Here is a 72,089-nt window from a genome sequence, read left to right on the forward strand (position 1 = left end):
AATATTAGTTACAAAACACTATACTAGTTTTTGATATCACATTTTTCATAAATGTTAGAAAGTCCTGAACGCAAGGAAATGATAAATGTTTAAGGAGGAACAAGTGCTAATGACCCAGATTTGAGCATTCTATGTTGCATACAGATATTGAATGATCACATGAGGCCCTGCTAGTGAATACAGCTTCTCTGTGTCAGTTAAAAAAACCTAGGGTCATGCTGAAGTCATAGAGCAGTTGCTTATCATGCAAAAGTTCCTGGGTTTAACTTCAGCCTTGCAAAAAGACCCAAAGCAAAGTAAAACAAAACAAAACAAAATGGAAAAAAAACAAAAGCCAAAAGCCAAAATGAAAGAAAGGTGTCACCTTTAGACATTTGCAAAGAAAAAAAATCAATAATCAATGTGAGATATTATATCAAATTAGAAACAAAACAAAAATCCATAAACTCATTGCTTTAGTTAAAAATCAATGATTACACTAAGCTTACTAACACTGTAATTCTGTTTTTATGTAAGTTCTTAGTTATTTTTGAGCTTTTCTTCCTGTACTCTGCATCCTGACAAGCTCATACACCCTTCATACAAATGCAAGAATAGGCTCCTGTGCACATCATTTATTTCCTCTGTTTAGTGCTGGGGTCTTTTCTAGCTTGTCCCCTCTTCCCTTCTCCCTCAAAGATGTCTACTGCATTCCTTCAAATCAACCAACATAATGCACTTTAGATATTTCAAAGGATGCCAAGCAGTTCACAATGGGGCTGTGATACCCATACTTTTGGTTGTCTTTCTTATTTTTTCTTAACACTGATTTGCTATTACATCACTGCTGCAAAAATATTTTGCTACTGTTAATTTCAAAGTGGTTTTTCAATCATGAGTGACATTTGTGCCCCAGGGGACATTGAGCAGTGTCCAAAGATTTTTTTTTCCTATGATGAGAGGTCAGGGATGCTTCTAATGTCCTACCATGTACAGGACAGACCTATCTCAAAGAGTGATCATACCAGAATGTTGTCAGCGAGAACATTAAGAAGACTTGGGTAAAAGAATATCTTCATCTTTAACATTCATCCCTGTCTGCAGCATGTCTCACCAGGACATGGTACCAAGTCACCTGTCTCCCACCACCTCAGAGAGTTCTTCTTTCAGTCTGAAAATTCCAATCACACCAGTTTAAGGACACTTTAGGCTCTTTTCCAAGGCAGAAGAGTGTAAAAGTGATATCTTGCTGTTTTCTTCACAGCTTGGAGCTAATCTTTGATCTTATCATCACCATTTTGATTTCCCTAGGATTGATCTCTGCCTATTTTTCTACCATTATCAGCATTTCAAGGTATGTTACGATTACTGTTCCTCCACTGACTGTTGGGGTAATTTTTTGACTATTAAGTAGTTTCATATTGTATTTAATGATATGTGTTTACCATTTTATACCTGATTTTCTTGCCTTACAATGCAATGGTTCACTGTAGATTTTATATATAATGTCTAATACATTTTCATCTCAAATGTATTTTGCATTTTTTACACTGAGGTCTTTAATCTGTCTTATTATTGGTAAATGTGTGAGCTAGGAGATCAACTTCATCTTCTCCGAGACAGATGGCCATTTTATAAGGATTTATTCTGCCATCTAGTATTTTCCTATCAGATGGGTATTTAACTGTGTTATATGGAATGTCCACACACAGTAAACATCATTCTCAACTCATTCTTATGAAATAATTGAGACTTATCACCTGCAACAATGTCATAGGAACATTATCTGCTATATTCTAGTGTGTAAAAGTCTTTGTCAATTTAATTATTATTTCATGCTGACATTTTTAAAATGCTGTATATCATCTTTTTATTTTTTTTTCAGTTCTTTTTCAATTTCTTTTTGTTTGGAAAAGCATGAAAATAGCAGCTCCAGTTGCTCAGGATGTTGATTAGTGTAGATAGAGCACTTGCAAACACAGAGAAGGCCAAGAGTTCACAACACACACACACACACACACACACACACACACACACACAACCTCTAATCTCCATTATACCTGATTTTGTTTTTCTCATATTTGCTTCATCCTCAGGCATCATATGTGGTTATTTCTGTTTAAAACAGCTTTATTGAGTTGTAATTAATATTTAAAGGATCACATGGAGTTGATGTGTATAATTCAGTGAGGGGACACAGATGCCAATACATGTGATATGTGATTAGCACCAAAATGCAATAGACTGTGATTTGCCTCTGTGTGGATGTGCTTTGTCCATCATTGGGATGTAGGAGCTTTGGTTGTAGAGGCTTCACCTGTGCCTGGAACATGGCCAGTACTCTGCATGTGCTCCTCCATGGTAAGAAGTAATTTCTCACTAAAAGTGTACAAAACATGAGCTGTGGATAAAAGCTTAGAGTTAGACAGAAATTCTTACTCAGTAATGGCACTAGGGTTGTCTGAGGAAGATCTGACCTAGAAACAAAATATAAATCAATTTCTTGGCTGGAAAATATAAATTGTCCCATTTCTATTTATTTTTTATTTTTGGGGGGAATGGAAATTGAACCCAGCGGCACATTGAGCCACACTGCAGGCTTTTATATTTTGAGACAGGGTCCTGTGAAGTTGCATAGGGTCTTTCTACCTTGCTGAGACTGGCCTTGAGTTTGCACTCCTCCTGCCTCAGCCTCCTGAGCTGATGGAATTACAGGTATGTGTCACCAGATCTGGCTAAATTCTTCCATTTCAATCAAATCAGTGGTGTCTATGTGTGTGAAAAAAGGTCATATTATTTATTTTTTCTTTGTAGACACATCCACCACATGGAACCAGGGAACAATACAAGAATTTCAGAATTTCTTCTGCTGGGATTTTCAGAGGATCCAGAACTGCAGCCCCTCATCTTTGGGCTGTTCCTCTCCGTGTACCTGGTCACTGTGCTGGGGAACCTGCTCATCATCCTGGCCACCATCTCAGACTCCCACCTGCACACACCCATGTACTTCTTCCTCTCCAACCTGTCCTTTGTGGACATCTGCTTCACTTCCACCACCATCCCCAAGATGCTGGTGAACATCCAGACACAGAGCAAGGCCATTACCTATACAGGCTGCATCACCCAGATGTGCTTTTTCTTTATTTTTGTAGAGTTGGACAACTTCCTCCTGACTGTGATGGCCTATGATAGGTATGTGGCCATCTGCCACCCCCTGCAGTACACTGTCATCATGAATCCCAGACTCTGTGGTTTGCTGGTTCTAGTGTGCTGGATCCTGAGTGTCCTGCATGCCCTGTTACAAAGCTTAATGGTGTTGCGACTGTCCTTCTGCACACACTCAGAAATCCCCCACTTTTTCTGTGAACGTAACCAGGTGATCCGACTTGCCTGTTCTGACACCTTTCTGAATGATTTGGTGATGAATTTTGCATCTGTGTTGCTGGGAGGTGGCCCCCTCGCTGGCATCCTTTACTCCTACTCCAAGATCGTGTCCTCCATCCGTGCAATCTCATCAGCTCAGGGGAGGTACAAAGCCTTCTCCACCTGTGCATCTCACCTCTCCGTGGTCTTCTTATTTTATGGCACAGGCCTGGGTGTGTACTTTAGTTCTGCTGCAGCCCAGAGCTCACCCTCCAGTGCAACAGCCTCGGTGATGTACACCGTAGTCACTCCCATGCTGAACCCCTTCATCTACAGTCTGAGGAATAAGGATGTGAAGGGAGCCCTGAGAAGGTTCTTTGGAGGAAAACTTTAGGAGGGTTCAGAAGCCCATGCCCAGGACTGCAGGCAGCAAAGCCTTGGAGCCAGAGTTGGGGTTTCTGATGAGATTGGGAATGTAAAGCTTCTACCTTCTGTTTATTTCCTGCAGTTTTATTGCTCTGATTTCAACCTCTCTCTACCATTTAACAGCTCCCTTTATTCTGCTTCCTGGTTTCTCTGATTTTCAATAGTTTTTCACTTCATCTGATTTTCTCAATTCTTCCAAATGTTGGACAAAAAATATTGAAGTTATGGGACAGGAAGGATTTCTTGAAATATAGTGTATTGATTAAATTTTTTGTTTCACTGAAAAATATTCATGTGTGTTGCTCTGTCTGTGGAGAAACAGCCCTGGGCACCTGAGGTGGGTTTCATAATTTGTAGTAGAGGAAAATGTGACAGTGAAGTGTCTCTCCTTTGCATGATCAGTCCTGTGTGTGTCAATGCTTTAAGTGTTCCTTTTGATGAGTTGGACTGAGTCTAGTAGTGTTTCTTGTGACAGGTTATTGGGGTCTTAAAGATAAATTTAAAAATTTCAAGTCGACATATTTAAAAGTTCCCTGGATTAGATCAAGACACCTTTGGAGATCATTTTTCCATCTACTACAAGTTCTTTTTCAGGATGATATTAGTTGTCATTCCAGAGCCCTTGTATGGAATTATAGGCTGGGCATGGTGGAGCACAGCTTTAAACCAAGAGTGTGGAGCTTGCAGCTGGAGGATGGTCATTGTGAAACCAGCCTGAGCAAGTTAGGGAGACCCAGCTTAATGAATAAACAAATAAGAGTTAGGGCATGTCGTGCAGTGGTAGGCCACCTCTGAGTTCAATCCTCAAAACCACAAAATGATAATAATGATGATGACAACAACAACAACAATATGCAGAAATCAATAGAGTCTCTAGAGTGAGTGAACACACTTCCTTCAGAAAATACACGAAATTATAACATATAAGGGCAAATAATAACATAAATAAAAAATAATAACAAACTAAGAGGAGAAAACCTAAAACTACCTACACAGAACATCATAGCCTTGATGCTTGAAGAGAGGTCCACAGAGAAGGACCTGCTGTACCAGGACCACCTCGCTCATGTTAGAATGCAGAGTTCCTGCAACCACAGGAGAACTATGGCCTCAGAATTTGCATCTGAACTTGCATCCCTGGTAATTCTTCTGCATGATGATATAGGTATAGAATGGGTTTTGATCACCTCTTCCCTGTAGACATTTGGGGGCAGGATAATTATTTGTGTTGGGAGCTGTTTTGGGTGTTGTAAATGGTTAGTACCACTATTCAGACATTGCTAATTATCCCCAGGGGAAAAATATATGTAGATGAAAACCAAAGGCCTATATTTGAGAAGTGAAAGCAACATGTCAGAATTCAAATGAAGGTCCCATCCCTCCTCAACGTGTGGCATTGGTCAGGCCATTTTCTGCCATGGAGTTGGAAGTCATAATAGTATCACTATATAAAATAGACTCAATAAAATGAAGTTTCCTGGTTCCTATTGGGAATTAAGCTCAGAGTATGATGGATAAAGAGAACCAATCCCATCTCTTCTTAATAAGCATTTTTAAATGAAGGACTGAAAGGCAGCTCTTAGCTGGTATCAAAACGACAATTTCCTGATAGTATAGGAAAGGATCACAAAGGCAGGAAGTAAAATGCCCAAGGCTTTATACATTGGAACCCAACTCTTTCCATCATTAAAGAGGGCATGACTATTTTCTGGGGATATCAGGTACTTACTGCCCAGCCTGAGTCCATGCTTTAAGACACATGAATTCCGGTCAAGATGAGCTCATCTGTGTGAGACTCAGAAAACACTTAGGGTCACAGGAAGGATGAAGTGCCTCTGGAAGGCAGCAGATAAATCCACGGAGGAATAATAAAAACTAAGTTTACTGGACTACAAATGGGTCTCCTGGGAACAGAGAATCAGCAGGATGAATTTCCTGTCTTTCTAGACCAGTGTCCCCCAGGAGAACAAGAGGGAAATGAGCTAATGAGCAGATATAGGGAGCTGTGGCTCTCTGCTCCGATGTGGTCCCTCAGTGCACAGACCTGCCCTGGACAGGACGTGGAGGTGTCTTTGAGGTCTACAGTCTGCCTATGGACCTGGCCCTTGACTTCTTCCTGCTGTGTTTTCTGGGGACAGAGCTTCAGTCACCATCAAGCCCACCCAGGCAGGACCTTGAACTTTCACAGAGAGACCTTCCTCCCAGAGCTGGTCTCCAGGTGAGTCTGAGAGCTCAGTGGACACTGCAGGAGAGCAGCAGAGAGAATGGAACCCACGACTCTATAGCTGAGGTCAGGGGAGATCCAGGCTGAGCTAGCCCAGAGCAGGGCTGCTGTGGCCACTTGCTGTCCTGATGGATGATTTATTCACAGGCTGCATTGATTCATAACACTTAGCTGAGAAGTGAACATTGCACTGGTTAACGCAGGGTTCACTGCTGACCATGAAATGGAGCTAACAGAGGCTGAAGAGAAGATGGGAGGGAGGTGTCCAGAGCTTCCAGAGAAAGAACAGAGGCCCAAGGATCTTTGCAATTAAGAGAGCAGAGGAATAGGGATTAACTGTGGAGGGTAAAAATGTGAAGTTAGGGTGTATTTTGATGCATGTGCACTTAAGATGAGAAATATTTGATTATATTTATGTAGTGTCGACAAGTTCCTGAGTAAGATTATCTCACTGCAAATGTTCATGTGACATATATTTTAAAGTTTTTTTCCCTGTAGTCTCATTAAAAAAATAATTTAACAGGTAAATAGAGACATACCTAAGAGCCTTACTTTGAATAGTTTATATATCTGCAAGCCTGAATATGTATGTGAGTTTGTTGGCCATGTGCTTCTTATTCTGCAGCATCTATGCCAGTTTCTCTGTTGATACTAGCAAGTTTTATCTGACCGCCCCCCTTATTCTTTATTTTTTAGTACCGGAGTTGAACTCAGAGGCACTTGACCACTGAGCCATATCCCCAGCCCTATTTTGTATTTTCTTTAGAAACAGGGTCTCCCCTATTTGCTAGCACCTTGCTATTGCTGAGATTGGCTTTGAACTTGCCATCCTCCTGCTTTGGCCTCCTGAGCCAATAAGATTACAGGGGTGCACCACCGCGCCCAGCCCCTTGTATTCTTTATAGGATATTATTGGAGTTTCTTTCTTTTTTTTTTTCAGATAGCCTATTTTCATGTTGAAAACTGATGAATTTGTAAATTCAATTTTATCAATTAGCTGAATTTGTGAAATTGAGTGAGTAATATTTTTTCAATCTTTGCTTTAAATAAAAAAGACATTGAATATTCTCATGCATCCTTAGTGCTAGGTCACATTTGATTCTGTGTTGCTTATTGTGTCTTTGGTGTTTTTCTGATCAGATGATTGCTCAGAAAGGTGTCACCTTAACGTATCATTGGAAGGCTTTCATGCTTATTTCCCTCTTGCTCCAAGCTCATTCTGTCTTTATTTATAGTATTCTAATGACATATTTTTTTGTATGAAAGATATTAAAAATTTACATATTTGCACCCCCATGCAAGTTATAGGACTTCCTTCATTTTGTATTATTTGAGACATTTGTTAACTTAATCTTGAATTCATAACCCATGTCAATGTCATTAAATAATCACTATTTTACATATTTTCCGGTTTTATATTTTTCATTCCATTTTGTTTCAATCAGTGCCTGCTGAATGAATGTATTGAAAAGTGACATGGAACCCTGTCAACATGAACAGAGGGCATTTTTAATCAAAAATAGGAGAAAATTTTAGACTCACTATGGTGGAAATCTAGGCCGGTGGTCAACAGAGGCAGGGAAGGCAGGGGGAGGAGCCAGGGAGGCCTGATAACCACAGCAGTCCACAGTCACAGGAGAAAGGGGCCCCCTGTCCCAGCACACATTGGGACATTTGCAGTCCAAATCCATTTCTCAAACATTTTTGCATTCAAATTTTATAATCATAAGAAGAAAACATAAAATTACTCCAAAATACTACACTAGCTTTATAACACACATTTTATGAAAAATAAGAAAAATGAAGTTAGAGAGTTTCCAAAACAAAGAATTGACAAATGTTTAAAGAGAGGGAAATGCTAATTATCCTGATTTGAGCATTCTATGTTGCATATATGTATTGAATGTTCACACTCTCCCTGTTGTATGAACAGTTATTTTGTGTCTGTTAAAAAAACAGGTTGAGGCGAAGTTCAGGCAGAGCACTCAGTTTCTTATTATGTACAACATTCTGTGTTTGACCCCCAATGATGCAAATAAAAATAAGAAACATAAAAGCAAGCCCCCCAATATAAAAGTGTAATTAATAATCAAAGTGAGATATTAAGTAAAAATTAGAAACAAAAGAAAATCCATAAAGTCATTGCATTGAATTAAAAAACTATATCATACCAAAATTACCAGCACTATCACTGTTTTTCTAGAAGTCCTTAGTTACTTTTGAGCTTTTCTTCCATACTCTGCATCCTCACAAGCTCATACACCCTTCATACAAATGCGGGAATAGGCTCCCATGCACATTGCACATGCCCTCTGTTTAGTGTCATGGTCTTTTCTAGCTTGTCCCTTCTTTCCCTGTCTCTTAAAGATGCCTACTGTTCTTTCAAATCAACTAAAATAATGCATTTTAAATATTTCAAGGATGCACAATATTTCACCATGGGGCTGTGATACCCATGCTTTTCGTAGTCTTTCTTATTTTTTTAATCATTGATTTACTATTACATCAGTGTTGCAAAAATGTTTTGCTATGATTAGTTTCAAAGTGGTTCTCAGTCACAAGTGATATTTGTGCTCCAGGGGCATTGAGTGGTGTCCAGACACATTTTCTGCTGTCAAAAAGGAAGGGGTCATAAATATATTATTTGAAGTGTTCACATACACTGGACTTCATTTCTGATTCATTCAACCAGGGATAACTGAGTGTTTATTACCTGCCAGTTGTCATGGGAACAGTACCAGTTATATTCTAGTGTGAAAAGTCTTGATCAAATTAATTATTATTTTTTTCATGTGATATTTTCTGCATGCTGTATAATATGATTTTCAGTTCTTTAATTTTCTTTTTTATTTTAGTTTGGAAAACCATGAAAAAGAAGCCCCAGGGGTGGGGTGTTTGTTAGTGTAGAGTGCCTACACGAACAGAAAATGCGTGAAATTACACCTAGCATAACACACACTCTCTCTGTGTCTCTCTCTTAAAAAGCACCTCCTGTTTACTTTCTCCAGTGGTGTGTTCTTTTGTTTTCTTGGGCTCCTTGAATTTATGTTTATGATCTATCATGATTTCTTTTTTGAATAGCATTGTTAAGATATAATTAATACTCAAAGGACCACATACATTTAAAATGTACAATATTAGATGCATATGAAAATAGAAATATGCATTTGCAAATATAGGCCATACCCTCAGCAAAAAGAAAAAACAGATCTGTGATTTGTCTATCTACATATGCTCTTTTTCCATCATTGGGATGTAGGAGCTTTTGTTGCTGAGGCCTGGACAGTGCCTGGAATGTGGCAGCACTCCCCAAGTGCTCTTCCATGGTGAGAAGTCATTTCTACTTAAACAGGTACTACATGAGCTCTTGGGGAGAAGACTTAGAGTGAGATGGGAATTTATAAACAGTAATGGTACCAGGGATGCCCTAGGATAACGAGACCCAGAAACAAGAGAAAAAAAGTTTTTTATTGGAAAATAAAAATTGTAACACTTAATTATATCTGTAGTGTTCATATGTGTGAAGAATAGTCAAGTATTTATTCTCTTTCTGGTAGTGACACCACCTCATGGAACCAGGAAACAATACAAGAATTTCAGAATTTCTTCTGCTGGAATTTTCAGAAGACCCAGAACTGCAGCCTCTCATCTTTGGGCTTTTCCTGTCCATGTACCTGGTCACTGTGCTGGGGAACCTGCTCATCATCCTGGCCACCATCTCAGACTCCCACCTGCACACACCTATGTACTTCTTCCTCTCTAATCTGTCCTTTGTGGACATCTGCTTTACCTCCACCACCATCCCCAAGATGCTGGTGAACATCCAGACACAGAGCAAGGCCATCACCTACGCAGGCTGCATCACCCAGATGTGCTTTTTCTTTATTTTTGTAGAGTTGGACAACTTCCTCCTGACTGTGATGGCCTATGACAGGTATGTGGCCATCTGCCACCCGCTGCACTACACTGTCATCATGAATCCCAGGCTCTGTGGTTTGCTGGTTGTGGTGTGCTGGATCCTGAGTGTCTTGCATGCCTTGTTGCAAAGCTTAATGGTCTTGAGACTGTCCTTCTGCAGAGACATAAACATCCCCCACTTTTTCTGTGAACTTAACCAGCTGGTTCAACTTGCCTGCTCTGACACATTTCTTAATGATTTGGTGAGGTATCGTGTAACTGTGTTGCTGGGAGGAGGCCCCATTGCTGGCATCCTGTACTCCTACTCCAAGATCGTGTCTTCTATCCGTGCAATCTCATCAGCTCAGGGCAGGTACAAAGCCTTCTCAACCTGTGCATCTCACCTCTCCGTGGTCTCCTTATTTTATGGCACAGGCTTTGGTGTGTACCTCAGTTCTGCTGCAGCCCAGAGCTCACCCTCCAGTGCAACAGCCTCTGTGATGTACACTGTGGTCACCCCCATGCTGAACCCCTTCATCTACAGTCTGAGGAATAAGGATGTGAAGGGAGCCCTGTTAAGGCTCTCTGGAGGGCAATTATGAAAGACTCTTGTCCTGGGGTTCAGCAGCACAGCCCAGGACTGCAGGCAGCAAAGCCTCAGAGCCAGAGTTGTGGATCTTTGATCTGATTGTGAATGTGACACCCTTTCATTCACTTTACCTCCTGGAGGTCACATGACTCTGGTTTTGACCTCTGTGCAATGTAACCAGCTCTCTTTACCCAGCTTCCTGATTTCTCTGACAGGCAATAGGTTTTGCACTTTGTCCTCTCACCTTTTCTTCCAAACAGGAAACATTTATGGCACAGAGAGACAAAGTTTCTTACAAATAATTTCTTCCCACCTGACATATCTTGTATTGATTTTGGTTCTTTTCGGTTTTATTGTTAAAATAGTCATGTCTTTTACTACGTTCATGGAAACAGCAGCACTGGGCACCTGAGAACAATTTTGCAACTGGTACTTGAGCAAAATCTGAGTCCACAGTTTCTCTGTTTTGCATTATTGTTCCTGAGTATGTCAGCATTTTAACTACTTCTCTTGAAAAGTAAATTAGTAATTTAATGTATTTTGTTACAAGTTATTAAGGTCTTAAAAATTCAACAGTAAATGGATAAATAAAATATGGTATATACATATGATGGAGTTTTACTCAGCCATAAAGAGAAATTTAATCATGGACTTTGCTGGTAAGTGGATGGACCTGGAGAACATGCTTCTAAATGAAACAAGCCAGGCTCAGAGCATCAAGGGTCAAACATTCTCTCTCCCATGTGGAAGCTAGAGAGAAATGAGGAATAAAAAGGGAATCTCATGAAACTAGAAGGGAGAACAGTGGCGTCAAGGAAGGAGCTGGAGGTGAAGGGAGGAGGGATGGGGGAAGGGGGGACTGCAGAGTGAAATAGTCCCCAGTGTGTCACGTACACACATGGACACACTGCAGTGAGTTCCAGCTTCATGTTTATGTGTAAAATACCAACTAAAAACACGATCAATAAATAGATAAAGACCAGTGGAATACAGGAAGGGGAATAGGGGAGGAAGGAGAGCAGGGAAAGGGGAAGTCCTGGGGACTGAGTTGGAGCATATTATATTCTGTGTGCATGAGTATGTCAAAATGAGCACCACTGTATATACATCACTCTAATGTGCTAATATAATGTAGAACTATAATGTATGAATAAATCATTAAAAATGTAAAGGAATAATTTAGTTTTTAATGTAACATATTCAAAGTTTCTTTGGGTTAGTTTATAGACATCTTGAGGAGATAGATAATTATTCTGCCTAGTAAAATATCTTTTTCAGAATTACATTAATTGCCATTTAAGAGCCCTTGTATGGAATTATTGGCTGGAAATGGTGGTGTACACCTTTATTCCTAGTGACTTGGAGTCTGATGCTGGACAGTGGCAGTTTTGAGGCCATCCTGGGCAAGTTAGGGAGACCCTGGCTCAAAATAAATAAATAAATAAATAAATAAATAAATAGATAAACACATGGTAAAGTCATGTAGCTCACTGATAGGTCACTTCTGGCTTCACTCTCCTGTAATACAAGAGAATATATAATAATAACAACAGAAAAAGAGTGAGTGGATGCACTTCTTTTCAGAATCACATACAAAGACAATTTGGGAGGAGAAGATGTAAAACTACCTACACCAGACTCCACAGAGCTTAGAGTCTTGGTACTCCAAGTTAGGTCCATGGACCAGGACCTTCAGAATCAGGACCACTGTGGACCTTGTTAGAATATAGAGTTTCAGGAGACCTATGACCTCAAAATTTGCATTGGAAATCGCATCCCTGGTAATTCTTCTACATAATGAAGTTGGTTGAGAATTCACTTTGATCACCTCCTCACTGCTGATATTTGGGGCCAATGTAATTATTTGTGTTGGGAGCTTTCCTGGTTGGTTAGTACCACCCACAGACATTGCCAATATCCCTAGGGGAAAAATATATATATAGTTGAAATCAAGATGCCCATATTTTGAAAAGTGGAAGCATCATGTCAGAATTGAAAGGAAGGTTCCATCTCTCCTTAATGTAATAGCACATGTCAGCCCAGCTTCTGCAGTGGAGATGGAGTTCACAATAGTGTCAGTATACAAAATAGACTTCATGGAATAGAGTTTAGGAAACATGAAATTGCACAATTCTTATCAGATGCTAATCTCAGGTTATGGTGCAGAGTAAAGAACTAAGTTCATCTGTTCTTAATAAATATTTCAAGGGCACCAGCCCAGCCCAGACTGGAGGAGGAAGCCCGGTGCCACGCCCAGATCTGTGGAGGAAGCCCGGCCCGCCCCGCCTGCTAGTCCGGAGGAAGCCCATCAACCCTTAAAACCCATCAAAGGGGGTGTGGCTACCAGCACGGTTCTGCGGCTGATCCAGGTACCCGGTTTCCAACTCCCCCACCCTTAGCTGCGATAACTCAAAATATTTCCCACAAGCTTTTGGGGGTTGTAGCTATCAATGCAAAACAACAACTGTACAGGCACCTGGTTTCTACCTCAGAGACTAGAGTAGGGAAGATACAGGTGGAAGCTCATTTCCTTTCACACTGGCTATACCCACCACCCTGAATACAGAGGCTCAAGCTAGGAATATACAACGCCACCTACTGGAAGCAAGGAAAACAGTGTTTTGAGAGACTTTTTTCCTCTTTTTCGCTTTTCTTCTCTCCCTTCCACAACTTCAACATATGTGAAACCAAGAACTGTGCATGAACAACCAAATTACCAAAGTAATATAATATAGAGGAATTGCATATACCCACCTTTCCCCCATTTTTTCTTTATTTCTATCTTACTTTCCTTTTTCTTCTCTCTTATTTCTCTTTTCTTCCTTGTTATTTTTTTCTTTTCTTCATTCATATTCCCTCTATCCCACTTTCAATCTCCTAACTTTTGCTATCTATACATAGGGTAACTATCTAAATACAGATAGGAGGTTGAGTCTATACATTCTTGCATAAATTACCAGTCTATTGGTTAGAGTTCTCCAAAGGTGCTAAGTTAGTTTAACCTCATACCCTCACTCCTTTCCCTCTAAGTATAACATCCTTCGTCTGAAATTAAGTTTTCTATATGTCACCAGATATGGTACGCCTTTTATGAAACTAATGACTATATTCTTAAATAATAATTAAAACCAATATCTATAGACTTAGAATCTAACTATAAATGTATTAATAATGAAAACTTGTGCTTAGATGATGTACTGTTGATATTGGGAACTGTTAACATTGCCTTTCTCCACAAAAGAGGGATTTTAGAGCTATACAAGAACAATACAAATATATAAGGGGAAAACCATTAACACAACAGTTTCACAAAGCTAGAAAGAATCATGAGCAGTATGAAAAGACAAGGAAAGAAAGGACCACAAACAATATAGGTCAATTCAACATTAGATGTGTTGCAGTAATTCACTCGCAGGTCAGCATGAGAAAAGAAAGAAGAAGCAGAACAAGCGAAGCAGCAGCAGCAAAAAAAAAAAAAGTCCTTTATTGTGTACAAGCAATCTTTTTATAGTATTGTGAACAAAGAAGGCAGCCTTCCAACATCAATAAATCAGGTCTTTCAGCTAATTAAACATAGCACACAGAAGTTTTACTTTCTAATCAGAAGTGACCCACTTCTCATGGCTAATCTACTTTTGGCCTGGAGTATGCTGAGCTCTGCTCTTGTTAAGAACAGACAATAAAATTTTTCTTAGCGCCTTCCTAGCCCACTTGGCAGAACATCCCGTTTGCAGGCAAGTCCTCCCAAGGACAACAGACACCTTGTTTTCAAGCATGTCTGCTGTTAACTTATCTAAACCTTGAAGGAGCCTCTCGTTTGCGAGCAGGCCCTCCCAAGGACAGCAGACACCTTGTTTTCAAGCATGTCTGCTATTACCTATCTATACCTTGACAGAATATCCCATTTGCAGGCAGACTCCATCAAGGACAGTAATAGTAATGCAGTCACATCTGATTCTTTACAAGATGAGGTGATATCTACAGCTGATGGAATGTCAGACAAAGAGTTCAGGATATACATGCTTCAGATGATCTCGAGGCTCAAGGAAGACATTATACAGCAAATTCAGACAATGAAAGATCACTTTGACAATGAATTACATAAACAAATCCAAGAAGCAAAAGATCAACTCTGTAGGGAGATAGAGGATATAAAAAACAAACAAACAGAAATCCTGGAAATGCAGGAAACAATAAACCAAATTAAAAACTCAAATGAGCGTATTACGAGCAGAATAGAACACTTAGAAGATAGAACTTCAAACCACGAAGACAAAGTTTTTCAACTTGAAAAGAACATAGACAGCTCAGCGAGAATGTTAAGAAATCATGAGCAGAACATCCAAGAATTATGGGATAACATAAAGAAACCAAATCTAAGAATTATTGCGATACAAGAGGGTATAGAGGTGCAAACCAAGGGAATGAGCAATATATTCAATGAAATAATACTAGAAAACTTCCCAGACTTAAAGAATGAAAAAGAAATCCAAATACTAGAGGCCTACAGGACACCGAATGTACAAAATCATAAGAAATCCACACCAAGACACATAATAATGAAGATGCCCAACATACAGAATAAGGAGAGAATCTTAAAGCCACAAGAGAGAGGAAGCAGATTACATTTAGGGGTAAACCAATCAGGATAACTGCTGATCTTTCAACACAGACTCTGAAAGCTAGAAGATCCTGGAACAACATATTTCAAATGCTGAGAGAAAAAGGGTTCCAACCAAGAATCATGTATCCAGAGAAATTAAGCTTCAGGATTGAAGATAAAATAAAAATCTTCCACGATAAACAAAAGTTAAAAGAATTTGCAGCTAGAAAACTGGCTCTTCAAAACATCCTTGACAAAACATTACAGGAAGAGGAAATGAAAAATAACAATGAAAACCAACAGCGGGAGGTAGTACAGTAAAGGAAAAACTAATCACAGAGGAAAAACAAATCATGTTAAGTAACATACATAATCAAATATGTCTGGAAATACAAACCATCTCTCAATAGTAACCTTAAATATTAATGGCTTAAATGCACCAATCAAAAGACATAGGCTAGTAGAATGGATTAAAAAAAGATCCAACAATATGCTGCCTACAGGAGACTCATCTGATAGGAAAAGGCATACACAGACTGAAGGTGAAGGTTGGGAAAAATCATACCACTCATACGGACCCCGGAAGCAAGCAGGGGTGTCCATACTTGTATCAAATAAAATAGACTTCAAGCCAAAGTTAATCAAAAGGGATAAACAAGGACACTACATACTGCTCAAGGGAACCATACACCAATAAGACTTGACGATCATTAATATATATGCCCCAAACAATGGTGCAGCTATGTTCATCAAGCAAACTCTTCTCAAGTTCAAGAGTCAAATAGACCACAACACAATAATCATGGGAGATTTTAACACACCTCTCTCACCACTGGACAGATATTCCAAACAAAAGTTGAATAAAGAAACCATAGAGCTCAATAATACAATTAATAACTTAGACTTAATTGATATATACAGAATATACCACCCAACATCAAGTGGATACACTTTCTTCTCAGCAGCACATGGGTCCTTCTCAAAAATAGACCATATATTATGTCACAGGGCAAATCTTAGCAATTACAAAGGAGTAGAGATACTACCATGCATTTTATCTGATCATAATGGAATGAAATTGGAAATCAATAATAAAATGAGAAAGAAAAAATCCTACATCACATGGAGATTAAACAATATGCTACAGAAGACATCAAAGAGGAAATTAACATATTCTTAGAGGTAAATGAAAACTCAGACACAGCATATCAAAATCTCTGGGACACTATGAAAGCAGTACTAAGAGGCAAATTCATTTCATGGAGTTCATTCCTTAAAAGAAGGAAAAGCCAACAAATAAATGACCTCACACTACATCTCGAAGCCTTAGAAAAAGAAGAACAAATCAGCAGCAAGTACAGTAGAAGGCAAGAAATAATTAAAATCAGAGCTGAAATCAATGAAATCGAAACAAAAGAAACAATCGAAAAAATTGACAAAACTAAAAGTTGGTTCTTTGAAAAAATAAATAAGATTGATAGACAACTAGCCATGCTAACAAAGAGAAGAAGAGAGAGAACCCAAATTACTAGCTTATGGGATGAAAAAGGCAACATCACAACAGACAATTCAGAAATACAGAAGATAATTAGAAATTATTTTGAAACCCTATACTCTAATAAAATAGAAGATAGTGAAGGCATCAATAAATTCCTTAAGACATATGAGCTACCCAGATTGAGTCAGGAAGATATAAACAACCTAAACAGACCAATATCAAGTGAGGAAATAGAAGAAGCCATCAAAAGACTACCAACCAAGAAAAGCCCAGGACCAGATGGATATACAGCAGAATTTTACAAGAACTTTAAAGAAGAACTAATACCAATACTCTACAATCTATTTCAGGAGATAGAAAAAGAGGAAGAACTTCCAAATTCATTCTATGAGGCCAATATCACCCTGATTCCCAAACCAGATAAAGACACCTCAAAGAAAGAAAACTACAGACCAATATCCCTAATGAATTTAGAGGCAAAAATCCTCAATAAAATTCTGGCAAATCAGATACAAAAATATATCAAAAAGATCGTGCACCATGATCAAGTAGGATTCATCCCTGGGATGCAAGGCTGGTTCAATATACAGAAATCAATAAACGTTATTCACCACATCAATAGACTTAAAGATAAGAACCATATGATCATCTCGATAGATGCAGAGAAAGCATTCAACAAAGTACAGCATCCCTTTATGTTCAAAACACTGGAAAAACTAGGGATAACAGGAACTTACCTCAACATTGTAAAAGCTATCTATGCTAAGCCTCACGCTAGCATCATTCTAAATGGAGAAAAACTGAAGGCATTCCCTATAAAATCTGGAAAAAGACAGGGATGCCTCTATCACCACTTCGGTTCAATACAGTTCGCGAAATACTGGCCAGAGCAATTAGACAGACAAAAGAAATTAAAGGCATTAAGATAGGAAAAGAAGAACTTAAATTATCACTATTTGCGGATGATATGATCCTATACCTAGAAGACCCAAATGGGTCTACAAAGAAACTAGAGCTAATAAATGAATTCAGCAAAGTGGCAGGATATAAAATCAACATGCATAAATCAAAGGCATTCGTGTATATCAGTGACAAATCTTCTGAACTGGAAATGAGGAAAACCACCCCATTCACAATATCCTCAAAAAAAAAAAAAAACTTGGGAATCAACCTAACAAAAGAGGTGAAAGATTTATACAATGAAAACTACAGAACCCTAAAGAGAGAAATAGAAGAAGATCTTAGAAGTTGGAAAAATATACCCTGTTCATGGATAGACAGAACTAACATCATCAAAATGGCGATATTACCAAAAGTTCTCTATAGGTTCAATGCAATGCCAATCAAAATCCCAAAGGCATTTCTTGTAGAAATAGATAAAGCAATCATGAAATTCATATGGAAAAATAAAAGACCCAGAATAGCAAAACCAATTCTAAGCAGGAAGTGTGAATCAGGAGGTATAGCGATACCAGATTTCAAACTGTACTACAGAGCAATAGTAACAAAAACAGCATGGTACTGGTACCAAAACAGGCGGGTGGACCAATGGTACAGAATAGAGGACACAGAGACCAATCCAGAAAATTAAAACTATCTTATATTCGATAAAGGGACTAAAAGCATGCAATGGAGGAAGGATAGCATCTTCAACAAATGGTGCTGGGAAAACTGGAAATCCATATGCAACAAAATGAAACTGAATCCCTTTCTCTCGCCATGCACAAGAGAGGTCCATTTTAACTCAAAATGGATCAAAGAGCTTGATATCAAACCAGAGACTCTGCCTCTGATAGAAGAAAAAGTTGGCTCCGATCTACATATTGTGGGGTCGGGCTCCAAATTCCTTAATAGGACACCATTAGCACAAGAGTTAAAAACAAGAATCGACAAATGGGACTTACTCAAACTAAAAAGTTTTTTCTCAGCAAGAGAAACAATAAGAGAGGTAAATAGGGAGCCTACATCCTGGGAACAAATCTTTACTCCTCACACTTCAGATAGAGCCCTAATATCCAGAGTATACAAAGAACACAAAATATTAAGCAATAAGAAAACAAATAACCCAATCAACAAATGGGCCAAAGACCTGAACAGACACTTCTCAGAGGAGGACATACAATCAATCAACAAGTACATGAAAAAATGCTCACCATCTCTAGCAGTCAGAGAAATGCAAATCAAAACCACCCTAAGATACCATCTCACTCCAGTAAGATTGGCAGCCATTATGAAGTCAAACAACAACAAGTGCTGGCGAGGATGTGGGGAAAAGGGTACTCTTGTACATTGCTGGTGGGACTGCAAATTGGTGCGGCCAATTTGGAAAGCAGTATGGAGATTCCTAGGAAAGCTGGGAATGGAACCATCATTTGACCCAGCTATTGCCCTTCTCGGACTATTCCCTGAAGACCTTAAAAGAGCGTACTATAGGGATACTGCTACATCAATGTTCATAGCAGCACAATTCACAATAGCTAGACTGTGGAACCAAACTAGATGCCCTTCAATAGATGAATGGATAAAAAATGTGGCATTTATACACAATGGAGTATTACTCAACACTAAAAAATGACAAAATCATGGAATTTGCAGGGAAATGGATGGCATTAGAGCAGATTATGCTAAGTGAAGCTAGACAATCCCTAAAAAACAAATGCCAAATGTCTTCTTTGATATAAGGAGAGCAACTAAGAACAGAGTAGGGAGGAAGAGCATGAGAAAAAGATTAACATTAAACAGGGACGAGAGGTGGGAGGGAAAGGGAGAGAGAAGGGAAATTGCATGGAAATGGAAGGAGACCCTCATTGTTATACAAAATTACGTATAAGAGGATGTGAGGGGAAAGGGAAAAAATAAAAAAAAAACAAGGGAGAGATATGAATTACAGTAGATGGGGTGGAGAGAGAAGATGGGAGGGGAGGGGAGGGGGGATAGTAGAGGATAGGAAAGGTAGCAGAATACAACAGTCACTAGTATGGTGATATGTAAAAACGTGGATGTGTAACCGATGTGATTCTGCAATCTGTATTCGGGGTAAATGAAATATGATATGTCAAGAGCTTTGCAATGTTTTGAACAACCAATAAAAAATAAAATATTTCAAAAAATGGGACTGAATAGGAGCTCTTAATGTGTGTTAAAACTATAAATTTTTTATTTTTGTGGTTGGACAAGATGTGGCATTACCCTGGTTGTGTATTCAAATACAAGGACAGGAAATTTATTTCTGATTAATTTTACTGTCCTTCCTATTCCCCTCTCCCTCCTTTACTTTCCTTCACTTTGTCTAATCCAATGGACTTCCATTCTTCTCCTCCACATCACCAACCACAAAATAGGATCCTAATTATTAAAAATTATACTCCATGTATGTATAATATGCCAAAATACATTCTACTGCCATGTATATCTAAGAAGAACAAATAAAATAAAATTTTTTAAAAACTATAAATTTCCTGATAGTTTGGGAAAGGACAATGAAGGCAAGAAGTTTAAAGTCCAAGGCTTTATACCATGTGAACATAATGCTCACCCTTAGTAAAGAGGACAGGACTATTTTCTGGGGTTATTCCAGGAGGCTGGACCTCCGGAAGGCAGGTGAATCCATGGAGGAGCAATAAAAACTAGGTTTAGTGGACTATAAATGGGTCTTTCTGGAATAGAGAATCAGCAGGAAGAATATCCTGTCTTTCCAGGCCAGTGTCCCTCAGGGGAACAAGAGCGAAATGAGCTAATGAGCAGATATAGGGAGCTGTGGCTCTCTGCTCTGATGTGGTCCCTCAGTGCACAGCCCTGTGCTGGACAGGACGTGAAGGTATCCTTTGAGGTCTTCAGTCTGCCCAGGAGACCAGCACTCAACTCCTTCCTGCTGTGTTTTCTGGGGACAGAGCTTCAGTCACCATCAAGCCCACCCAGGAAGGACCTTGCACATCCACAGGGAGACCTTCCTCCCAGAGCTGGTCTCCAGGTGAGTCTGAGAGCTCAGTGGGCACTGCAGGAGAGCAGCAGAGAGAATGAGCTAATGAGCAGATATAGGGAGCTGTGGCTCTCTGCTCTGATGTGGTCCCTCAGTGCACAGCCCTGTGCTGGACAGGACGTGAAGGTATCCTTTGAGGTCTTCAGTCTGCCCAGGAGACCAGCACTCAACTCCTTCCTGCTGTGTTTTCTGGGGACAGAGCTTCAGTCACCATCAAGCCCACCCAGGAAGGACCTTGCACATCCACAGGGAGACCTTCCTCCCAGAGCTGGTCTCCAGGTGAGTCTGAGAGCTCAGTGGGCACTGCAGGAGAGCAGCAGAGAGAATGGAACCCACGACTCTATAGCTGAGGTCAGGGGAGATCCAGGCTGAGCTAGCCCAGAGCAGGGCTGCTGTGGCCACTTGCTGTCCTGATGGATGATTTATTCACAGGCTGCATTGATTCATAACACTTAGCTGAGAAGTGAACATTGCACTGGTTAATGCAGGGTGTAGAGAATGAGATGTGACTGCGTTACTATTACTGTCCTTGATGGAGTTTGCCTGCAAACAGGATATTCTGTCGAGATATAGAAAGGCAACAGCGGACATGCTTGAAAACGAGGTGTCTGCTGTCTTTGGGAGGGCCTGCTCGCAAATGAGGGGCTCCTGCAAGGTTTAGATAAAGTAACAGCGGACATGCTTGAAAACGAGGTGTCTGCTGTCCTTGGGAGGGCCTGCTCACAAACGAGAGGCTCCTTCAAGGTTTAGATAGGTAACAACAGACATGCTTGAAAACGAGGTGTCTGCTATCCTTGGGAGAACTTGCCTGCAAACGGGATGTTCTGCCAAGTGGGCTTGGAGGGCGCTGAGAAAAATTGTTTTATCTGTTCTAAACAAAGAGCAGAGCTCAGCATACTCCAGGCTGAGAGTAGATTGGCCATGAGAAGCGGGTCACTTCTGATTAGAAAGTAAAACTTCTGTGTGCTATGTTTAATTAGGTGAAAGACCTGATTTATTGATGTTGGAAGGCTGCCTTCTTTGTTCACAATACTATAAAAAGATTGCTTGTACACAATAAAGGACTTTTTTTTTCTGCTGCTGCTTCGCTTGTTCTGCTTATTCTTCTTCTTTCTTTTCCCATGATGACCTGCAAGTGAATTATGGCAACAGCAGGGTTCACTGCTGACCCTGAAATGGTGCTAATAGAGACTGAAGAGAAGATGGGAGGGATGTGTTCAGAGCTTCCAGAGAAAGAACAGAGACCCAAGAATCTTTGCAATGAAGGGAGTAGAGGAACAGGCTTCAACTGTGGAGGGTCAAGAAGTTAGATTAGGGATTTTTAAAAATGTGTTTGCTTCCAATGAGAAATATTTGATTATGTTTGTGATTTGTTGGCAAGGATCCATATTAAGGATCTTGCAAGCATTATCTTGCAACAGAAGGTCATGGACACACTTCTGATAGTATTGTCTCTCCCTTTGATATTCACTCGGAAAAGCATTATGTCACACCTGAGTACAGATATGCCTAAGAGCCTTATTTTGCAATATCTGTGAGGCGGCATATTTGTGGGGGTTGGTAGCCAGTTACCTCTGTATTGCAAACTGTCTCCCTGGAGACGCAGGTGCATTTTTCTAATTTTCTTTGCATTATTATAAAATATTGGAATGCCCCCACCCCAAACTCCCTGTTTGCCTTTTAGTTTATTTGTTTCACGTGTGTATAGAGATATTTGTTGGTAATGTGCGAAAATTTATGAACTTTGTTTAGTCCAATCTGTCAGTTGGATTATGTTCCCACTTTATTTTTGAAACAGCCCAGCAATTGGTATTCTTTACTTGTGAGTTCTTGCTTCACAGTTCTTGTGCATCTCTGGTGCTGGTGGGTCGCGTTTTTTTTTTTTGTGTGTGTGTATTTCAAACTTGCTTTCACATTTCTGTTGTTGCTTGTTGTGACAAGCCTCAGAGCTTGCTGTTAATAGACTGCAGCCTCTGCCAGAAGTGCTGCAGCTCTTGTACTCCTCAGCGATGCCTTGAGGTGGGTCCTGTGTTCACCCCCAGTCTGTAAGCCCTGTCCCCAGAGGTCACCACTGCTCTGACTTCTACCACCATAAGTTTTCACTTCCTGTTCATGGAAATTGAACCATACAGAGCCCTCTTCAGTTGTTTTTTCCACTGTATGTATCCTATAGTCATGTGGCACCCCTCAATATCATGTCAGTGAGGTTGATCCCTGTGGCATGGTAATAGTGCCTGGTGCTGGCTTTTAGGGGCTTGAGTTCTTCTGTCAACAGTGCTTCTCCTGGGCCTGTGCAGCTGTGAACTGCCTCAGCATCTCTGCCTCCATATCGTGTCTACACCCTTTGCTGCCTTGAACACTGAAGAGGCTGTTTCTGCTCCACTCTGCATGAAGGTGAGTCCATCTTTTGATGAATGTTTTCCCTAAACTAGCAGCACAAATCTGATTTATCTGAAACCTCCCTAATCTCTCTCTTCCCCCTACAAGGCTGATGATACCAAGATAAGCATAACTAAGACATTTTTAGGATTTACAGGAGCACCATAATCAATAGGTGGCCAGCGTGGGGCCATTGGAGAGATGTCTCGAAGTCTGGTCACCTGTCATTTCCTATCCTAACTCCCCTTCTTTCCCCCTTGCCTGAAGATTGAAAGGAGCTCAAGTGTCTGCTGAGTTAAGGCAGTCTTTCAGGCTGTAGCCCACCATCAGCTCAGTTTTGTTGACTTAGCAAATAAATGATTTTTCCTCACCCCAACAACTTCCCTTTATTCACTGGGCCCTTTTCAAGCAGGGGAGTAAACAGACTTGGGTTTGGTGGGAGATGTAAAATTTCCATGTTTTATGTCCTTTACACTGATTACTGTAAAAGTATAATCAAAGAGTTCCAAAGAAACAACTCTATCATTGTATTTATGCCTAACTTGCCTGTGTATTTCCTATCCTCTTTCTTACCCACTGCTTTGTGATGTTGTGGTGAACAGAGGCATGATGATCCTTGAGACACTTTGGCTATTTCCTATTGCAAAAATGATCTATCCCATTGCCTAAAGGCTTAAAAAATGTCAAAAGCAAAAATTGATTAAAAAACTCATGACCCAGAGATAAACATTTTGCATTTGGAAAAATATGTATCTGCATTTTATTTAGAAAATTGGGGGGATCAACATATTTAATGGATTTTATTTAAGGCAAAAATTCTGATTTAAATTATTTTTGGAATGAAAACAAGATTATTACTAATGTAGTACAGAGCGTGGGGTTGGGTTCTTTCTCTCATAAATTTAAAGAATAAACTTCCATGGACACAAGAGTGAGAGCAAAGTAACAGGATTTATCAGACTAATAGAAAGCAGAGCTCCCCAAGAGGGAGGGGTCCCAGAGAGGGACACTGAAGTGTGGCTATTGTCTAGGGGTTTATATAGATCTAAGGTTTAAGGAAGTCAACCCCCTTCCCACTCCTGGGCATGGCACACAGTGTCCATGCAGCCTTCAGTCCAGTCAAAATGTCCATCAGGCATTTTTTCTTCTGTGGAGAGGCATGGACCAGAGTCACATAGCTCCTGGCTTAAACATAGCCTTTTTGTAAGTTTCTTAGCAAATATCTGCAGGTGCTGTTTGTACTCACTGCCCAGGAAGTGATCCAGGCCCATCTCCCTGTCTGCTCAGTCTTATCTCCTCCTCCTGATTTCACTAACACATCTGTCATGACATTATCTGGGGATCTATTTTCTTGGCAATTTGGCCATGTCTTCACCGTTATGAAAGATTTAAGTGGAATACAGCATTCTTGGGAGCCTTCCACATCCTGAAAAGTCCAAATCCCACATAGGGCATGCCATCTTCCTTGCAGACACCACAATATTTCCATACAAACCTTTTATGTTTTCTTTTCTTCTTTATTTTTTATTAAAAAGTTTAAAGCACATTCAAGTCCTTTTAAATGTTGTGGATGTGAGCATACTGGGAGGCTGGTTTTCTTGCTTCTAGAATTTTTGCATGGAAGAAGCCTCATAGGAAGGGGGGCCAGTAGAAGAACGTTTAATAGAGAAACTGAGGAATTGGGCTGCAGATGGCATCTGGATGTTGATTTTGCTCAGCACCATGTCAGGCATGGACAGATTTCAGGTTCTGCAGGAGTTGAAATTCGATCATGTCCTCCAAGAATCCCTTCACATGGCCAACACCATGGATTTCTTGAAACACATAGCACAGAGTCTTTGTCCTGTCCTAATGGCTTAAAAGTGACCCAGTGGCGGTTCAGATTGTCCATGGGGAAGGAGGCTGTAGCTCAGACAGTCTTTTTAATCAGTCTGGAATGATAATTATTTAACAATGACATATAAGTTTGTAGAAAAGTAACTTACAATTCCGTTTAAAAAAGGACAGAAGAAATTTGTTATATATAGATAGATTTTTAGTTGCTTGGTTTTAAAAAAAAGGAATATGAGATGATGGATAAGTTAATTTGCCTTATTACAGTAACCATTTTATTTTCTGTTTGTATCCTATATTCACGTGGCACACCTCAAATGTACACAGGGAATTTTAAAATTATATCTGTTAAACCTGTTGTGCCTGGGGGGTGACTACTGGCAGATCTTAGCCACCATCCTGCTCCTTAGTTTTTGAAATGTTTAGTCAGCAAATAATAATCATATATGTTTATGGGGATTAATCTCTCTCTCTCTCTCTCTCTCTCTCTCTTTCTCTCTCTCTCTCTCTTACACACACACACACACACACACACACACACACACATTTCAAAGGAAGATTTCAATCACAAAATTGTCTTGCCTGATTGATTTCTTAGGGCTTGACCAACAGGCTACATTGGATTTAATTTTGCTGATTTTGATCTTTCTCAGAAGTCTCATCTTCCTACATCTCCTAACCCTTAAGTTACAGAAGACAAGAGCAGGTAAATGTGCTGCAAAAACACACAAAAAATGTATCTTTCAAAAGATGGATCTGAACCAGGTATGGTGGTCCCTGCCTGTAATCCCAGCAGCTTGAGAGGCTGAGGCAGGAGGTCATGAGCTCAAAGCCATTCTCAGCAACAGTGAGGCGCTAAGCAACTCAGTGAGACCCTGTCTCTAAATAAAATACAGTGTGGGGGTGGGATGTGGGTCAGTGGTGGAGTGCCCCTGAGTTCAATCCCTGGTACCTCTCTGCCAAAAAAAAAAAAAAAGATGGATCTGATCTCCCCACTTCAGGATTTGTGTTGGCTTCTGTCTGAGAGCAGGAAGAACGTTAAGGAAAGGCTGCCATTGTTATCTATTGCCCATCACCTACTATTAAAGGAAGGAGTGTTGAATTCTCTTTCCATATCTTCCCCGTCCCCAGGGAGTTTTTCATTCCTGCATCTGTGGAAGCTCAGCACACTTCTACTGTTTTAGATGGGCAACCTCACTCGAGCCTTATGAATGCTGTGCTTCAGAAAATTATTCAGAACTGATTACAAGACAAATGTTTTTTTTTTTTTTTAAATGAGCCAAGGAAGGGATTCCAAAATGATAGGAAGATACTTCAACAACTTAAACCCTGGAGATGCCCAGTTTTAAGGAGACACTGGAAGATAAAATGACCTCAGGGATCCAACACAGCAGTCCAGTGCCCAAGATGGTAGAAACACCTGAATTTCCCTATCTGATGGCTTCCTATTTTCTAGACAAAAATTAGATATTTCTTTTCCTCAATGTGTACAGCATTCCTAGGGCTGTGGTGGAGGGAGGGGGTGGTGAATCTATTAAATTATCTACAACATGAGGCAGATTTTGACGGCTCCCTGAGAGAGAAAGCCAACCTATGTAATTGGTGTGATAGAAAAAATAATGACTCACAGAGGTCCACACCCTAATCCCATAGCCTGTGAGTGTTACTCTGCCTGGAAAAGGAACTTCTCAAGTAGGCTTATGTTAAAGATTAAAAATCCAATTTTGCATTAAATCTATTTAGATGACACATATTAATGGTATAATGTGATGTTTCCCTGCCTGTCTACAGTGTGAGTGTTTACATCAGGTGAAACATAACCATCTCCTCCAACATGCATTTTTTATTTGTGGTAAAAACTCTCAAAATCCTTTCTTTGTCTTTTAAAGAGACTTGGCGCTGGGATGGAGCCTGGGGCCTTGCACATGCCAGGCAAGGGCCTCCCACTGAGCGGCCTCCAGCCCCTCAGAGCTGTTGGAAAGGCACAGCACACTTTGTGGTCTAGTGACCTACTGTGCGACACACCACAGAGCTTCTTTCTCCTGACTGTAACTTAGTACCCCCTGATCAAGCTTTTCCCACCCCCTCCTCCCCAGCCTCTGGAAACCACTGTTTTACTCTTTGTTTCTATGAGATCAATGTTGCATTTCACATATCAGTGGGATCAAGCATGTTAAGCATTTTGAGATGAGAAAAATCATCCTGGATTGTCCAGGTGAGCTTAAGGTCATCACCAGGGTCTTTAGGAGACTCAGATAAGGGTGGGGACAAATGATAATAAGAGGGAAGGAGGTGGGTGGGAGGGAGAGAGAGAGAATCATTAAGGTCAGTGGACAGGTAGGCATGATGGTGGAGTCCAGGAGGCAGGGGAAGCATGGTCTGTGGACAGGAGCAGAGAAATCCTGCCAATACCAGGAACATGAGCTCTGGGAGCAGGGAGTGACCCTACCGTGCTGGGTCTGGAGGTGTCAGACACAGCCTTGCTAGACAGAGTGTAGGACTCAGATTCAGTTGTCCATTTCCTGATCCTCTTGAGCCATGTCCTGTACTGCTCCTGGACCTGCAGAGGCAACCCACGCTCTGGCTCAGCTCACAGAGAGGGGTGTGGGTGGGGAGGCATGGGTGGGAGCTGGGCAGGGTACCTGTTGGCTGAGGAGGCAGTACACCAGGAAGATGAAGACGCCCTGCAGGCTGTTGACGATGGTGAAGAGGTAGGCCATGACGGGGGCCAGAGAGCCCACCTGCAGGACACCCAGACACCAGGTGCAGCCCAAGATGAAGAGATGAGCCATTGCTTTAAATGTCAGCACCCTAGGTTGGGGGAGAATGGAGGCTTATAATGCACCCACAACAAAATCAGGCTATTCCCCTCTGCACCCATGGATGCACCTACTATTCCCTGTAAGCTATTTATTTGACTGAACTCTGATTTTTACTCTCAATGATACCCGACAGTAGAAATGTCATTTTGGGTCCAGGATAGCTTTTTGACTTGGACCCAGGAGAGTGATAGTTCATAAGCTTACTTGAAAGAGTTTTACGATGTTCCATGAAGATCCCTAATTTCATTAATCCAGCATTACTGAGGATGCCCCATGCTAGGGCTTGGACATAAAATATCACAAAGAGAAGCTGGGGGCAGGGGTGCACACCTGTTGCCCAGCTACCCAGGAGGCTGAGGCAAGAGGATTAGTTGAGCCCAGGAATTGGAGGCCAGCCTGGGAAACATAGTGAGATCATATCTCAGAAACAAATACAGGGCAAAATTTCTGTTTTCATTAATCATATGCTCTGTTCAAGTGTCTAATACAACTAAATGATGATATGCAAAAATTTGAAAGATTAACCAGAGGAACCCAGAAGAAAGAGAATGAATTTTCCACAAGATGCTGAGTTAAGGAACAACCCTGCCCACTGGAGGATTAACTGGAGTAAGCAGCAGAGCCCTGAGTCTGAGATGGCAGCCATAGAAGCGGAGCTGCATTTCTTAATTGTGGGCCATCCAGAAGCCCCCCAGGAGGGACACGAGGGGCTGCCCAGGCACTTGGCTTTGCTCTTGGGCATCATCCACCTCTGTGGGGTTATGTCCCCTGCTCCATCTCACCTCGTGTTCTGGAGGGTGGACACATCTCTGTTGATGGAGGACAGCTTGCTCTTCACAATACAGAGGGTCATCAGGAAGAAAACCATATTGACCTTCAAGAAACGAAGAAGCAAAGGAAAGACAGCAGCATGAATCTGACATAATTTTCCTGTGTACATATATGACAACATCACAGTGAATCCCACCATCATGTACATTCACAAGAATGGGCTCCTAACTAGATAAGGTATAATTCCATGCTTGTGTAATTGTATCAGAATGGATTCTACCTTCTCATACAACTAAAAAGAACCTCCCAAAAGAAACCGCAGGAGGTTTATGAATATCTTCTTTTCTCTTTTGCAGTCCTGGGGAGGGAACCCAGACCCTAGTGCATGCTAGGCAAGCTCTCTGCCCTTGAGCTACACCCCCATCCCCCATGGCAAAGTTTTACTGAATAAAAATTTGAATCTGTTATCTCTCCATTCTAACCTTTGCAGCATCAATTCTACACCAGAGTGGGTTTTAGTATTTGACAATAGGGTGAGAATTTGTAGATGTTGAAGTCTTGGAAAACCCAATGCAACCCATAACCATCCAGGTTTATTCCTGTTCTGTCACCATCCTTAATATCCTGCTGTTCTAGTGACCCTCAGATGGACAGGAAGGAACTCTGATGACATTACTCACAGAAGAGATGGCACAGACGGGTCCAAGGAAGCCCCACATAAACCCCTGTTCTGGACGGAGCCAGCAGCTGAGCAAGAGAGAGAACAACATCACTTTGCTGTGTTCATGTAGGAATCCACGAACAGAGTCCACTCCACACCATGCATAACCACAAGGATGGCAAGTCAGACTCCCTGAATGTGTGATATGTCACAGTACACTCTGCTTAAGCTCTGAAATACTTAAAAGGCTACTTTGGCTCAAGTGAAGGCCGTGGACATGCTCGAGAGGAGTACAAGTGGGGTCTGCATTTACCGAGTAGAGGTGCCATACAGGTGAGGTCTGGCTACTGCAGACACGGCCACGATGGCGGCCGGGACCCCGTAGCCCACAGGGAACATGAGCCTCCTCATGAGCCTGTTTCTGCTGGAGGAACTGAGCACAGTCAGGTTCCGTGTGGTGAGGAAGAGGAACAGCCCCTCCAGCAGCATCCAGGTGAAGGAGGCCAGGTAGAGGTAGTGCAGGGCGCCCGCAGTGACCGCGCACAGCACCTGGGGAGGAGAGAGATCCCAGGGCACAATCAGGGTCTGGGCGTGGCCCGGGACTCCCCCATGCCCTGTGGCGGGGGATTCTGCTGTGCACCAGGCCCTGCACTGTGGTGCTTCAGCCATGGGCTGCGTGTGTGCTCCCATAGATCACAGCAGAGCTGGAGAGGTCCTGCTGCCCAGTGACGTTACAACGTCCCAGTGCTGTCCCGAAGAGTTCCTCATGCAGTAGTGGCGATGCTCTTGTGCACAAACCCCCTGCACTGCTGGTTACCGAACAGTTGGCCCACACAATGACCAGCAGGACCTACTACTTACAAATGGCAACCAATGATCACGTGTCGGCTTATGCATTTACTGCACTATGTTTTTCACATTAGTTTAGAAGTGACTGTAGTTCACAGGGTTTAGAATCTTCTCTCCAAATGGAGCTGATCCTGGGAACAGCTGAGGACGCACATTGAATGACAGTATCAGTAGCTGGATAATCACCCATCCTTGGGCTCTTAAGAGACAGAAGCTCATTAAGTAATTTCTTGAATCAAAGCAGAGAAGATAATCAACCCAGAAGGTGGGCAGACCTACAAGCAGCAGGAAAGAGCAAGGGAGCAAACCACACAGCCCACAGCACTCCAACAACTGACTCTGTAGGCAGGACAGCAGAGGAAATGTTGGGGAAGAATTTACAAATCTCCTAGTTAAAATGTTCAAGGAGCTAAAAGAAGATGTAAGGAATGAATTTGGAGAATTCAAAAAGCCAGATTCTAAAAATGAACCAATAGAAATTCTGAAAACGAAGGACTTGATTAACCAAATTAAAAATTCGGTAGAACCTCCTTTTTTCTCCTGGTAAAAAGTGTCTGCTGTAAAATGGGGTGAGGCCAGCCCCATTGCCTTCTGCGTGTCTCCTGATTGAATCAGGAGGCCACGTCCAGTGATTGATGGATGCCATCTAGAGTTTGCATCAGTTCATCCTAAGGGTCCCCTAATGAAGGAACTTCCCCAGGATGCAAGCCCAGTTGCTAAGCAACAAGAGATGTAGGTGATGGAGTTGTCAAGAGGGTTCGTTTTCTCATTGAATCCATCAACGTGAAATGGGCATCGACCTCCTCTGGACTTCCCCGGGACCCAGGCTGTTTGATTAGGAGCCCGGGCAGCCTGGCTCCTGAGTTCAGCACCCCTGGGCGGGTGGGGCAGGGACACTGAGTACCTTGGGCTGGGTTCTGTCGATGGCCGTGAGGAAGAGCAGGTGGGCCAGCAGGAGGCAGAGCGAGAGCTGCAGGTGCAGGGAGGTGCTGGTGTTCTGGATGGCTCTGCACAGGAGGAAGGTGAGGGCCGCCAGGACCAGGCACAGCAGCGACATGCCCAGCCCCATACACGTGATGAAGTCCAGCACAGGGTCGTTGTCCTGGGACAGAAAGAGGAGCCTTCACAGTCACGTGCCCTGTCTGGGGTAGGAACCCTCCGCTATCTGTCATTTGGTGCAGCAGATTCAGGAATAGAGGGACAGGGTCCAGGTGTGAAGCTGATGGGGGAGGGGCTCCAGGTTCAGAAGGTTGGACTGTAAGGTTTTCTGAATGGAGCAGGTAAGCGGCTAGAAGGGCCCGGATGTGTAGAGTCCTTACTCAAGGAGGAGACCCGGGATTCCTGACTTTGGGCCACAGTAAGGTGGTATGTTGGTATGTAAGTGAGTGTGTGTGAAGCCCATGCTGAGGGTCCCTCTGTCCCTGTCCCATGAGGCCACAGGGCAGAACCTGAACCTCAGTGTCCAGGCATTAACCTCCCATCCCAGACACCACTGGCCTCAGTCCAGCTCTGCCTGTTTCTTACTGGCCACAAGTCCTGGTGAAGTTAGAATTAGATACTTGGTTAAAAAAATAAAATGAATGATAATAGTAGCTTAAAATTCACCTTTCCCCCACTTCTTTCTGAAAGTCATCTTAAAGCCATAAGGACATTTAAAAGCCCACCATCAATTCTATTTCAATGTAATTGAGGGAAAGAGGAGAGAAGAGGAAAGAGGGAGGGGAAATGTTCAAATGGTAAATAATGAAGGTAAAATTTCAAAGCAGGTGCATACGTGCACACAGATGTTGTTTGTGTGGATTTTGTTTTTGCAACATATCTGTAAATTTGAAATGGTTTTCCAAGAAAATGTTTGAAAACAAAGTTCAAACCCTGCAGGTGACATTTATGCATCCTACATTTGAGACTCTGGTGTAAAGACAAAATTGGGAAATTAGGAGGCAGGACAGAGGAGGAGCAGAGGGAAAAAATGACACCTGATAAATGAAACAGAGGTTAAACTTTCAAAATAGATGCCTCTGGATAAAGAGTAATGGGGTGGTGTGTTTTCTTTTCATTTCCTCATGGTTTTAAGAGGACTTGGAGAAATAGGTGGGAAAGTGTAAATTTTAAGTTGCCATCATCATTAACTTTCTTCCTTTAACCAAGTATCTGATCTATTTCTTCTATTTTTGTTCTTGAAACATATCTAAAAAATAGAAATTGTTTCCTAAGAAAGAACTTAAAAATAAACGGTCCTCCAAATGATATTAACATGTGCTGAATTTTGAGAACTTCTGATGTAAACACAAAATCTAATTTCTATAATATATAAAAAGCTCTTGGCTGAGATCTTTGTCATGCTCATGGTCACAGGGTGCTCATGGTAAATGCCCACAACGTGGGCTCACCTGAGAGTCTGAACCTGGGGAAGGAGAAGTGTCCACTCAGTTGGGTAGAGGAGGAGGTAAATAGCCCCCAGTCCAGCCATCCTCCCTGACTCCCCTGACTCCCTCTGACCTCAACTTCACCAGACCTTCTTTTATTTTGTAAACCTGAAACCTGACCATGGTTGACTTACAGACCTTAGTGGTAAGTAGAATTCTAACTTGGTCTTCATATGTCCACCCCCTGCTGTTACACAAACCTTCTTCTAATTCTTCAATTCTCTGATAAACTAGGTGCTGCTGTAGAGGAATTTTGCAGGTGGAATTTAGGGCTCAATCTGTTGACTTTTAGATTAGGGAGTTTATTATCCTGATCTGCTGTAATCAGGCGATTGCTTTAAAGACCTGGAGTCTTCCTGGGAAAACACATTCAAAACTTGAGAGGGATTCTATGCAAGGGACATTTGATGCTGGTTTTCAGATAGGAACACTGGTGTTTTGTGAGAAGGCCAACCATGGGTCATCGGAGAGGAAATGTGGGTGGCTCTTAGGAACTGAGTGTGGTACCCCCTGACAGCTGCTAAGAGAAGGGAACTGGACTCTGCCTGCAACCAGGGAGCTGGAGGAGGGCTGCAAGACCCAGGAGAGACTGCGGCCCTGAATGATGTGATCTTGTCAGTCTTTTAGAACCTGTACAAGGAACTCATCTCCCTGTGCTGGGTTGCTGACCCACAGAAACCGTGAGGGAACAAATTTGTTTTACTTCAGCAGCGACATTTGCATAAGTGTGTTTTGCAGCAATCGATGCTGAAGGCAGCCTCTCACCTGCACATGGTAGTGGACCATGAGGACGGCAAAGCTGCTGAGGTGGGTACAGTGGCAGGTGGTGCTGCCACCTCCGGTGCTCACTGTCCTGCAGCCTGCAGTGGTCCAGTGACTCCCATTCTGGCTGTGGTCCCAGAAGACACAGAGCACCTTGTGCCTTGGTGCTGGTGTCACTAGCTGTAGCAACAGGACAGGGGTATGAGCTGGTCTTCCTGCACTCAGAGATGCTGACCCAGGAAGGGCTGGCTTTCCTGTGTGGGGTGCACCTGGGGGGAGTCCCCCTGAACCTCAAGGTTAAGATAGACAACAAGGTGTTCCTGGGCCTGGGGCTCTTCCCACACCATGGTCCACCACCCCCCACTCACAGGATGGGAGAAGGTGAAGGTAACTGGCGAGCTGAGGTTCTGGGTGTCATTGCTGCTCAAAAAGGCTGAGACGACATCTGAGAGCAGAACAGACGAGACTGTCGGCAGGAAGTCCTTGTGTGTCCCATGGGGAGCCACCTGCTTCTCAGGCTCCAGGACCAGGGGAGCCTCGGCCAGCAGCTTGCCCATCCCTGGGGTGGAGACCAAGCCCACCACAGAAGGGCCTGCAGGACGAGGCCATGGGTGAGTCTCAGGGTCTCCTCCAGAGCCTCCTCCTTAGATGGTCTCCCCCCGTTTTGAATTGTTGTATTATAATGATACATAATAGTGGGACTTGCTGCTCCACATTCACACATGCTCACAATAGAATGTGGCCTCATCACTCCCTAGAACCTCCCCTTTGGACACTCTTCTAGTGACCTTTTCCCACCCACATCACCCTTTAGTCTTTAATTCTGTATTTTTTCACATCTTTGTACATATTTTCCCACCCTGAGGCCTCTTCCAAACAGGATGGTACTGGTGTAAGTTGGACATCCACCTTCTCCCCATCTCAGATGTTACCTGTGTAACAAGATTCCTGTGCCAGATTCCAGTTCAGCTGCATCTTTGCCTGATTCAGACTCAAGGTGACATTGCAAACTCCTTGCTTTTGTACCTCTAGGGACAGTTCTATGAGTTACAGGAAGAAGAAGAGTTATGTTAGAAATAAATATATATATATATATATATATATATATATATATATATATATATATATAGTATATGTACACGTGTATATCACATATATCAAGGACCTATGTGTAACTTCCAATTCACTATAACCACACACATGTATATGTGTATATATAGACACACATATGTACACATACATATATATATATATATATATATATAATCCTTTGTAATTTCAGATTTTATATGTATGTGCATATATGTGTTGTGTATACATATGTGTGCATACATACATGTGTATGAAATCTGAAGTTATGAAGAATTGTAACAGTAGGAGCAATTGTGCACTAACATATTAGAAAATTGAGATGAAATGGACACATTCTTAGGGACACAGAAACTACAAAAACTGACTCAAGAAGAAGTGGAAAATTTGAAGAGACCTATAATAGCCAAAGAGATTGAATCAATAATGAAAAACCTCCTAAATGAACATGAAAGATCAGATTTTCACCCATTCCATATAGCTGAATTTCAATAATCATATAGAGAAGAATGAACATGAATTCTTTCTAAACTCTGATTACAAAAGCATTATTCTAGGTAAAAGAAGATAGGCAGACAGGTAACACTTTGTAGGATTGCTTTTTACAAAATGGTAGAATAGGCAACTCCATTAAGACAGCAAGCAGGTGAGTGATGCCAGGGTTGGTGGGAGGAATGAGGGAAGAAAGCCGAGGAGGCATTTTTTTTTTGATTTTGGAGAAAAATGTCTTAGAAATGAAGGTGATGGCTGCATCAGTTTGTGAATGTTCTTGATTCCACTGAAATGTCGAACTGGTGGATTTTATTTATATATTTTATTTTTTGGTGAATGATAAATGGTGAACTTAAATGGTGAATTTTATGTGATGTGAATTTTACCACAATGAAACAAAGCATACTTAAAAAAGATTCATTTGTATTCTTCCACATTAGTTTTTTGAATCTGTTTCTATTTTGCTACCTACATGTGTACCATTTGTGGTTTTCTGCCTTTTTCACTGTTGTGATTATTTATGTGAGTCACGCTGAGGTACAGTGTGGACACTCAGCTCTAGTGGGATCAGAAGAGGATGAGGCTAGGAACAGGGGCTGGTGTAGACCCTGGGACTTACGTGTGCCTGAAGAATAATTGAAGGTTGCTGTTCCCTCAGGCAGACCCCTGCTCAGGTGTGTCAGAGCACTCTCTAGGCCTGTCAGCAGGTGAGTGGCCATGTTGTGCTTCTGTGAGGGGGGCAGGGTCTCCAGGTCCCCAGGGGTCTCCAGCAGCTCATCCACCTCCTGCATGAGCCCCTGGAGAAATGAAGGCACAGAGCAGGTGGACTCTGACCAGAGGCACCACAAAAAGAGCTTGATCACTCAGCCCCAGAGAGAAGACCCAGACACTGTCCAGTTGGGGATAGGGAGAGCATGGTTTGGGACTCCCTGAGTGGCCCTTGCTCCTCAGAGGTCAGTCCTGGTTCGTGACTGTCAAGGATGACAAAGACCAGGATCAGAGCAAGAGGAAGACAGTGCACATGGGCGTCCAACAGTGTGTGTGGCTCCCAGTGTCCTCTTCCACCTGCCCTGGGAGAGTGGCCAGCTCAGAGCAGGACTCCACTGTGCTTGGGCCTGTCCCCCTTCCCCCAGACCAACGATGCCCCCCTCCCACTTGGGAGGTGTCCCCCTATTTCCCCTGGATCCTGCCCTTACCTGGATGGTGTCCTTGGCCACAACTGGCTTGAAATCCCTGTGCAGATTGTTGACTTTGTCAAAGAAGTGGGAGAGACTCTGGGGAGGTGAGATGAGGGGTCACAGGTGGATGGGAAACTTAGGGCCAAGGGGTGGATGCTGGACCATGCCAGGATTCCCACCTCCCTGTCTTGGCTGAGGCGCTCACCTTGCTGTTGACTTCAGGGGGCAGAAGCCTGGTGAAGAAGGCCTACAAGAGGTCCATAAGAAAAGGAAATGTGGGTGGCTCTTAGGAAGGGAGTCTGGTTCCCTGCTGAAAGCAGCTATGAGAGGGGAACTGTATTCTGACTGCAACCAGGGAGCTGGGAGGAGGGCCATGAGTCCCAGGTGAGACTGCAGCCTTGGCAAATGTGATCATTTCAGCCTTGTAAGACCATGTGCAAGGAACCTATCCACCCTTTGTTGGGTTGCTGACCCACAGAAGTGTGAGGTAACAAATTTGTTTTACTTAAGCAGCAACATTTGCATAAACATGTTTTGCAGCAATCCATGCTGAAGGCAGCCTCTCACCTGCACGTTGTAGCTGGCCATGAGGATTGCATGGCTGCTGAGGTGGGTACAGAGGCAGGTGGTGCTGCCATCTCTGGTGTCCAATGTTTTGCAGCCTGTAGTGGCCCAGTGACCACATCCATTCTGGCCATGGTCCCAAAAGACACAGAGCACTTCACGCTTTGGCTCAGAGGTCACTAGCTGTAGGAACAGAACAGAGGTGTGAGCTGGTCTTTTTGTGCTTGGAGATACTGACCCCTTAGGGCTGACTTGGGAAGGGCTGAATTTCCTGGATGGGGGGCACCTGTAGGGAGTCCCACTGAACCTCAAGGTTAAGACAGACAACAAAGGTGTGCCTGGGCCTGGGGCTCTTGTCACACCCCCACACTCACATTGTGGGAGAAGGTGAAGGTAACTGGCGAGCTGAGGTTCTGGGTGTTCTTTCTGCTCAAAAAGACTGAGATCACATCCGAGAGCAGGACAGGAGAGACTGTCTGCAGCGAGTCCTTGTGTGTCCCATGGGGAGCCACCTGCTTCTCAGGCTCCAGGACCAGGGGAGCCTCGGCCAGCAGCTTGTCCATCCCTGGGGTGGAGACCAAGCCCACCACAGAAGGGCCTGCAGGACGAGGCCACGGGTGAGTCTCAGGGTCTCCTCCAGGGCCTCCTCCTTAGATGGCCTCTCCTCCTTTTGAATTGTTGTATTATAATGATACATAATAGTGGGACTTGCTGCTCCACATTCACACGTGCTCACAACAGAATGTGGCCTCATCATGCCCCAGAATCTCCCCTTTGGATGCTCTTCTAATCACCTTTTCCCACCCACATCATCCTTTAGTCTTTAATTCTGTATTTTTGGCATCTTTTCCCACCCTGAGGCCTCTTCTAAACAGGATGGTACTGGTGTAAGGTGGACATTCCTCCTTCTCCCCATCTCAGATACTACCTCTGTGAACAGATTCCTGTGCCAGATTCCAGTTCAGCTGCATCTTTGCCTGATTCAGACTCAAGGTGACATTACCATCTCCTCGCTCCTGTACCTCTAGGGACAGTTCTATGAGTCACGGGAATAAGAAGAGTTATGTTAGGAATATATATGTGTATATGTGAATATTGTATATGTACATGTGTCACATTATATACATGTGTTTGTTTAACTTCCCATTTACTATAATCTCACATATATTTAAGTGTGTATAAACACACATATGGAGATCCAACATGGTGGTGGGCGTGGAGAGATCAAGTCTCTGACCTCTTCAGCTGCGCCGGCATAGGGAGTAATAAACTGTCTAAATGCTGTTTGCTCAGGATCACTAGGCAATGCTGAGCTGACGTGGATCTGGGGCGAACAGTCTGGGCCTCTCAGAACACACACTGAGCTCGGATCGGCTGAATTCAAGCTCCCGTTCGCCTGTGTCTTACAGGCAAACCGCTGTGACTCAGTACTAAACGATCCCGCTGAAACAACTGGTTGGCTCTTCTGAACCTGTGTAGGTTAATACCAACTGAGCCTTTATAGGCAGTGGCCACAGGATTGAGATGGGGCTTGGGAGAGCCAGTCAGGACCCACCCGTTGCATTGGTCACCCGGCAAGGGGAATGAACTGTCGCCATTTGCACGGGATACCACCATGGCAGAGAACTGACGTCACCAGAATGCGGCGGAGGAGATACCTTCATTGAAACCGGCGGCGACAGGTGGGTAACCCCCTAGCCCTTGCTCTCCACACAGCGGGGAAACCTTAAGGGCCCCTCCCAGCTCTCCTGTAAGGGCCCCTCCCAGCTCTCCTGTGAGCGCCATAGTGAGACCGAGGGAATCAGGAGTGGCCGGGACCCACAGTGCGGAACCCCGGCTACTGCTCCCACCAGTGCTGACAACTGAGGTCTCTTGCACCAGCTACCGGGGGCGTGGCTACTGGAGGGCAAGCAAAACTCGCTGAGGGTTCTCAGCCCCAAGCTCCACAAACTTAGGGTCTGAGGGAATGGCAAACGGGGAGAGTGTGCCCAGTCGTTCAAGAAAATAGGGCTCCTGGGAGCCGCAGACCTGGTGTGTAGCCAGTATTGTGGTGAGCGTCACCGTGAGCAGGGCCTGGCTTGAGGAAAAATGGGGAAGTGACTAGACACAAGAGAAGGCCCTTGGCACTCAGGATTGGAGACCCGCCCACTCTAGGAGGAGGAGCTGCTGCACAGTGATTGGTTCCCGGGTATTGAGAGGAGAAGCTTGGCCCAGTGGGCACAGCTCCACCTACTGGAAGAGAAGTTAATCAAACTCTAAGACTGCATTTATTAAATTTTTTTATTTGGGTTTTTTTTTTTCATTTTCATTTTTTTATTTTTAAAAATTTTTAAATTATTTTTTAAATTTAATTTTAAATTTTTTTGATTATTTTTAAATTTTTTTTTCTTTTTTCTTTTTTTCTTTTGTCTTTTCATTTCTTTTCAATTCCGTTATTCCCTCTTCCTTAAATTCTACCTGCTTACTCTCATTCTCTTTAGTGACTTCTTTCCTTCCCTTCTAATACCTTTCCTCCCAAGCATCAAATAAATTTATAGGAGTAAACAGTAACTCAGCAGTCAAACAGAACAAGAAGTAACATGAGCAGCATCAAAAAGCAAGGAAGAAAAGGAGTACAAACAATGCAGGATAGCCTAAATATTCAGGAGGACCTAGAGGCATCAGAAAAATAGTCAAATAAAGAACTCAAGGAATACCTTAGACAGATGGAATGGAATCTTAAAGAGGATATGAGACAGCAAATTCAAACAGTGAAAGAACACATTGAAAATGAATTACATAAACAGATAAAAGAAGCAAACAAGCATCTTTATCAGGAGATAGAGATTATAAAAAAATCAAACAATAATTCTAGAAATGTAGGAAACTATAAACCAAATTAAAAACTCAAATGAGAGTATCACTAACAGAGTGGAGCAAGTAGAAGCTAGAACGTCAGATAATGAAGTCAAAATATATCATCTTGAAAAGAATCTAGCCAACTCAGAAAGGCTGGTAAAAAATCATGAGAAAAACATCCAAGAGATATGGGATAACATAAAAAAACCAAACTTAAGAGTCATCGGGATAGAGGAAGGTATAGAGGTTCAAACCAAGGGAATGAGCAACCTGCTGAATGAAATAATTATAGAAAACTTTCCAGAAATAAAAAAGGAAACGGATATACAAATTGTCGATGCATACAGGACACCGAGCATACAAAATCACAATAGACCAACGCCAAGACACATTGTTATGAAGATATCCAATATACAGAACAAAGAGAAAATATTAAAAGCTACAAGAGAAAGGAGGCAGTTTACATTCAGGGATAAACCAGTAAGGTTAACAACGGATTTTTCATCATAGACGCTGAAAGCGAGAAGATCCTGGAACAACGTATTTCAAACACTGAAAGACAATGGATGCCAACCAAGAATTTTGTATCCAGCAAAATTAAGCTTCAGGTACAACAACGAAATAAATATCTTTCATGATAAACGAAAGTTAAAAGAATTTGCAGCCAGAAAACCAGCACTGCATAGCATCTTGAGCAAAACACTACATGAGGAAGAAATGAAAAACAATAACCAAAACCAACAGTGGGAAGTACCTCAGTAAAGACAGAGGGCCCTGGGAAAGCTAATCATGGAGAAACAAACTAAATTTTTAAAAAAGATAAATAATCAAACATGGCTGGAAGTACAAACCGTATATCAATAGTAACTCTAAACATTAATGGCTTAAACTCTCCAATAAAGTGACATAAGCTGGCAACATGGATTAAAAAAACAAATCCAACAATATGCTGCCTCCAGGAGACACATCTGATTGGAAAAGACATACACAGGCTGAAGCTGAAAGGTTGGGAAAACATATACCACGCACACGGTCCTCGTAAGCAAGCAGGGGTGGCCATCCTCATATTGAATAAAATCGACTTCAAGACTAAGTTAATCAAAAGGGATAAGGAAGGACATTATAGACTGTTAAAAGGAACCATTCACCAACAAGACATAACAATTATCAATATTTATGCACCAAATAAGGGTGCTGCGACGTTCATAAAACAAACTCTCCTCAAGTTCAAGAATCAAATAGACCACAACACAATAATTATGGGTGACTTCAACACACCTCTCTCACCATTGGACAGATCCTCCAAACAAAAGTTGAATAAAGAAATTATAGAACTCAATATCACAATCAATAACCTAGACTTAACTGACATATATAGAATATATCAACCATCATCAAGTGGATTTACTTTTTTCTCAGTAGTACATGGATCCTTCTCAAAAATAGACCATATATTATACCATAGGGCAACCCTCAGTAAATATAAAGGCATGCAGATAATTCCATGCATTTTATCTGACCATAATGGAATGAAACTAGAAATCAATGATAAAAGAAGGAAGGAAAAATCCTACATCACATGGAAAATGAACAATATGTTATTGAATGATCAATGGGTTACAGAAGACACAAAGAAGGAAATCAAAAAATTCTTAGAGATAAATGAAAATACAGACACAATATATTGGCATCTTTGGGACAATGAAAGCAGTTTTAAGAGGGAAATTCATCGCCTGGAGGTCATTCCTCAAAAAAAGAAAAAACCAACCAATAAACGAGCTCACACTTCATCTCAAAGCCCTAGAAAAGGAAGAGCAAAACAACAGCAAATGTAGCAGAAGGCAAGAAATAATTAAAATCAGAGCAGAAATTAATGAAATGGAAACAAAAGAAACTATTGAAAAAATTGACAAAACTAAAAGTTGGTTCTTCGAAAAAATAAATAAGATTGACAGACCCTTAGCCATGCTAACGAAGAGAAGAAGAGAGAGAACTCAAATTACTAACATACGGGATGAAAAAGGCAATATCACAACAGATGCTACAGAAATACAGAAAACAATTAGAAATTATTTTGAAAAACTATATTTCAAAAAATAGAAGATAGTGAAGACATCGATAAATTTCTTAAGTCATATGATTTTCCCAGACTGAGTCAGGAGGATACACACAATTTGAACAGACCAATATCAATGGATGAAATAGAAGAAGCAATCAAAAGACTACCAACCAAGAAAAGCCCAGGACCGGATGGGTATACAGCGGAGTTTTACAAAACCTTTAAAGAGGAATTAATACCAATATTTTTCAAGTTATTTCAGGAAATAGAAAAAGAGGGAGCTCTTCCAAATTCATTCTATGAGGCCAACATCACCCTGATTCCGAAACCAGACAAAGACACCTCAAAGAAAGAAAACTACAGACCAATATCTCTAATGAACCTAGATGCAAAAATCCTCAATAAAATTCTGGCGAATCGGATACAAAAACACATCAAAATAATTGTGCACCATGATCAAGTAGGATTCAACCTTGGGATGCAAGGATGGTTCAATATACAGAAATCAATAAATGTTATTTACCACATCAATAGACTCAAAGATAAGAACCGTATGATCATCTTGATAGACACAGAAAAAGCATTCGACAAAGTACAGCATCCCTTTATGTTCGAAACATTAGAAAAACTAGGGATAACAGGAACTTTCCTCAACATTGCAAAAGCTATCTATGCTAAGCCTCAGGCTAGCATCATTCTGAATGGAGAAAAATTGAAGGCATTCCCTCTAAAATCTGGGACAAGACAGGGATGCCCTCTATCACCACTTCTATTCAATATAGTTCTCGAAACACTGGCCAGAGCAATTAGACAGACAAAAAAATTTAAAGGAATAAAGATAGGAAAAGAAGAACTTAAATTATCACTATTTGCGGATGATACGATTCTATACCTAGAAGACCCAAAAGGGTCTACAAAGAAACTATTAGAACTAATAAATGAATTCAGCAAAGTGGCAGGATATAAAATCAACACACATAAATCAAAGGCATTTCTGTATATCAGCGACAAAACTTCTGAAACAGAAATGAGGAAAAACCCCCCATTCACAATATCCTCAAAAAAAATAAAATACTTGAGAATCAACCTAACAAAAGAGGTGAAAGATTTATACAATTAAAACTACAGAACCCTAAAGAGAGAAATAGAAGAAGATCTTAGAAAATGGAAAAATATTCCCTGTTCATGGATAGGCAGAACTAACATCATCAAAATGATGATATTACCAAAAGTTCTCTATAGGTTTAATGCAATGCCAATCAAAATCCCAAAGGCATTTCTTGTAGAAATAGATAAAGCAGTCATAAAATTCATATGGAAGAATAAAAGACCTAGAATAGCAAAAGCAACTCTAAGCAGGAAGTGTGAATCAGGCGGCATAGCGATACCAGATTTCAAACTATACTACAGAGCAATAGTAACAAAAACAGCATGGTACTGGTACCAAAACAGGCAGGTGGACCAATGGTACAGAATAGAGGACACAGAGACTAATCCACAAAGTTACAACTATCTTATATTTGATAAAGGGCTAAAAGCATGCAATGGAGGAAGGATAGCATCTTTAACAAATGGTGCTGGGAAAACTGGAAATCCAAATGCAACAAAATGAAACTGAATCCCTTTCTCTCACCATGCACAAAAGTTAACTCAAAATGGATCAAGGAGCTTGATATCAAATCAGAGACTCTGCGTCTGATAGAAGAAAAAGTTGGCTTTGATCTACATATTGTGGGGTCGGGCTCCAAATTCCTTAATAGGACACCATTAGCACAAGAGTTAATAACAAGAATCAACAAATGGGACTTACTTAAACTAAAAAGTTTTTCTCAGCAAGAGAAACAATAAGAGAGGTAAATAGGGAGCCTACATCATGGGAACAAATTTTTACTCCTCACACTTCAGATAGAGCCCTAATATCCAGAGTATACAAAGAACTCAAAAAAATTAAACAATAAGAAAACAAATAACTCAATCAACAAATGGGCCAAGGACCTGAACAGACACTTCTCAGAGGAGGACATACAATCAATCAACAAGTACATGAAAAAATGCTCACCATCTCTAGCAGTCAGAGAAATGCAAATGAAAACCACCCTAAGATACCATCTCACTCCAGTAAGATTGGCAGCCATTATGAAGTCAAACAACAACAAGTGCTGGTGAGGATGTGGGGAAAAGGGTACACTTGTACATTGCTGGTGGGACTGCAAATTGGTGCGGCCAATTTGGAAAGCAGTATGGAGATTCCTGGGAAAGCTGGGAATGGAACCACCATTTGACCCAACTATTGCCCTTCTCGGACTATTCCCTGAAGACCTTAAAAGAGCATACTACAGGGATACTGCCACATCGATGTTCATAGCAGCACAATTCACAATAGCTAGACTGTGGAACCAACCCAGGTGCCCTTCATTAGATGAATGGATAAAAAATGTGGCATTTATACACGATGGAGTATTACTCTGCACTAAAAAATGACAAAATCATGGAATTTGCAGGGAAATGGATGGCATTAGAGCAGATTATGCTACGTGAAGCTAGCCAATTCCTAAAAAACAAATGCCAAATATCTTCTTTGATATAAAAAGAGCAACTAAGAACAGAGCAAGGAGGAAGAGCAGGAGGAAAAGATTAACATTAAACAGAGACATGAGGTAGGAGGGAAAGGGAGAGAAAAGGGAAATTGCATGGAAATGGAAGGAGACCCTCATTGTTACACAAAATTACATTTAAGAGGTTGTGAGGGGAATGGGGAAAAAAACAAGGGAGAGAAATGAATTACAGTAGACGGGGTAGAGAGAGAAGATGGGTGGGGAGGGGAGGGGGGATAGTAGAGGATAGGAAAGGTAGCAAAATACAATAGTTACTAATATGGCATTATGTAAAAATGTGGATGTGTAACCGATGTGATTCTGCAATCTGTATTTGGGGTAAAAATGGGAGTTCATAACCCACTTGAATCTAATGTATGAAATATGATATGTCAAGAGCTTTGTAATGTTTTGAACAACCAATAAAAAAGGGGAAAAAAGACACATATATGTATGTAATCTTTTGTAACCTCAGATTTCATATATATGTGTATATATCTATATATATTGTGTATACATGAGTGCATACACACATGTATATGAAATCTGAAGTTATGAAGAATTGTAACTGTAGGAGCAATTTTGCACCAACAAATTAGAAAACTTAGATGAAATTCTTAGGGACACAGAAACTACTAAAACTGACTCAAGAAGAAGTAGAAAATCTAAAGAGATCTATCATGGGCAAAGGAATTGAAGCAAATATGAAAAACCTCCTAAATGAACATCTGAGATCAGATGGTCTTGATTGTGAAATTCACCAACCATATAGGGAAGAATGAACATGAATTATTTTTAAACTCTTTCAAATAACAGAAGAGGGACACCACCTGGTAATTCCTGAAGGCCAATATTACTCCTATGCCCAAACCAGATAAAGACATCACAAGAAGAGACTTTATTGCTTATGAACACAGATACAACAATCTGTAACCAAATATTAGGAATCAATTTAACTAAGAAACTCAGGATTTATACATAGAGAACTATTGAAGGTTTTGAAAGTAGACCCTAAATGAAGGGAAAGATACCTCATGTTCATGGATTGGGAAACATTATATTGGTAAGATGGAAACACTCTCCAAAGAAATCTACAGGGTCAATGTCATCCTATCAATGTCCCAACAGCCCATTAACATTTTAATTTGCTTAAATGGAAAACTCACCTTAAAACTAACATAGCATTGCAAGGGATACAAGTAGTTAAAGCATGGCTGAAAAGATCAACAAAGGTGGAGGACTCACACTTCCTGATTTCAGAACAGACGGCAATTGAGCATGGAGCAAAGACACAGTGTGGTTGCTCAGCTCTAGTGGGATCAGAAGAGGATGAGGCAAGGAACAGGGGCTGGCGCTGACCCAGGAACTTACGTGTGCCTGCAGAATAACTGAAGGTTGCTGTCCCCTCAGGCAGACCCCTGCTCAGGTTTCTCAGGGCACTCTCCAGACCTGTCAGCAGGTGAGTGGCCACGCAATGCTTCTGTGAGGGAGGCAGGGTCTCCAGGTCCCCAGGGGTCTCCAACAGCTCATCCACCTCCTGCATGATCCCCTGGAGGGACGGGGGCACAGAGCAGGTGGATTTTGGCCAGAAGGACCACACAAAGAGCTTGACCACTCAGCCCCACAGAACAGACCTAGACACTGTCCAGTTGGGGATAGAGAGAGCATGGTTTGGGACATCCTGGGTGGCCCTTGCTCCTCAGAGGTTAGCCCTGGTTTGTGACTGCCAAGGATGACAAAGACCAGGATCAGAGCAAGAGGGAGACAGTGCACGTGGGTGTCCAACAGTGTGTGTGGCTCCCAGTGTCCTCTTCCACCTGCCCTGGGAGAGTGGCCAGCTCAGAGCAGGACCACACTGTGCTTGGGCCTGTCTCCTCCCCCCAGACCACAGCTGCCCTCTTCCCTATGTGGGAGGTCTCCCCTGCTTCCCCTGGATCCTGCCCTTACCTGGATGGTGTCCTTGGCCATGGCTGACTTTAAATCCCTGTGCAGATTGTTGACTTTTTCAAAGAAATGGGAAAGACTCTGGGGAGGTGAGATGGGGGGTCACAGGTGGATGGGAAACTCAGGGCCAAGGGGCGGACAGGGTGCTGCCCCAGGGATTCCCACCTCCCTGTCCTGGCTGGGGTGGCTCACCTGGCTGTGGTCTCCAGGGGGCAGAGGCCAGGTGAAGAAGGGCATAACTGTGGGGACAGGACAGTGGTTCATTAGGAGGCGTGCAGGTGTGCGTGTATGGGTATGTATGAGCATGTGCATGTGGGTGTGCATGTGTGTGTGGGGTGGGGGAGGTTCTGGGGTCAGGGGTGGCCGGGTACCTTTGCAGATATCTTTGTAGAAGCCATTGTGTCTCCCAGGAATTGGCAACCAGCCTGGGTGGCATTGGCACGAGTAACTCCCCCCGGTGTTGGTGCAGGTGGTGGAGCGGTGGCACTTATGCTGCCTGGAGCTGCACTCGTCCACATCTGGGGACATAGACAGAGGAGTTGGTTCCCACTGAAGCCAGGACCAGTGCTCTCCACCATCTGATCTCCACTCCCTTCCCTCCCATTAGTGCCCTGCCTGGGCTGTGGTGTTGCCACCCAGTGACCCACACTCTTGTGTGTGTTTCGAGGAGTGTGCAAGCCCTGGTGTGCCCCAGGCCTTCCCTGTACTGATGCAGGTTGTGAGGCTGCAGTAATATGTCCTCCCAGTTATTTTTTTGCTGCTGCTCAGGTCCCTCAGGAGCCTCCCGTCAGAACCCCTGTTCCTTTCCCAGGATCCTGGTCTTTCCACACAGCCCCCTGGATCCTCTGGCCAAGGCATGTACACATGGCACAATGTGCACCCATAGGGACCTTGTGTCCTCAGAGTCCCCTTGATCCCCAGTTTAGCCCTGTGTACCTCCTACATTCATGCACCTTCCCTTTTCCCTCTGTGTCCTTGGCACTAACATCTTCTCCGTGGATGGGTCCTGGCTCCTGCCCACCCATTGCTGGATTCCGCCTGGCCCCATGGATGCTGGAAGCAGATTTCTTTGCCTAACCACCTTGCCCTGGAAGGAGGCAAATCCTGATTCTCCTGGGAATCACGTTGTCAGCCCAGACCATGGCAAGGACCAGAGCAAGCTCAGTGTTACCCTCCAAGACCTAAGGGCAGGCTGAGACCAACTCCTGAGGCCCAGGTCCTCTCTGTGCAATTCCCTGGTCTCTCTGCCATCTTACTATTTTCTTTCTCTTTTCTGTCTTTGATGATGGCCTTGAGGTCAAAGGCTCAGCCCTTGACCATTACCCATGACCCCCACTGACACTGGGAAATGACACTTTGGATCTCATTTCCCTCCTTATGACTCTCCCCCCTCCCCCTTTCTTCCCCTGGAGCTGGGGGCTGACCCAGGTACTCGCACCTGTTAGACAAGTGCTCTACCACTGAGATATGGCCCAGACCCAGGACTCCCCTTCTGCAGATGGACACACTGAAGCACAGAGAGGTGAAGTGACTTGTCTGAAGTCACACAGTGAACCAAGAGCAAAGCTACCTCTGGTTTTGGTTTTGACTTTCCTGCTCATGCCATAAAGGGCTCTGCCTGTAGCTTCATCCCAGCCTCTACCTTTGTTTGTAGCTTTAGGAGATAGGGGCTCCTTCCTGTGTTTTTCTTTTTCTTTTTTCTTTCTCCCTACGTTCCCCGCTAGGGATAGGGTCTCTCTGTTTCCCAGGATGGGTTGGACTCCTGGGCTCAGTGATCCTCCTGCCTCAGCCTCCCAACTAACTGAGACCACAGGCACAGGCCATTGGGGCCTGGCTTTTTTTTTTTTAACAGAAAACAACAATGATGTTGTCACATCTCACATGTCCACAGGGTTTCCTGATAAGTACCCTGGTCATTGTCATGGGAAGAGCTGTCAGGATGGGGCCAAGCAGCTGGTCCCAGAGTGCCCTGACCCTCTCCGCGTCTTGTGCTGGTGACAGGTACACACACAGCTGCCCCATCTCACAGTCCAGGTGCTGAGGCTATAACTGGGCGCTGTCCCCAGATCAGCTCTGGTGCCCTGAACTGCATGTGGTGGGGGAAGGTGAGGGGTGGGCCTTACCTTGACATGTGTTCTCACTCACATTAGTGAATATTTTTGCCCCAGAACGGAGCTCAAATCCTGGGAAGCACGTGCAGTAGTAGCTCCCCTGCACATTGTGGCAGTCAGCAAAATATCCACAGGACAATTTCCGGGGCAACAAACATTCGTTGATGTCTGCAACACAATAGGACCAAGGGTCACCTCCCAAACGTGTGTGGTCTCTTAGAGAACAGACTCCTGTCCCCTACCTGACCCCCCAGCTTGGGGTCTGATATTGAGTTACTATCTTTTGCACAGAATCCTGGTATGCCCTGCTGAAGCTATGCTGGGGCAAGCCATTCCTGAAGTCCACACAGTCTGATCTGCTCAACAGAATCCTCTGACTAACTCCACCAGGGGACAATTGGACAACTGGACATTGTCCCCAGGGGACAATGCCAAGGTAGTGTGTGGGCTACAAGCTCAGTGTCACCCTCCCAGACATAAGGGTAGGCTGAGACCAACTTCTGAGGCCCAGGTTTTCTCTGTGTAATTCCCTGGTCTCTGTGCCATCTTACTCTTTCCTTTCTCTTTTCTGTCTTTGATGATGGCCTTGAGGTCAAAGGCTCAGCCCTTGACCCTACCCATGACACCCACTGACACTGGGAAATGACACTTTGGATCTCATTTCCCACCTTATGACTCTCCCCCTCTCCTCCTTTCTTCCCCTGGAGCTGGAAACTAACCCAGGGACTCACATCTGCCAGACAATCTCTGATGTGCCTCTGCCCCTCCCACAAGCCTCTTTACCATGACAGGTGACCAGGGGGTTGGTGAAGACCTCTACAGATGAAGAGGCAAACCCCGGCTTGCAGCGACAGGCGGTGGCGTTGACACATTCCGAGTTAGGAGGGCACCAGGGGTTACAGGCTGTGGGGGCACAGACTGGTAAGAGGCTGGGAGGGGGCAATGTGGTCCCCAGAGGAGGGTCCTGGGAGGTGGGGAGATGCCCTGAGCCTCCCTGCCCAGGCCTCTCCTCCCTGGGCTGGGGTGCAGGGCCCCTCTCAGGCTCTGGCTGTGGACAGGCTGCTCCCCACACACTCACGCTGAAAGTCCCAGGCTCCGGCTCTGGAGAGACTCAGCAGGACACACAGCAGCCCTGAGACACAGAGAAGGCAGGTCAGTGGGCCCAGCAGGCAGAGGAGGCCGGAGGTGATGCACTGGAGGGCAGGGGCTGAGGACCCTCCTGGGCTTGGACCTGGTCCACTCCTCAGAGGGAGCCCAGGTGGCGCCTCCCAGAGGGTCTGGGGGATGGGAAGGGGGCTGAGCCTGGCAAGCTCTGGGCTCCAGCCGTGCCTCTCCTGGCCTGTGGGTGGAGGACTGGAGCCTGGTGGCCCTGGTTCAGACCCTGGAGCACAGGCAGGCTGCCTCACTGCCTGCCTCAGTTTCCCTTTCTGTGGAGTGGGGTCAAGATGACACCCAGGTCCTAGGGTCACATGGGAACAAACCCCAGTGTGTCAGGGTGTTTACCACCATTCCTGGCCTTTAGGTAGGAAGGGAGGGTCAGGGCCAGCTGTTCTCTCATGTCCCCTGCCTGGTCTCTCAGATGCTCTGGCCCTGTCCCCTTCCTCGGGGACACACACCACACTGCAGCTGTGGCTGGAGCACCTGAGAGCCACATCTGCCACCACCACTGTCAGCCCCACGGCCTGTCCTGGGACCCCATGGTGCCCTATTACCCCCCAACAGGAAGGTGCTGTGGGCAGGTGCTGGGCTCAGGCTGGGGGCCTCCTCCTGCTGTTCCTGACACTCAGTAGCTGCCCCCTCCCAGGGCACATCCTGGGGACCCTCCTCAAGTCAATGGGGCCTTAGGTACATGAGCATCTTGCTGTTCAACAGAGAGACAGGCGAAGAGTCAAAGAGAGTCTGGTTCTCAATCCCTAAAATAAAGTCTAGGGGTATTTGTGGTTCCTTCTTGGTCAATTTATCTAATGCGCTGCCCGGACAGCTGGTCAGGCTCTAAACATTGCAGTGAGGCCTTCATCAGAGGAGACCCCACTGAATGTGAAGATGCAAGGAAAGCAGGATCCCCTCTCCTGTGTGGGCTCATCTAACCCACGGAGGCCCAAAGTGACCAAGACCGGCCCCCTGAGGAGGACGGAGTTCTGGCCCAGACTGCTTCTGGACCTGAGATGGAACATCAGCTCCTCCCTGGTCTCCATCCTGCCACCTTCTCCCTGGTCTCCATCCTGTCCCCTCCTCACTGGTCTCCATCCTGCCACCTTCTCCCTGGTCTCCATCCTGTCCCCTCCTCACTGGTCTCCATCCTGCCACCTCCTCCCTGGTCTCCATCCTGCCACCTCTTCTCTGAGTCTCCAATTTGCCACCTCTTCCTTGGTCTCCATCCTGCTACCACTTCCCCGTGTCTCCATCCTGACTCCTATTCCCTAGATCTTCATCCTGTCATCTCTTTCCTTGTCTCCATTCTGCCACTTCTTTCCTGGGTCTCCATCCTGTCACCTCTTCCCTGGGCCTCCATCCTGCCACCTCTTTCCTGGTCCATCCTGTCATCTTATTTTGGGTCTCTATCCTTCCACCTCTTTTCTGGGTCTCCATCATTCGATCCCTGTTCTTGGTCTCCATTTTTCCAACTCTTCCTAGTCTGGATTCTGTACCTCTTTCCTAGTCTCCATTCTTCAGCCTCTTCCCTGGTCTCCCTCCTGCCACATACCCAGTATAGTCTGGGCTTCTCAGTCTGTACAACTGCATGAGCATATCCTTAAAACAATCATCCTTTTCTCTTTCTGTATAGTGCCCTATTGGTTTATTTATCTGGAGAACCCTGCTGCATGTGGGGAATATAATGAAAAATCTCTGCTAAGTCCAAACAGTTTTCACTAAGAGTAACTTTCTAGGAATAAATTTCTCCTTTGAGAATTTAATTTTTTTAAAAAGAGCTGATATCTTTTAAAAATATCCTCCCTGCTCTCCTTTACAGGGACAGTGAGAAAACCAGTCAAAAATGAAGCAAAGGACTTGCTGTGGCTCCTAGCTCCCTTTCGTGCCTGTCACATGGTCACAATTCCACTTACCATGGACCAGCCTTAGACATCTGCTCCTCATGGTGCCGAGACCAGCCAGCCCAGTGACGGAGGACTTTTGGTTCTGGTTGGAGTTCAGAATGCTTCCTGTTTAAATATGACTCGTGACAAAGTGGATCACAGGGAGGAAATCACAGTCTGGATGCTTTCTTCCTCTGATCAGTTCCCTGGTGAATTTCTCAGAACTCAGAGTTTTGTTTCCAAAGATTTGCTTAGTTTGGGTAATAATCGTGCTGAAGATCTCCTTGGGGGTGACTCACATCTTCTGAGACAGGAAGGTAGGACACTGTATATTAGATGCCTCAAGCAGGAAGGATCATTCTCCTGGTCTTCTTGCCCCATAAGGACCTTGGTTCAGAATGAATAGACTTATCTATTTATTACCTGTCCCTAGATTTACTTGTGTAACTTACATGAAAACAAGCTCATGATTAAATATAGAACTCAGGGCTTCAGTAGATGGGGACAGGAGAAGTCAAACAGCCCAACCCATGACTCTCCTCCAGGGCAGGGAGAGAGAGAGTCTATGTAAGCTCATGTCTTACCATTTCCCGTCCACCAAAGCACCGTTCCCTAATCTGAGACAAGACTTGGCATTCCCAACACTCACACTTAGAAAGTCTGAGAAGGTAGTTCCCGCAGAGCCACCTGGTCCCCACACTACTATTGTTCCTTATAAATTTTAGCAGTATTCTTCTCTATTTATCTTTCATAATCACACTGAAAGAAAAATGGGTAATTGCTATGAAAAATTAAACTATTCTTTCAAATACCTGGTAGACATCTTATTCTTTGCAGTCTTTATTGTTAAGTTACTAGTGTGCCGTGGGGAATATAATGACTAATCCCTACACTGTAAGTTTGAATGTCCCCATCCCCAGGTTACACCAAATTCTGTATTGCTTCCTGACCCAATTTGAATTTGCTAGGCAGAAGTCTCATCTTTTATGAATATGATGTGTGCTTCCCCTTATAAGCCCTAAGCCAACTCTTGTAACAATGAAATAATGTTAATAATTATATGTACTATTGAAAAAAAATCTCATGTTACCAATGGGGGCTGTTATGTTTTAAAATCATTGCTCCTAAACTCAGGCTCTTCACCTTGCACTTTTAGAAAGATACAATATTATACTGTAAGTATAAACTTGATAATATCATATGGATTATATTTTAACTTGCCTTTCCCATTCAACTTCGTGTATTGAAAGTTTTTTTAAATTAATTTTTTATTTGTTTTAATTAGTTATACATGACAGTAGAATGCATTTATGCCCTATAGCAGCGGGGGGCAATAGTGGATATCTTTTCAATATCTGTATAAGAGCTATATTATGCACAGGTGTATCCTGTTTAAAATTTATAGCGATATACCCTATTCATTTTGCTATTCTTTATTGATGGTTGTTTATATGTAGTGAAATTTTTCACTCTTGCAAATATACTGCAGTAAACCTTATAAATAGCTTTCTGTGAACATGGGATTGTTTAATGTGACATAGATTAAAAGAGGTGTGACTGCTGGGCCTTAGGTACATCCAGATTAAATTTTCATAACTGATACCAAACTGCTGAATAAAATGTCTATGTAAGTTTACTCTAGTACCTACCATATAGGAATATCCATTTCACCCCTGGTCTAACAACTTTTGAATATAATAATCAATTTGGTAGATTTTTCCTAAACTAATGCTTGAAATTTTAGCTCCTTTTTAAAAAATTAGTTTCAGTTTCCTTGATTGCTGTGTATTTATTTGCCATTCATTTTTCTTTTTCAGTTAAGAACATATAAATTTCAATTTGCCCCAGTGGCTCAGGAGTCTGAGGCAGGAGGATTGCAAATATAAAGCCAGGCTCAGCAACTCAGCACTAAATATGTGCTATGAACATCGGTGTACAAGCATTTATTTGAGACCCAGTTTTCAGTTCTTTGGGGTGCACACAGATACGGTGGAGTTGCTGTGTGATGTGATAATTCTATGTTTAACCTTATGAGCAACTGCCAAACTGTTTTCCTCACTGGCTAGACCATTTTCCATTCCTAGCAGTAATGTATGAAGATTCAAAATTCTCCCCATCCTCACCAATATTTTTATTTTCTTTTTTAAAAATGTTACTTTTAATATTACTTATTGACACCTATTGTCAATAATGTGTAATGATCGGGCTGGGGATGTGGCTCAAGCGGTAGCGCGCTCACCTGGCATGTGTGCCACCCGTGTTTGATCCTCAGCACCATATACAAACATGTTGTGTCTGCCAAAAACTAAAAAATAAATATAAAAAAATAATGTGTAATGATCATTTTAGGGTAATTGACACATGCATCACCTTAAACATATATCACTTGTTTGTGCTGAGATTATCCAAAATATTCTAGACTTAAAAAAATTACTTTCTGATTAGCCTTAGTCACTCTAGAATGCAACAGAACACCAGAACACATTCCTCCTAACTGTGACTTTGTACCTGTTGACGATCTTCACTACCCTTCCTCTTTCCTGTCCAGCCCTGGTAACCATTAGTCTCCTCTCTCTCCCCAGCACCAGCAGTTCTGGGTTCCACCTCCAAGGGGGATTCTGCAGTCTTTGCCTCTCTATGTTCATTCTGGGTTGCGAAGTGCATCTTACTGTGGTGTTGCATCAAGCTCAAATTTTGGTCTCCATAAGTAAAGTTTTGTTGGGAGACAACCACACCTGCTCCTTTGGTATCTTTGATGGCTGAAACCCTCATGGCAGAGCTGAGTCACTATAAGAGACCATGTGGCCTGTGAAGCCCAAGACATTGACTATCTGCCTCTTCACAGAAGTTTGCTGGGTTCCCCATTCAAGCAAGTAGGCAAGGTGAGAAGCACATTAGTGAGAGTGTGTGTGTGTGTGTGTGTGTGTGTGTGTGTGTGTGTTTGCATGAGCTTCTCTAGGTCAGAGCTGCTGGGTAAGTGGGGGATGTGATGGACAGAAGGACAGTCCCCCACAGTTGTCCAAGCTCTCATCTTTGCAACCTGTGACTACTTTACCCAACTTTTTATATCTAACTGTGAATATTGTCTTTAAAATCAGAACAAATACCAATGAAACAAACTGGCAGTTTATTACAATTACCCTTAACTCTGTTCTCTTTAGTTATTGCAAGAGCTAGCTATTGGTGTAGAACAAGCAGTCCTCAATGCAAATGGTGTAATAAGGTTTTCTGTTACCCAATGGGACTACCTGTTGGGGTTTTCTGAGTCCGACTCAGGAAAAGAACAGTCATGTTCCTAGGAGAGCCTGTGGCCAGAAATCACATGAAGGGCAGGAATCAAGCTCCCTTGTGAGCCATCCTTTGATCTTGAGGACTGAAGTCATTCTGAGCCTGAAGGACACACATAATGGAGCATACGGGTATTGCACTTCTATTGCTGTGGCAAAATTCAGAAAGGGGAGAATATTTCACTTAGAACAATGGAAGGATTAATATTTCTAGGCAGTATGGACATTTTGAAGCAGAAACACATCAATGACTCAATAGGGCAACCTAGAAAACACCGACTAACCTCAATGATCAAACCCCTGATACACGAACACCAACCTTCCACACCTCCCTTATTGTAGTTGCCAGATGAAAAGACATATTTTACATAGCAATACAATGTGCAATGTAGAGGTTTGTCTCATCATATTTAATGTCCTGTTTCTGAAGCCAAGGTAACCAAACTTTAAATTTTTCTTTCCATCTAGACGACAAGTGGAGACAAGTATTTTCAAATACATGAAAATAAACTTTGCAGTGATTATGGTACAGGCTGTGGGCACCATGCTGGGCAAGAGAAAAGAATCCCAATGGTGAGAAGAAAAGTCAGTGCTCAGCCCTGAAGCTCACTGGTCTGTTAGAATCTGCCTCATCAGGAAGAGCAGCTGAGATGGGGACATGCGGAGGCATGAGGGACCCACAAGGGCAAAACCATGCTGTGGGATTCCCTTCAGTATAGGATTATTACACAGGCCATCTTAACTGTCAAATGCATTTCCCCCACAGGGGTACCATGCATGACTGTGTGTTTTAGTATCAATTAAAAAAATTATTCCGTATGATCCATCATGGGAAAAGAAATAGTTTTCAGAAATGCATGTCATCCCATGAGATGAAAGTGAATTTCCAATATCTCTATCCAGGATTGAAAATAGTTTGAATAAGTATGCAAGTGGTTAAGAGGAACACTGTTCATATCTCAGAGGGAACAGAAAGCTTATCAGGGTGTGCTTTATAATTTTCATAGGGAAGTTGAAATCAAAGGAAGAGAAACTCCAGAAAATGAACAGAAGGAACAAGTTGTACTTCTAAAATCAGATGAAAATATTGTAATTTTTTGCCCTGAGGCTTTGAGCTCTGTGATCCAAAAAATCTTTCAGACCCAGCAACATGGACCCTTTTATAGTGTTATCTTGAAATTTTTTTCCAGAGCTCTCTTGATGTCTCTATTCCTCAGACTGTAGATGAAGGGGTTCAGCATGGAGGTGAGCACTATGTACATCACTGAGGCTGTGGCAGTAGAGCATGAGTTTTGGGTCACAGCAGAACTAAAGTCCACCCCCAGGAAGGTGCTATAAAATAAGGAACCACAAAGAGGTGAGACACACATGTGGAAAATGCTTTATAATTTGCCTGAGCTGATAAGATTGCACTCATGGAAGACACTATTCTGGAGTAACAGTAATGGATACCCATGAGCTGGCCTCCATCCAATATCAAATGTGCAAAATACATCACTGTGTCATTAAGAAAAGTGTCAGAGCAGGCAAGTAGGACCAGTTGATTCAGTTCACAAAGTGTGGGATTTCCAAGTCTGTGCAGAACGACATCCACAATGCCATTAAAGTTTCTACTAAGGAATTCAGGACATTTGTGACCCAGCATGCCAGCACCAGCATACCTGAGATCCTGTGGTTCACGATGACAATGCAGTGCAGGGGGTGGCAGATGGCCACATAGCCGTCATAGGACATCACACCCAGGAGGAAGTTGTCCAACTCAACAAATAATATAAAAAGGTAAATCTGTATGAGGCAGCCTGCATAGGTAATGGCCTTGGTCTGAGTCTGGATGTTCACCAGCATCTTTGGGATGGTGGTGGAGGTGAAGCAGATGTCCACAAAAGAGAGGTTGGAGAGGAAGAAGTACATTGAAATAAAACAAAACTAAAATAAAACTTCCATCAAAAGAACTAATGTAGACCTCAGCTGTGTATCCATCTGATCCTGGGCTTTTCTTGGTTGGTAGGCTTCCCATGGCATCTTCTAGTTCATTGCTTAAAAGTGATCCGTCTAACTTGTGTATATCATCCTGATTGAGTTTGGGCAAATCCTATGACTCTAGAAATTTGTTGATGCCTTAAATATTTTCTATATTATTGGAATTCAAATTTTCAAAATAATTTCTAATTATCTTCTGTATTTCTGTAGTGTCCATCACGATATTTCCCTTTTCATCACGGATGTTAGTAGTTTGACTTTTCTCTCTCCTTCTCTTTTTTAGCATGATTTATCAATTTTATTTATTTTTTCAAAGAATCACCTTTTTGTTTTGTCAAGTTTTTCAATTGTTTCTTTTGTTTCAATTTCATTGATTTCAGCTCTGATTTTAGTTATTTCCTGTCTTCTACTGCTTTTGGTGTTGATTTGTTCTTTTTCTAGATCTTTGAGATGTAATGTTAGGTCACTTATTTGTTGACATTTTTTCTTTTAAGGAATGAACTCCTTAAAAAAGTAGCAGGAAATAAAATCAACACCCACAAATCAAAGGCATTTCTGTTCATCAGTGACAAATCTTCTGAAAGAGAAATGAGAAAAATCACTCCATTTACAATAGCCTCAAAAAAAATTCTTAGGAATCAACTTAATGAAAGAGGTGAAAGACCTCTACAATGAAAACTACATAATGCTAAGATAGGAATTAAAGAAGACCTTAGAAGATGGAAAGATCTACCAATCTCTTGGTTAGACAGAAATAGTATTGTCAAAATGACCATACTACTAAAAGCCCTATACAGATTTTATGCAATTTCAATCAAAATACCATTGGCATTCCTCATAGAAACAGAAAAAGCAGTCATGAAATTTATTTGGAAAAATAAGAGACCCAGAATAGCTAAAATAAATCTTAGCAGGAAGAGTGAAGCAGGTGGCATCACTATACCAGACTTGCAACATTACTATAGAGCAATAGTAACAAAAATGGTACCAAAATAAAATTGTAGACAATAAACTTGTAGAATTGTACAGAATAGAGGACACAGAGACAACCCCACATAAATACAGCCATCTCATATTAGACAAAGGTGCCAAAACATATGTTGGGGAAAAGAGACCCTCTTCAACAAGTGGTGCTGGGAAAACTGGAAATCAATATGCAGCAAAATGAAATTAAGGCCCTATCTCTCACCATGCACAAAATTCAAAGTGGAGCAAGGACCTAGGGATTAAATCAGAGATGCTGTGCTTAATAGAAGAAAAACTAGGTCCAAATTTTCATGATGTTGGATTAGGGCTAGGGCCTGACTTCCTTAATAAGATTCCGATAGCACAAGAATTAAATTTAAGAATCAATAGGCGGATCCAACATGGCGGCGGCATTATGTAAACATTGTGAATGTGTAACTGATGTGATTCTGCAATTTGTATTTGGGGTAAAAATGGAAGTGCATAACTCACTTGAATCAAATGTATGAAAGATGAAAAAAAAGAATCAAGAAATGGGATTGATTAAAACTAAAAAGCTCTTCTCAGCAAAAGAAACAATAAGGTGGATAGAGAGCCTACAGAATGGAGAAAATTTTTACCACAAACATATCAGATACAGCACTAATCTCTAGGATATATAAAGAAATCAAAAATCTTAACACCAAAAAAAAAAAAACAAAAACAAAAACAAATAACCCAATCAATAAATGGGCCAAGGAACTGAACAGACACTTCTCAGAAGATGATATACAATCAATCAACAAATATATTAAAAATGTTCAACATATTTAGCAATTAGAAAATGCAAATCGAAGCTACTCAAAGATTTCATCTCACTCCAGTCAGAATGGCAGCTATTAAGAATACATACAACAATAAGTGTTGGCGAGGATGTGGGGAAAAAAGCAGACTCATACATTGCTGGTGGGACTGCAAATTTGGGCAGCCAATATGGAAAAGCAGTATGGAGATTCTTTGGGAAACTTGGAATGGAACCACCAGTTGATCCAGCTATCTCACTCCTTGGTCTATATCCAAAGGACTTAAAAACAGCATACTACAGGGACACAACCACATCAATGTTTACAGCAGCACAATTCACAAAGGCTAAACTGTGGATTCAACCTAGATGCCCTTCAGTAGATGAATGAATGAAGAAACTGTGGTATATATACACAATGGAATATTACTATTCATTAAAAGAGAATAAAATCATGGCATTTGCAGGTAAATGGATGGATTTGGAGAATATAATGCTAAGTGAAGATAGCTAATCCCCCCAAACTAAATGCTAAATGTTTTCTCTGAGATGTGGATGCTGACTCATAATAGTGATGGGGCAGTGAGCATGGGAGGAATGGAGAAACTATAGATAGGGCAAAGAGGAAGGAGGGGAAGGGAGGGGGCATGAGGGTAGGAAAGATGGTGGAATGAGATGGACATTATTACCCTAAGTACATATATGAAGACATGAATGTGTATAACCAGAGATATGAAAAATTGTGCTCTATATGTGTACTATGGATTGAAATGCATTCTGCTGTTATGTATAACTAATTAGAATAAAAAAATTAAAAAAATAACTAAAATAACCATCATCATGAGTCTCTAATTCAAGACTGACAAATACTTGGAAATAAAATAATAAAAAATACTTTTTTAGGAGCAGTGAAAGAAGTGATATTCCAAGTTATAATTTCAACCTATAAAAACATAAGTGGATCCAAATGTTCTTAGGACATCGGACACAATGGCAAGAATGATGGAGTGAGTAACCACCATGGTTAGAGCACCACCACGGCTCCCTTCATGAATTCCCACCACACACGAGGACCTGGAGTGCTACCTGCACCTTCCCACCTATCCCCAGCAGTAAACCTGTGAGGCCAGGTGCCTATTCCAACTGTGCAGAGAGGCCATCTCTGTAGAGGTAATGAAACTCCTGTGTATGCAACACGGGCTTCTGAGAAAGAAAGTAGATTTTCACTTGAAAATATGTTCCACAAGAGGTGAAAGGGTGTTGCTACTCATAAAAATAGAACCACCCTGAGGAAAAGGGGAATAATAAGGAAAAAAGATAAGAAATTAGATGAAAATGGTAAAAAAAGGAACTTGATTATTACAGATCATGCAGAGGAAGATTAAATATAAAAAGCATTGGTGGGGTGGATTAGCAACGTGACCAACTCTTAGATTTGGCTACATGAAATTCATAAACTCACATGTTCCCACTCTAAATTTCAAGACATATATAAAGAGCTCAATGGCAAGCAGCAATCTTAGTGAAAATAACTTTCAATTCTTTCTTTGAACGCAGAATATAAAGATGCCCAATTGCCACAAAAGCAAAGTATTTGCAATTGCAAATCGAAAGAAAAAGGCTAACAAGCTAAAAAATGTACTTACCCTGGGCAGTAAGGAAAGAACTGAAAAATAAAGCCCTTTAATTTTCTCTTTTGACCCATCAAATAAAAACTATTTCACTCAAGTGACCACCCAGCACTAGAGAGGATGCTGTGAGATGTGTGTCCCTGAAGGAGGGTGGCAAGGCAGTATTTGTGAGCAGCCCATTACTCTCACCTTTTTAATGAATATAGAAGTGGCTTGAATACACTCCAGGTTGAAATTAGAAAAAGAAATGCCCTCACCTCACTGCACAATCCGCCACCCCTGAGACTCATTTTGCCCAACCTGCTACTGAGGAGCTCCCTGGTTATGTTCTCGTTTTATGGAAAATACTTGATACACTTTCCCAGTTTTGTCCAATTGGGCTCTGTTCCCGTTATATGTTTTCAGCAATGATCTAAGCATTGAGAGTCTGTGAGATGCTTCTCTTTTTAACATGTTAACCAATGGCAGATGAGGGAGTCAGCACTCAACTCTCTCAGCTCTGGGCTGGCTAGGTTGATGTTGTCAGCTTCTGTTCTTGCTGAACATTTCCTGCAGGACCTACCAGGTCTGAGACTCACATGGATGGGGTCTCTGAGAAGGTCTTCCTGTGGAAGTCTGGAGTTTGCCTAGTTGATGGTGGAGACTGAAGCTTTGTCCCCTGACAAGACAGCAGGAGAGGGAAGCCCTGGCCCCCGAGCCAGACTTAGGACTCCAGAACAAGCCACCACATCCTGCTCAGCCTGCGATTGCCTGCTCTGAGGGACAACATCAGGGCATCTACACGTAGCTCCCTGTCTCTGCTCATTAGGTTCAGTCCTCTCCTAACTCCTTCCCCTGAGCACTTGACTTCCCTGGGGGACATTGTTGTGAGCAGCAAGGAAAATGTTCCTGCTCCTTCTATGTTCCCAGGAGATCAGAGCAATTAGGTGAAACTAGGCTTTGTTTTTCTTTGTCCATAAAATCCCACATTCCAGAAGTCCAAACTTCTTAGCATTTGTGCCCAACCTTTAGCTACAATTCCCTCAAACGTCTGAGCTACTTGGCTTTGGATCTCCCAAGCACGGTCTTATAGAGGGGCACATTTCCCATTATCTTTAGGAAATTGCTATTCCCTTTTCATCAAGGGAGAAAACTGTCTTAATTTGTTAAAGTCATGGGAATTTGCCAGAACCCTTGTTTTCATGATGCTTTTTATTATTTTTTTATTTTTTAAATTAATTTTTATTGTAGGCTGTTCAAAACATTACATAGTTCTTGATATATCATATTTCACACTTTGATTCAAGTGGGATATGAGCTCCCATTTTTACCCCATATACAGATTGCAGAATCACTTCAGTTGCACAACCATTGATTTACATATTGCCATTCTGGAGTCTGTTGTATTCTGCTGCCTTTCCTATCCTCTACTATCCCCCCTCCCCCATCCCCTCCCCTCTTCTCTCTCTACCCCCTCTACTGTAATTCATTTCTCCCCCTTATATTTTCCCTCCTTTCCCCTCACTTCCTCTTGTATGTAATTTTGTATACCCCTGAGGGTCTCCTTCCATTTACATGCAATTTCCCTTCTCTCTCCCTTTCCCTCCCACCTCTCATCCCTGTTTAATGTTAATCTTCTTCTCATACTCTTCTTCCCTACTCTGTTCTTAGTTACTCTCCTTATATCAAAGAAGACATTTGGCATTTGTTTTTAAGGGATTGGCTAGCTTCACTTAGCATAATCTGCTCTAATGCCATCCATTTCCCTCCAAATTCTATGATTTTGTCATTTCTTAATGCAGAGTAATACTCCACTGTGTATAAATGCCACATTTTTTTTATCCATTCGTCTATTGAAGGGCATCTAGGTTGGTTCCACAGTCTTGCTATTGTGAATTGTGCTGCTATGAACATGGATGTAGCAGTGTCCCTATAGTGTGCTCTTTTTAGGTCTTTAGGGAATAGACCGAGTAGTGGAATAGCTGGATCAAATGGTGGTTCCATTCCGAGCTTTCCAAGAAATCTCCATACTGCTTTCCAAATTGGCCGCACCAATTTGCAGTCCCACCAGCAATGTACAAGAGTACCCTTTTCCCCACATCCTCGCCAGCACTTGTTGCTGTTTGACTTCCTAATGGCTGCCAATCTTACTGGAGTGAGATGGTATCTTAGGGTGGTTTTGATTTGCATTTCTCTCACTGCTAGAGATGGTGAGCATTTTTTCATATACTTGTTGATTGATTGTATGTCCTCCTCTGAGAAATTTCTGTTCAGGTCCTTGGCCCATTTGTTGATTGGGTTATTCGTTATCTCATTGTCTAATTTTTTTAGTTCTTTGTATATTCTGGATATTAGGGCTCTGTCTGAAGTGTGAGGAGTAAAGATTTGTTCCCAGGACGTAGGCTCCCTATTTACCTCTCTTATTGTTTCTTTTGCTGAGAAAAAACTTTTTAGTTTGAGTGAGTCCCATTTGTTGATTCTAGTTATTAACTGTTGTGCTATGGGTGTCCTATTGAGGAATTTGGAGCCCGACCCCACAGTATGTAGATCATAGCCAACTTTTTCTTCTATTCATGATGCTTTTTACAAAGCACTTATGAGTTTCATGCTTGGATATCAAGTTAAAAATGGTCATTTATGCCTTCATTTATAAAACTTTAGGTAATTATTAGAGATATATTTAGAGATATTCTTGAGTGTGTGCAGCATAGACTGACGTTAAAATCTTACAAGGATTGTTTCATTTCATTTTTACAGATGTACAAGGATTAATTTTTTTACATCTAGATAAATGAGGCCCAGAGGCTAAGAGATCTGCCTCTAATTATGAACTGAGTAAGAAGGAGCTTTCCTCCTGGCGTTCCACATCTCTTGCTCCAGGGCACTGGTCTTCCACCAGGCATGATGATGGAGACAAGTGGCAAAGGTTGAAGAAGTTTGAGGTTGTTACAACTTGGTATTTTTACTGTGCCTAGCAGGTTGAGGCCAAGGATGCTCCTCAGTATCCAGCAAAGCACAGGACCCCACACACCAAGGTGTTGTTTAGCTCAAATGTCAATGGTGGGGAGTTTGAGACACACTTTTCTGACCAGAATCTTTCCAACTTCAATGTGAATATGAATCACTTGGGGATCTGGTTGAAATGCAGATTGTGATTTGGCATGTCAGTGAGGTGAGATTGTGTTTGCCTAAGAGCTCCCAGTTGGCATTGAGGCTGCCAATTGGTGATGGATTACTCTTATTAAATACACAGGAAAATTGTGTTTATGGCCTATGGCAGAACATTTTCAAGAACACATGCATTGTGGAATGACTGAATCCAGCTAATTGTCAGGTGCATCACTTCACATAATTGTTATATTTTGTGGTAAGATGCTCAATATCCACTCAGTATTGTTAAAGATTCTGTAGCTAACTAGAGTCACCAAGTTGTAGAACTCTGAACTCTTCCTCCTGTCTGGCTGATCCTCAGATCCTTTGACCAACATCTCTCCACACAACCCCACAAACCACATCAGTCCCTGGTGATCACCATTTTACTCTTTTTATTTCCATGAAATCAGTGTTTTTAGATTTCACATGTGAGATTCCATATGTGGCATTTGTCTTTCTGTCTCTCTAATTTCACTTATTTAGGGACTTCCATCTCTATCTGTGTTGTCACAATTGACAGGATTTCTTACATTTTTATGGTTGAACCATACTCCCCTGAGTATACATATGGTGTTTTCTTATCCATGCATCCATGAAAAGACACCTAAATGGATTCCGCTCTGCCTACTCTGGTTAATGCTGCAGTGATATGGAAGTGCCGACGTCTCTGAGATGCCACCTTCATTTTCTTGGATGACCATTTCCAGTGGTGGGACTGCAGGGTCACATGGTGGTTCCATTAATTAGGACTGAGGCTGTGGTCCAGTGTTAGAGTCAAGTGCAGCACTCCAAGGCCTTCTCCACCATGAAGGCCTCCATTACCTCAGTTCTGATTTTAGGTGGTCAGGGGCTGGACTCTCTAGCTTGGCTTCTGCCTAAATAAGTTGACACTAGACTCTTGAAGGCTTCACTTCTGACAGGAAATCAAACTTACAAACCTAGGCTCCTTATAGACATACTTGGTAGATTCCCTCTTCTTCAGTTTCTGTGTGAACTAAGGTTAGAGCTCACAGAAAATGAGCTGCCCAGAGCAGATGCTCCACAGACAGCTGCCATTGTGACCATTACCTTGCTCCTCATTGGCTCAGGTCACTGTGACATCACAAGGGTTTCCTGGCACAGGGAGTGAGTTCATCATTGAATGGCTCCAGGGAAACAGTGATGGTTGTGGTGTAGGGGATGTCCTCAAGGCAGGCAGTTCAGAGCCTGAGTCCACCTCCCTGTGCTGTGCTGGACTCACGGACACCATCACTGACCCACTCAAGATGGCTTCAACTAGGCACAGTAAGGATTTTCAGACTATTTTCAGTTATTTTACTATGTTCCACTCTGGGGAAAATCTATAAAACTGATATTTCTTGGTGCATCAAATTACTTTGCTTCTCACTTTCCTGGTGCAAATTCACAGAATATAATTCATAAACTTTTTGGTACCACTGGAAAAATAAACTATTTTCTTTTCTGATTCTGCCTCATGGAGACCTTGTTTTATATTTTACAGTTAGTCATCACTTTCACATTTTCTGCAGAAGGACTGTCCAGCTCTAACCACTACTTTGGGTCTTTGACTGTGGGCTGAAGCCAGGGATGTCACTCATCATTCCTCAGTGCACAGGAGATCACACCACAGGGTTCCCTTGCACAGAGGTCAACATGGGGAGGTGAGAAACATCCTTTCTAGACCAGAAGTTTTCCAAAGTCAATGCAAATATGAATCATTTGGGAATTTGTTTGAATGTAGATTATGATCAGGGAGGTCAGGGTGACCCAGAGACTGTGCATTTGAAACTAATACCCAGTTGATCTTGAGGCTCCCAAACTTGATCGGTGGACTACCTTTTTAAATTGACAGATAAAGTTGCATTCATTTATAGCATAAACCATAATGTTCTGAGTATATATGCACATTTCAAATATATATGTCTATATGCACACATTCCTACATACATATCATATATAGGTACATATGAATGACTAAATATAGCTTATCATCATATACATTATGGATTTATAATTTGTGGTACAGAAGGACAGTCTTAATATCTACTTAATAAGCTTAATATCTACTCTTGGTACTTTTGAAGATTCAATATATTATTAACTGTATTGACCATGTTGTACAGTAGAGCTCATGAACTTATTCCTCTTTATCTGATGGAAATATGTATTCTTTGGCCAACATTTTCCCAACTTTCTCTCCCCCAAACCAACTCATTCCTCATATTTGAATCTTCAGTTTGATGAAATTAAAATTTTTATATTTCACACAGGAGAGAGGTCATGTGGCACTTGTCTTTCTATCTGCTAATTTCTCTTAACATTATGACCTTTAGTTCCATCCATTTTTTTAGGACTTCATCTATTTTTATGGATGAATCCTGTTCCAATGTGTATATGTGCTGCATTTTCTTTATCCATTCATCTGTTGATGGGTATTTAGGTGGATTCCAGGTCTTGGATATTTTGAATAATGTACCAAATGTAGAAGTGGAGATATTTGTTTGAGATACTTCATTCTTTTGAATGAATACTGACTGTTATGGTTTAGATATGAGGTATTTCCCAAAAGCTCATGTGTTAAACAGTGCAAGAATGATCAGAGGTGATGAAAGAACAATCAAGGCTTGCCTTCAGAGAAAATGCCCATTTATTGAGGAAAAGCTCTGCATATTTATAGAGCTGGGGGTGGTTTGACAGTTATGACAGTTTAATGGTTGAAGGGTTTGACAGTTTGGCATGGGGTGCTTTTTGATTGGTGTGTAAGGATCATGTGAGCCAGCAGGGCTAGTCTGATTGGTGGGTAAGGATCATGTGAGCCAGCAGGGCTCACCATTGGATGGCAGGATCATGTGAGCCAGCAGGGCTTACCATTGGATGACAGGATCATGTGACCCACCACGGCTCACCATTGGATGGCTCTTCTTGGGGGATGGGAAAGTTAGTCTTTGGAGCTGGGGCAACTCCCAAATACCCACAGTCTAGCTGGGCACAATTCAGGAGCCACTTGTCAAAAGAAACTAACTTTATTTTTAAAATCACACACGCCAAAGAAAACAGGTCCTCAGGAAAAAACCCTCAGAGCCCAACTGCCACCACTGGCTTCCCACAAGCCACTTCCCCCACCACCAGCCTCTCCACCTCCCACAATCCTCCTGCTCTTGAGGCCGATTGGCTGGGTCTCATGGGCGGAGCCAAAAAAGTCCCCCAATGAGCAGCTCCGTGGCCTGAGAGGGCAGGGAAACAGCTCAATGAGCATCTCCAATGAGCATCACCACAGAGGAGCCAATCAGCTAGATGTTGCCGGGGCCGCTTCGGCTGTGGCTCTCAACACCCAACATTACCCCCAATCTCTTTGTTATTAAATGAGAGTGGGCGTTGACTCATTCTGGCTGTTTCCTGCTGAGATGGGGCCGCATGGGAGGAGGGAAGTAAGGAGCCCCAACAGGAGGGCAGACAAGACTGGTATCAACAAGGTTCCTTGCCACCACAGATCCATGATGATGTCAGTTCATTTGGCATAGGTCTCGACTGGAGGTATCATCAGTAGCCAGGAGTTGGTAATTCCTGAGGAGAAGCTGGTTAAAAGCTTCATTAGAAATTTTTGACCCACCTGAGTCTGAATGAACTTTATGATAAAGGGAAGGAACAGGCACAGGGAGTTTTTATAGCACAAATCTAATGGGGTCTCAGGGTCTGCAAGTTGCATTGTTGGCACAAGGGGGGTTAAGTGATCAGCCTTGAGCAGGGGCTTGGGCATTTGGGCTTGAAGCAAACAGGTGATAAAGAACCAGACAGAGGGTTTGAGAAGCCAGGTCATCCTGCAGCTAACTTTGTTTGGCATGACCTGCAGACCAGCCTGTCCTGCACCTAACACCCTCAATTCCACTCTTCATTACTAGTCCAATCTTGCTCCCTTGACTCTCTATTAAGGCTGCTCTTCAAACTTTCTCCTAACTGGGTGTACCAGCTTGCTTCTCTCTGTGCCTTTCTCGAAGGCGGCCAAGGGGGGATGGTGGCCCATTGATACCATATTTCCCTTTGAGAGCAGTAGATCTCTCCAGGTTTTATGTGAAACACGTCAACTTTAAATACTGATACTTGAAATTCTTACAAAACTGGGAGGGTAAACAAAGCACACATGTTCCTCCTTATGCCCAAAAGCAACAGGAAAGTGCTCTCTTATGATCACACTTATTCAGGGGTCACCATGCTCTGGATACCTAAGTGGTTTGTCAGAAGGACAACACACAATGGTCCCACTACTGGCCAGATCCAAGCAAGTAGGGGAGTGGGGCTGGCTGGAGGGGGCCCTTAGGGTCACTTGCTTTGAATCTCCAGATATAGGGTGAAGAGAGGACCCAAGAGGGGCCAGAAATGAAAGGGAGCATTAGGAGAACCCATTTATGGAACATCCTCAGGTCTTGGGCTAAGAACTGAGACATGGGAGAGGCAGAGCTTGAGGGATCTTGTGGGGAGGGATGACAAGAGTACCTAATGACAGGTGACAATCATTGGCTCTTCTGATGAACATGTAAAAGCACGGGGCTTAATCCTGGAAATGTGAATCCACGGGGTAAGTTGGTTATTAGCTTGAGTTTGGCCACCAAGTGAGTGCACATAGTCACCCGAGCAGGACCCTCCCATTTTTATTTTAGAGGGGGCTTTTCCCCTGGTGGGCAATAGTAAACAAGTTGACCAGGTGTTAAGGAGGTAGGGTTTTGAAAGAGACTGGGCTCAGGAAGGAGCCAGTCTTGAGAGTGCCAGAGTTCAGAGCGTAGATGGAAGAGGAGGGGCAGGGCATACGTTTCAGAGATGGGTAGGGGTTCTGTAGGCAGTCCAGGAGGAATGAGGGGACAGCCATACATGACTTTGAAAGGTGACAGATTAGAAGGCTTCTTTGGCAAGGCTCTAATGGGCAATAAAGCCAAGGGGAGCACCTTTACCCAGTCCAGGCTTAATTCCATGGAGAGCTTGGTGAGGATCTCTTTAAGGGACCGACTGGTCCTTTCAACCTTTCCAGAAGCCTGGGGGCGGTAAGGGCAATGGAAATGCCAATGGAGTGATAGTGTGTGAGCCAGTCCCTGAGTTATCTGTGAGGTGAATTCTGGGCCATTGTCTGATTGGATAGAAGTGGGCATATCGAAATGGGGGATTATGTGAGTCAACTACCATAGGGCCCTGCTTGTTATAAGTGGGAAAGGCTTGTTTTTTACTCAGGGCATGTTGGTGAAATCAATCTGCCAGTCTGCAGCTGGGGTATGACCATGCGCCTGATGAGAAGGAAAGGTTTAGGTTTTAATGGAGTATTGGTATTGGTTCTCTGGCAGATCTGACAAGCGGAAGTGATCTGTTGTAGGAGGGTCTTATGGCATGGAAAAAGGGTGACAAAGGAGTGAAGGAAAGTACTGAGGCTCTGTGGACTAGAATGGAATAGAGAGTGAAGCAACTGGAAGAGTTGTTGGAGATATTTGGGCCGATCCCTAGTGGTAATGAAGAGTAGCAGAGAGGAGGTAAATCTCTAGAGGGTGGCTGATCAAGACACTTAATCGGCCTCGGAATTCCCCATAGTAGTAAGGGAGGAGTCAGTTTGGTGGGCCTTACAATGGATTATTCCCAGTTGGGAAGGCAGCCTGGAGGCTTGTAGTAGGCCATAAATAAGTGTGGAATTAATGACTGCCATCCCTCTGGTGGTCAATAGCCCCCTTTCTTTAGGAAGAGGGATTTTTCCTCTGTTAGCCTGCATGCCCTTGTGGCAGCTATGAGTTCAGCTTGTTGGTTGGTGGTATTGGGTGGGAGAGGTTTTTCTTCTATGAAGGATGAGAGGGAAATGACAGCATACTCCGCCACTTTAACCCCTTCTTGTATAAAGGAGCTACCAGCTGAGAACCAGACGGGATCCGAAGAGGGCAGGGTTCCCTCAGAAATTGTGGTAGAGCAGATAAAATCATCTCTAATACTTCAAGGAATTTGTGAATGGGATCTTGTGAGGGAGAAAATGGGAGGAGGGAGCAGGGTTTAATGGAGAGCAGGGATGAAAAGAGATGGAGGGATTTTCAAGGAGAGATAAAGAGCGATAGAACCCTGGAAGGAGGAAGTGAATGTAGTCCCTACTCTGTATGCCATCTTGAGTATTATAATCCCAGTCGGGATTATAACTGGGCTCCAGAGAATCCACCGTGACCATGAAGGTCATGGTGGGGTGTGTTCTCTCCTCCAGATTGGGTGTCAGAGGTTTGCCGGATGATTAATGTCAAAGCCCTGGCATAGAGCCTGTCTGAAGTTGGATACCCAATAGGGAAACTCACCTACTGAAGAGCGGGTGTTGTGTGAGTAGCAGCAGTGCTTGAAAAAGTGGACGAGGATGGCAAGCCTTGAGTGAGGGGGCCCTGGAGCAGCAAGGCATTCCCCCCTCAGGTTTTGGCACCAACCATAGAACAATCAAGGCTTGCGGTTGGAGAAAATGCCCGTTTATTGAAGAACAGCTCTGCATATTTATAGAGCCGGGGGTGGTTTGACAGTTATGACAGTTTAATGGTTGAAGGGTTTGACAGTTGGCATGGGGTGCTTTTTGATTGGTGGGTAAGGATCATGTGAGCCAGCAGAGCTAGTCTGATTGGTGGGTAAGGATCATGTGAGCCAGCAGGGCTTGTCTGATTGGTGGGTAAGGATCATGTGAGCCAACAGGGCTAGTCTGATTGGTGGGTAAGGATCATGTGAGCCAGCAGGGATCACCATTGGACAGCTCTTCTCAGGGGATGGGGAAGTTAGTCTTTGGAGCTGGGGTGACTCCCAACAAAGATGAGCTCATCAGCGTGAGACTCAGAAAACACTTTCCGTCAAAGCAGTGATGAGGTGCCAGGAGGCAGGACCTCTGGAAGGCAGGTGGGTCCATGGAGGAGCAATAAAAACTAGGTTCCCTGGGTTATAAATGGGTCTCCTGGGAACAGAGAATCAGCAGGAAGAATATCCTGTCTTTCCAGGCCAGTGTCCCTAAGGGGAAGAATAGGAAAATGAGCTAATGAACAGATATAGGGAGCTGTGGCTCTCTGCTCTGATGTGTTCCCTCAGTGTACAGCCCTGTGCTGGACAGGAGGTGTCTTTGAGGTCTTCAGTATGCCCAGGAACCCAGCATTTGACTCCTTCCTGCTGTGTTTTCTGGGGACAGAGCTTCAGTTACCATCAAGCCCACCCAGGCAGGACCTTGAACTTCCACAGAGAGACCTTCCTACCAGAGCTGGTCTCCTGGTGAGTCTGGGAGCTCAGTGGGTACTGCAGGAGAGCAGCAGAGAAAACCAAACCCAGGACTCTTTAGCTGAGGTCAGGGGAGAGCCAGGCTGAGCTATTTCAGAGCAGAGCTGCTGTGGCTGCTTGCTGTCCTGATGGATGATTTATTCACAAGGCTGTGTTGAATCGTAACACTTAGCTGAGATGTGAACATTGCAGTGGTTAGCACAGGGTTCACTACTGACCAGGAAATGAAGGTAACAGAGGCTGAAGAGAAGATGCGGGGGGGAGGCATCCAGTGCTCCCAGAGAAAGAACAGAGGCCCAAGGATCTTTGCAATTAAGAGAGCAGAGGAATAGGGATTAACTGTGAAGGGTAAAAATGTGAAGTTAAGGTATATTTTGATGCATGTGCACTTAAGATGAGAAATATTTGATTATATTTATGTAGTGTTGACAAGTTCCTGAGTAAGATTATCTCATTGCAAATGTTCTTGAGACATACATTTTAAAGTTTTTTTCCCTCTAGTCTCATTAAAAAAATTAATAGGTGAATAGAGGCATACCTAAGAGCCTTACTTTGTAATAGTTTATATATCTGCAAGCCTGAATATGTATGTGAATTTGTTGGCCATGTGCTTCTTATTCTGCAGCATCTATGCCAGTTTCTCTGTTGATACTAGCAAGTTTTATCTGACCGCCCCCCTTATTCTTTATTTTTTTGGTACCGTAATTGAACTCAAAGGCACTTGACCACTGAGCCATATCCCCAGACCTATTTTGTATTTCCTTTAGAAACAGGGTATCACTGATTTGCCAGCACCTTGCTTTTCCTGAGTTTGGCTTTGAACTTGCCATCCTCCTGCTTCAGCCTCCTGAGTTGCTAAGATTTCAGGGGTGTACCATCATGCCCAGCCCCTTGTATTATTTATAGTAGATTATTGGAGTTTCTTTTTTTTTCCACAGATAGCCTATTTTCATGTACATAGAAATATTTTTGTGGGGAATGTTTAAAACTGATGCATTTGTAAATTAGATTCTATCAATTAGCTGTATTTGTACTTTGCTTTTTTATGAAATTGAGTGATTGATACTTTTTCAATCCTTGCTGTAAATAAAGAAGGTATTGAATATTCTCATGCATCCTTAGTGCTAGGTCACATTTGATTCTGTGTTGCGTATTGTGTCTTTGGTGTTTTTCTGATCAGATGATTGCTCAGAAAGGTGTCAGCTTAACGTATCATTGAAAGGGTTTCTTGCTTATTTACCTCTCGATCCAAGCTCATTCTGTCTTTATTTATAATATTCTAATGCACATATTTTTTGTATGAAAGATATTAAAACTTTGCATATTTGCACCCCCATGCAAGTTAATAGGACTTCCTTCATTTTGTATTATTTTAGACATTTGTTAACTTAATCTTGAATTCATAACCCATGTTAATGTCATTAAATAATCCCTATTTTACATCTTTTCCTGTTTCATATTTTTCATTCCATTTTATTTCAATCAGTGCCTGCTGAATGAATGTATTGAAAAGTGACATGGAATCATGTCAACATGTACAGAGGGCATTTTTAATCAAAAATTTCTCTTAAATAGAGAAAATTTAAGACTCACTATGGTGGAAATCTAGGCTGGTGGTCAACAGAGGCAGGAAAGGCAGGGGGAGGAGCCAGGGAGGCCTGATAACCACAGCAGTCCACAGTCACAGGAGAAAGGGGCCCCCTGTCCCAGCACACATTGGGACATTTGCAGTCCAAATCCATTTCTTACACATTTTTGCATTCAAATTTTATAATCATAAGAAGAAAACTTAAAATTACTTCAAAATATTCCACTAGCTTTATAACACACATTTTATGAAAAATAATAAAAATGAAGTTAGAGAGTTCCCAAAACAAAGACAAATGTTTAAAGAGAGGGAAATGCTAATTATCCTGATTTGAGCATTCTATGTTGCATATGTGTATTGAATGTTCACACTCTCCCTGTTGTATGAACAGTTATTTTGTGTCTATTAAAAAAACAGGTTGAGGTGAAGCTCAGGCAGAGCACTCAGTTTCTTATTATGTACAACATCCTGTGTTTGACCCCCAGTGATGCAAATAAAAATAAGAAAC

The 72,089-nt window shown here is 42.6% G+C and overlaps 3 protein-coding genes across 3 annotated transcripts; 2 read left to right on the plus strand and 1 right to left on the minus strand.

Annotated features, from left to right (window-relative positions):
* Nucleotides 1-2,806: 2,806 nt before the first annotated feature.
* On the plus strand, nucleotides 2,807-3,736 carry LOC143410185 (olfactory receptor 7A10-like). Its single transcript, XM_076870920.2, has one exon. The coding sequence runs from the start codon at nucleotides 2,807-2,809 to the stop codon at nucleotides 3,734-3,736; it is 930 nt and encodes a 309-aa protein (XP_076727035.2).
* Nucleotides 3,737-5,903: 2,167 nt separating this feature from the next.
* LOC143410193 (olfactory receptor 7A10-like) lies at nucleotides 5,904-10,491 on the plus strand. The gene is made up of 2 exons (XM_077105700.1): nucleotides 5,904-5,986; nucleotides 9,550-10,491. The coding sequence occupies exon 2, from the start codon at nucleotides 9,562-9,564 to the stop codon at nucleotides 10,489-10,491; it is 930 nt and encodes a 309-aa protein (XP_076961815.1). The 5' UTR covers nucleotides 5,904-5,986; nucleotides 9,550-9,561.
* A 16,244-nt stretch (nucleotides 10,492-26,735) lies between these two features.
* Nucleotides 26,736-56,163, minus strand: LOC143399986 (adhesion G protein-coupled receptor E2-like). Its single transcript, XM_077110235.1, has 18 exons — nucleotides 55,914-56,163; nucleotides 49,009-49,062; nucleotides 48,714-48,833; nucleotides 47,943-48,098; nucleotides 46,191-46,337; nucleotides 46,012-46,058; nucleotides 45,823-45,900; nucleotides 45,247-45,424; nucleotides 37,313-37,420; nucleotides 36,747-36,982; nucleotides 36,388-36,552; nucleotides 30,778-30,975; nucleotides 29,338-29,573; nucleotides 29,044-29,110; nucleotides 28,375-28,466; nucleotides 27,413-27,581; nucleotides 27,220-27,330; nucleotides 26,736-26,741 (listed from the first exon to the last, which is right to left on the minus strand). Exons 1-18 carry the CDS (start codon nucleotides 56,161-56,163, stop codon nucleotides 26,736-26,738), a joined length of 2,418 nt encoding a protein of 805 aa, XP_076966350.1.
* Between the last annotated feature and the right edge of the window lie 15,926 nt (nucleotides 56,164-72,089).

Source organism: Callospermophilus lateralis, chromosome 1, assembly GCF_048772815.1.
Source record: "Callospermophilus lateralis isolate mCalLat2 chromosome 1, mCalLat2.hap1, whole genome shotgun sequence".
In the NCBI taxonomy this organism is placed as follows: domain Eukaryota; kingdom Metazoa; phylum Chordata; class Mammalia; order Rodentia; family Sciuridae; genus Callospermophilus; species Callospermophilus lateralis.

Bases quoted from the DNA above. Each gene is read 5' to 3' on its own strand.
- LOC143399986 (XM_077110235.1), bottom strand. From the start codon at position 56,163: ATGTACTTCTTCCTCTCCAACCTCTCTTTTGTGGACATCTGCTTCACC. The intron at 30,976-36,387 runs GTGAGAGGCTGC...TTTCTGTCCCAG, and splicing joins TGGCCAGCTACAACGTGCAG to GACAACGACCCTGTGCTGGA. The intron at 27,582-28,374 runs GTGAGATGGAGC...CCCCCAACCTAG, and splicing joins TCCACCCTCCAGAACACGAG to GGTGCTGACATTTAAAGCAA.
- LOC143410193 (XM_077105700.1), top strand. From the start codon at position 9,562: ATGGAACCAGGAAACAATACAAGAATTTCAGAATTTCTTCTGCTGGAA.
- LOC143410185 (XM_076870920.2), top strand. From the start codon at position 2,807: ATGGAACCAGGGAACAATACAAGAATTTCAGAATTTCTTCTGCTGGGA.